This window comes from Monodon monoceros, unplaced genomic scaffold (assembly GCF_005190385.1).
Source record: "Monodon monoceros isolate NGI ecotype Baffin Bay Population unplaced genomic scaffold, NGI_Narwhal_1 Super_Scaffold_10, whole genome shotgun sequence".
NCBI lineage: Eukaryota > Metazoa > Chordata > Mammalia > Artiodactyla > Monodontidae > Monodon > Monodon monoceros.
The window spans coordinates 52,399,428-52,467,511 of record NW_021703766.1 but is presented as its reverse complement, the minus strand read 5'-3'; the positions used below and the strand labels follow the sequence as shown (position 1 = coordinate 52,467,511).

Sequence of the window (68,084 nt, the reverse complement as noted above, 5' to 3'; positions counted from 1 at the left end):
GTGCTATGGTTACTGCCATTTTACGGAGGCACAGAGTGGCCATGTCACTTGAACTCAGCTCTGAACCACTAGGAACACTGTCTCTTTTTCTAGTCCTTTTTCTTTCTTGCTCTAGCCCTTCTCTCTGAGGGCGACAGACCCTGATCTATGCGACAGTACCCCTGGATTTGGTCTAACTGGCATGTGACTTTCAGCTACTCACTGAACTCCGTGGGCTCCAGTTGCCTTATTGATCAAGTGAGGGGGTAGAATACCCCCAACTCTCGGTGGGTCCATGACCTCACTTCAACAAGAGCCAGCCAATCATTAGCCCTACTGTCAGTGTTGACCTGGTACTCACCCCTCAACAAATACCAAAGACAGCCACCCCACTGCAAGTTCCAGCCGTTCCCAAGGGAGAAAGGCTTTTTCTGGAAGTGTGGACCTAGGCCACAAAGGAGCACAGGTTCCCCGACTTCCCACACAAACCTGTCACCTCACTTAACCCGCATCCTCCCTCCTGCCACTCAGCCTGAACCCAACTCAACTCAGAAAGAGTGAACTCGGTCCCTACTCTGGGTCCAGTCCTGGGAAGTGGGGTAATTCCAAGGTGGGGAAGGACAGTGGCCTTTCTGTCACCTTGAGAGGTACTCACAGTTATGACCCAGCACACTCCTACCAAAGCCCTACCCTGACGCAGATACTGGACCTCACATCTAGCGCTCATTAACAATGCCAACGCACGACACCAACTCAACTGTATTTCAGCACCTCCCCACCCAAATACTCAATCTTGGCCTCATCTCCAGCCCCAACCCAACTGGACTCTGTCAACAACATTATCCCCAGATCCCTCCCATCTACAGCTTAATTCTATCCCCAAAACCAACTCCAACCCCATCCTCACCCCAGGTCCATTCTCTTCCCCAAACTCACCTGCATTCCCGGCGTAGTCATCAGAGGCCCTCCCCCCACACCAACCACCATCTTAAACCCGACCACAAACTTTTCTTCCTAGTGTAGGGAAAAACCGTGAAAGACTTTAAGATGGACCCAACAGATGTCATCAATGGAAAACGAGGTGGGTTATCTGATTCTACGGGGTCTCAGCTTCTGTTACTGTCTTTGAGCTACTTTACAACTCTGTAAATGATAAATAGTGGGTAGTAGGGCAAATAATTCTCGTCCATAACCGTGCAAGTGAGTTTTGTCAGGAGGGAGTACAATTCTCTCCCCTCCATATAGAATAAGCCCGTTTAATTCACTTTAGCGCTTCTTATCGCCCGCGCACCGCAATGAAGAGCAGCCCCCGCTCACCGCAACTAGAGAAAGCCCGCGCGCAGCAACAAAGACCCAGGGCAGCCAAAAATAAATAATTAAAGAAAAAAAAAGAAGGGCCTTGTGCTAATGATAAGGTGCCACCAACGAATTCAGTTCCCTCCATCTGAGGATTAAGAAGTCTCTCAGTAAATGAATAAACTTAAAAAAAATAGAACCTACTTCAGCGGGTTCTTGGGAGGACTGAGTTAGTATGTGAGAGCGCTCACTAAGGAGAACGCCCGGTACTGAGTGAACGCTTGCTAAGTGGTTGCTGTCATTAGTATTATTGCTGTTCTTATTATTGATGTCATTGCTATGCTTCCTCCAAGGCCCCAGTGCCAGAGCAAGACACCTTGGGTGGCAGCTGTGTATTTGAGAGAATGAGAGGTAGCCGCCCAAATCCTTCCTGTGGAACAGAAAATAATGACATAGCTGAGATGGAGATTCTGACTGCCAACAAGACCTTAATTCAAGAAGGCCAGCCAGGTGGCAGGCTTCTCAGACCACCCTCCTCCCTGCCGTCTCCAGGGACTTTGCAGCCACACGCCCTCTCCTCCCTGTTTTTACCCAGGGGAGTTTTAAAATCCTGGGCAGGAAGGAATTTGGAGGCTGGTGGAGGGAGAGAGGAGGTGAAAAGACTGGGGAAGAGAACAAAGCAGAGAGAGGAGAGTCAAAGAGATAACAATACTTCCTGTCTTTGGTCCAGCAGATAAAGCCCTTTCATGTCATTTCCCCAAGGTCCCGGTTGGGGAAATGTCAGCTCCCCATTTTACAGAAGCGTAGACCTAGACTAAGGAAAATCCACCGGTGAGTTGAATCCATCCAGGCTGATGGAGACACATTCCTGCATTTCTCTTCTGAGACCCTCCTCAGGGGCATCCCCCTCAAGTCTGGAAGGAGGGTCCAGACCATGCTGAGCCACTGCCCGATTTGGGAGGCCTTGTTTAAGGGACGAGGCTGGACTTACCAGGCAAACGGGAACGATAGGCATATAAGCCCGCAGTTCCATTCTAACAAATTCAATGCTAAGATGAAAGAAGCAGACAGGCTGTGGGAGGGTTGAAGAGGCCGGAGACCCAGGTCAGGTTTTTTTGGAGGAAGGGATAATGAAGGATAATGTAGCCATCCCACAGAAATAGGATGGACTCCGCCATCCAAGAATTGGTTCAGATGTCATGATTCGTGATGCCCCACATGGGGACTTCCCTGGCGGTCCAGTGGTTGGGACTCCATGCTTTCACTGCAGCGGGGTGCAGGTTTTATCCCTGATCAGGGAATCAAGATCTCACATGCTGCACAGTGTGCGCCCCCTGGCCCCCCACCCAAAAGAAACAAACAATCAAACAAACAAAATAATGCCACAGCTGCAGCAAAGGGTCCTTTCTGCCCCTGTGGGGTGACCACAGTTGGCACTGTGAGTGGGGGTCTAGATGGGACCACCACCTTGTCCACTGAAAAAAAACGCACAACCTAAAAGGTGGGAATTATGTTTTATTCAGCAGACATGCTGAGGACTTAAGCCCGGGAGACGGCCTCTCAGAGAGCTCTGAGGGACAGCTTCAAAGATAAGGGAGGAACCAGGATATATACTGGAGCTTTAGCAACAAAAGCCAGATAGTCGGGAACATCAAGAGATTAACGTTCATTAAAGAAAGTCAACAAACAAGCATCTCCAGTGAATGAATTTCATGCTTTTCTAGGTATGGGAAGATGCCAGAGTCTGGGCTCATTGAAATCATTCCTTTGATGTGCACCTCAGCTATGCAGGGCCACTATCCTGTTTTTCTCCATCCTGAATCCCGGCAGGGCGCACAGTCCTCGGTGGCTGAAGTGGCTGTCGATGGCTCGATGGCTGCAACGTCCTTTGTTTACTGGTATGGCAGGTGACACTTTTTGCCCACGACCTCCGAGGTCTTTCTCATCTTGCTGTCCAGATCACTGGCCCCGCGGCCATGCATTTTGAGCTGTGCTGCCTGCTGCTATATTTGCTGAGATCTAAGGAGACTCTGTTGTAAATTTAACAGACCTAAGTCAGAAGTTTCCATAGTTGGTGTTCAGGAACGGGGTATGGGGCCCTCCTTCAAGTGGCCCTGGGTTGTGCATCTCCAGCCGGGACCTTTGTGCCTCTCTCCTGCCCTGAGGTCGGAAGGTGGGACTCTGAGTTCCAACCCCTCCAATCAATTGGTTGGCTCCCCTAGCAGCCAGCCCCCATTTCCTCCCCCATCCTGTCACCTCATTAACATAAACTCAAATAGGGTTACTGGGATTTATTATGAAAAGCAAAAGAGGCTCATCTTTCCCCTACCACTTGGGAAATTCCAAGAGTTGGGTTTTTTTTAATAAATTAATTTATTTTATTTTTGGCTGTGTTGGGTCTTCGTTGCTACGCGCGGGCTTTCTCTAGTTGCGGTGAGCGGGGGTGGGCTTCTCACTGCGTTGGCTTCTCTTGTTGTGGAGCACGGGCTCTAGGCACGCAGGCTTCAGTAGTTGTGGCACGTGGGCTCAGTAGTTGTGGCGCACGGGCTTAGTTTCTCCGCGGCATGTGAGATCTTCCCAGATCAGGGATCGAACCCGTGTCCCCTGCATTGGCAGGCAGATTCTTAACCACTGCACCGCCAGGGAAGCCCCCAAGAGTTTTTTTTTTTTGCGGTACGCGGGCCTCTCACTGCTGTGGCCTCTCCCGTTGCGGAGCACAGCCTCCGGAGGCACAGGCTCAGTGGCCATGGCTCACTGGCCCAGCCGCTCTGTGGCATGTGGGATCCTCCCGGACCAGGGCACGAACCCGCGTCCCCTGCATCGGCAGGCAGACTCTCAACCACTGCGCCACCGGGGAAGCCCCCCCAAGAGTTTTTAAAAGCTCTGTGACCAGGACAGGTTGGTGGGGACAGATGGTGAGGTAGGTTTATATTGTCCAGGAGGCTGTTGGATGCACAGGAATGAAGCTGGGGAGAGACCTGAGAACCAACCTGCCCCAGATGACAGGTGAAACTGTCAGGTGTATACAATCAGTGCAGAGGACAAGGCTTAGGACAGAGCCCTGGGAACACCCTTGTTTGTACAGACACCAATGGAGGGAAAAAAAAAAAAAGGCCTATTAATGAAGGAGGCTGGGAAGGAGAGCCAGGAGAAGGAGGAAAACCAGAAATGCATGGTGTCCCAGAAGGAAACCCAGAGAAGGGGGGCCAGCCATGTTGAGTGCTGCCCAAAGGTTGAGTAAGACGGGGACAGGCAGGTGACTGTTGGATTGTTCAACATGGAAGTCTCTGGAGAACCAAAAAGACTGTGGCGTGGCTATGGGGTGCAAGCAGTGAGTAGATCTCCAGGGAGAAGTGTTGCTGGGAAGGATGGTAGGAAAACAAGGCAGTAACTGAGAGGGGGTGTGGACTGTGGGCTGTGATTCAACTCTGTGGCCCCAGCATCTCCCAGCAGATTATCAGGCCCACACAACAAAATGTTTGCAGAGTGAATGAATGAATGAATGAATGAGACAGAAATAGAGTGAGAGAGAGGTGTAAAGGTAAACTGAAGACTACAGAAAAAAAGATTCTGTCATCCAAGTCAGCTTTGAAAACTCCTTCTTTTTTTTTTCTGCAGTACGCGGGTCTCTCACTGTTGTGGCCTCTCCTATTGCGGAGCACAGGCTCCGGACATGCAGGCTCAGCGGCCATGGCTCACGGGCCCAGCCGCTCCGCGGCATGTGGGATCTTCCCGGACCGGGGCAAGAACCCGCGTCCCCTGCATTGGCAGGAGGACTCTCAACCACTGTGCCACCAGGGAAGCCCCCCATCCATCTTTTATTGCCTTGTTTGAGGACCCCAAGAGGAAGTGGTAGGTAGACATTTAGCTTCCTCCCAGCCCCATTTTTTAAAAAATTTATTTTATTTATTTATTTTTGTCTGCGTTGGGTCTTCTTCGCTGAGCACGGGCTTTCTCTAGTTGCGGTGAGCGGGGGCTACTCTTGGTTACGGTGCACAGCTTCTCGTTGCGGTGGCTTCTCTTGTTGTGGAGCACGGGCTCTAGGCGTGTGGGCTTCAGTAGTTGTGGCACGTGGGCTCAGTAGTTGTGGCTCGCGGGCTCTAGAGCACAGACTCAGTAGTTGTGGCACAAGGGCTTAGCTGCTCCGCGGCATGTGGGATCTTCCCAGACCAGGGCTCGAACCCGTGTCCCCTGCACTGGCAGGCGGATTCTTAACCACTGCGCCCCCAGGGAAGCCCTCAGTTAGTCATTCTTTTGCTCGTTCACATATTTGGATAATGATTAACAATACAAGTTCTGGAGCCAGTCTGCCTCAGTTCAAACTCCAGTTCTGCCTCTTACCAACTGTGTGACTTTGGGCAAGTGGCTCCATCTAGCTGTGTCTCAGCTTCCACACCTATGATGGTATCCATGCCCTGAGACATCACCCCATGTGTTGGGATGCCTGAGTTGTCTTGAGGGAATGGGCTTCATGGTGAGCTTATGATGGCGCCCAAGAGGAAAGCATGAGATACAGGGACCTGAGCGCTCCAGGGGCTCCCTGGATGAGGTGGCAAAGGTGCTCAGAGCTCTTTCTGAAAGCAGGAGGTCTGTCCTCTTTGAGTCTCCAGCTACAAAAAGGGATTGATTGACTTTATCCAGAAGCCACAAGCCGCAAGTCTGTGTGTCAAAAGAGAACCGCTAAGCAGTCATTCCCCACCCCCACTCCCTGCCGCCCCGGGCAAGCACTAACCTGCTTTCTGTCTCCACCAACTGGCCTTTTCCGGATATTTCATATAAATGGGATCATACGGTTTGTGGGCCTTTATGACGGGCTTCCTTCACTCCACATAGTGTTCTCAAGGTTCGTCCACGTGTAGCACACATCAGTACTTTGTTCCTTTTGTAGCTGAATAATACTCCATAGCACGGACAGACCACCCTTTATTTGTCCATCCATCATGTGATACACAGCAGTTTAAAGGCTATGGGGTCTCCTTTGGGGGTGGCGAACATGGTCTGGAATTAGTCGGCGGTGATGGTAGCATAACACTCTGAGTGCAGTGGAATTCACGGCGTTGTAGACTTTAAAATGGTTCGAAGGCTGGATTTTATGTTATATAAATTTTACTTCCAAAAAAAAAATAAAAAGATAAGAGGAGAAAGAGAGGGATTCTGTCCTGAGTCTCTTTCACTCTCCCTCTCTCTGTTTCCTGTCCCCTGTCTCTCTTTCTCAGTGGATGTCCCTATGCAAAAAACTTTCATGGAGTTAGATAAATCGACCTCCTAAGACCTGTGCTCTGAATTTCAAAACTTCAGTTAGAACCAAGCTTCCTTGGATCTCAGTTTGGAAACTCCTCTGTCTCCCCTATTTTGTTTTTGGTTTTTTATTTTGTGGTACACAGGCCGCTCACTGTTGTGGCCTCTCCCCTTGCGGAGCACAGGCTCCGGACGCGCAGGCTCAGCGGCCATGGCTCACGGGCCCAGCCGCTCCGCGGCATGTGGGATCCTCCCGGACCGGGGCACGAACCCACGGCCCCTGCATCGGCGGGCGGACTCTCAACCACTGCGCCACCAGGGAAGCCCTGTCTCCCCTATTTTGAAACCTCTTCCCTTTCCTCCTCTTCTGTCTCAGGCTCTCTCTGCCCTTGGTTTCCTTGACTCTCACTTCCACCCTGTTGCCTCTTCCATGAAACACTCAGGGAGGAGTCCAGGTATCTACCTGCCCCACTCTCCCTGAGGCTTCATTACAGGAGTTGGGGAAGATCCCAGATCACCTTGCGTCATTGGCCTCAGGGCTGCTGGCTAGTTTGCAGAGGAGGGGAGAAGGAGAGGGCCTGGGTCTTCCCTCCAGAGCCATACTGGGGCCCCCGCCCCCCTCCATTTAACTGTAAATCTCACTAATTGTCATTAGCCAAGAAGAGTTTCTACCTGATTAGAGGGTGTCCCGCCCCATGTCTACCTTGTCTCCTTCCCTCAACCCATAAATCGCATGAGCTGGGACAAAGAGTTAAAAGCTGTATCAGCTGCTGGTCTGGGACAGACAGACGGAAGGAAGAAGACAGGTGGTGCAGCGTGACAGGTGGCTGAGAGGCCAGGTGAACAGTAGGAGCGTTGCCTGACAGGGTGGCTGGCAGATGAAAAGACAAGCAGGCAGGTGGCCAGACAGATAGCAGAGAGACCGGCAGGCTGAGATTGCAACAGTCACATGGAGGAACCGGCAGGCGGAGAAGCAAGGTGAGCAGGGGGCAGTCCAACACCAGTGAAGGGGTAACGCTCGGGGATTGGGTACAGAGAGGAATGAGCCTGTGGACCATCCCCTTCTCGTGGAATTGCTCGTGGAAGGGGAGGAGAAAGGGAGGGTCCACTTGACAGGGAAAAGGAGGGTCCAGTTGCCATCTCCGAGATGCCTCACCTTTTCCCCAGAACCTGGAAGTGGACCACCATGGTGTCCAGCACCTTTTTTCTCCTGTGTTTGATTGGTGAGTTCCCCAGAAGGCAAGGAACCCTCATGAGGATGCCTGGCACTAAGGAGGGGAGGGAGGCTGGCTGACTCTATGCCTCCATTCACCTCCATCTCCAGGGGTCCTATGCACCTCGCTCTCCCTGTATCTTCCGATCCATCTCCCCTCTGTCTCTCCCTGTCACTATGTCTCTGTCCTTTCTCTCTGAATCTCTGTTTTGCTTATCTTTAAGCATCTCTCTCTCTTCCTCTTTGTGTCCTTTGGGTGTTTCACTGTGTCTTTATATATCACTGGGTCTGTGTCTCCCTGCCTGTGACTCTCTCTCTCTCTCTCTCTCTCTCTCTCTCTCCCTCTCTTGGTTTCTTTCTCTTGCCTCTTTCTTGTTCTTTCTGTATCTCTCTTTCTCTCTGATCCACAGTCTCTAGGTTCCTGACTCTGTCTCTCTGGCCCATGCCATTGTCCTCAGGGCTCAGCCACGAGGGCACACAGAAGGTTTTAAAGGCACGGAGTGTATCCCTCGCTCACAGCCTTGGCAGGTGGGGCTGTTTGAAGGTACACAGCTGCGCTGTGGGGGAGTCCTCATCGACCGCCGGTGGGTTCTCACAGGTGCTCACTGCAGCAACAGGTAAGCCCCCCACTTGGGTCCCTGCTTGGGTGATGGGGAGGGTAGCGCTGGGGGGAGGGGGCTCACAGGAGTAAGGAGATGGTCCTGCAACAAGAGGGTCTGAGGTTAGACAAGAAGTAGGACTTCTTCACAATGGGCCTGGGGTGGACCTGGGTGGGGATCGGTGGGGTGGAGGTCAGGGGAGGGTCCTGGAATCTGCCCACCCACCGCCAATGTTCCCTCATGTCCCCCTTCCTTCCCATACGGTGTCCTCAGTTCAGCATCTCCTGACCCAGTCTGAGCTGGGGACCCATGTCTGACCCAAACGCTTTGTGCAGCTTCAGAGGTCACATCTGGCGCCTCTCTGGGCCTCAGTGGTCCCATCTGTAAAATGAGGGGATTGGGATTTGTAGGTCTGATGCTCTGGATTCATTTTCTTTTTCCAAAAGGGAAGTTTCAGACACGGAGAGACAGAGATATTTGGGGACAGGGAGGGACACCAGCAGGACAGAGTCCACTCATTATTCCCCCATTCATTTAGTTGACAGTGTTGATGGCCCAGGCCACCTGCTGGGTGGTGGGAACAGGGCAGTGAATAGGACTAATGGATGTCCCTGCCCCCATGGCCATCACCAGCTAAGAGAATCAGAAAGTGACACAGATGTGGTAGCACGGAGAGGAGAAATAGGACCAACACTAGAAATGGAAAGATGGCAATGGAAATAGAGACCAAGAGGTGGGAAGAGACAAAGAGAATGAGAGCAAGGGAATCAACAACCATCAAGGTGCAGAGCAGCAGAGAGAGGCAGGCGGGTCTGGGAGCCCCAGGCCAGCCCACCCTGCCCCTGCTGAGCCTCTGTGACCCCCAGCAGGTACTGGCTGAGCCTGGGGGAACACAGCCTCAGCCAGATGGACTGGACCAAACAGATCCGGCACAGTGGCCTCTCCGTGACCCACCCTGGCTACCAGGCAGCCCTGCAGAACCAAGACAATGACCTCCGGCTTCTGCAACTGGGCATCCCTGTTCTCTTGACCCGCAGCATCCAGCCCCTGCCCCTGCCCACGACCTCTGCAGTGGCTGGCACCAAGTGCCACATCTCGGGCTGGGGCACCACCAACCACACAAGGAGTAAGGGGGTCCTGGGGTCAGGGGTCACGATTGGCAAAAGTTTGCGGCATAGGGAGTCACGCCATCTCAGAGGAAGGATGGGTAAAGTGTCACACATCAGGATTCATGCTTTAGGGTCTGAGATCATGGTGCCTAGGGGTCTTGGGAGTTAAAGAGGTTAAGTGGTTGTGTATGGAGTTAGGAGTCATGGGTCAGAGATGTGGTTAGAGGTCAGAGTGATGTTATCAGACTGGATGGAGCAAAAGACATATGTAAATAGGATCTTGGGGTCATGGGTCAGGTACTCTGATGTTAGTCATTGTAGAGTTGAGGTCATGGGATCCAGATGTTGGCCACAATCCGAGGATGGAAATTGGGATTCGATCAAGGATCACTGGTCTGGGACTGGAAGCCACAGGGCTTGGTGTGTGGAGGTAGAGGTTAGGGGTCATGGAGTCTGGAGTCAAATAAACTAGGATCAGAGGTCACTTTGGAGGATTCAGAGCTGAGGTTGGAGGTTAAGGTGAAAACAAGGAACATGGGGCCAAGAGACAGAGAGAAGACATGAGGACAAGTTGGGATCAAAGGGCAATAAGATTGAAGGTCAAAGGTCACAGTAGCTGGGATTGAAGGAGAAAGCCAGGTCTGGATTCACTGTATCTGAGTCGTAGGCTAAAGGTCAGGGAGACGGGGCCAATGAATTGAAATCAAGAGCTACTGTGTAATCAAGTCATAATCTGAAATTTAGAGCTTGGAGGATTGTAGTGGAGGTCATAGGGAGGGGGTGGGGTATAGACTTGTATTGGGTTTCCTTGAGAAGAGGGATGTGCCCTTTTTGGGGAGATGAGGGAAGCTTTGGGGGATCCTGCAGCATCCATCTTCCATCCCCAGACCAGTTGTCAGACCGACTCCAATGCCTTAACCTCTCTATCGTCTCTAACGCCACCTGCCGGGCAGCGTTCCCCGGGAGAATCACGGACAACATGGTGTGTGCAGGCGGCATCGCTGGGGAGGATGCCTGCCAGGTGAGCGACTGCAGGCAACATTCGGGACAGAAAGTAGGGGAGGGAGAATTGGAGAGGTGGGGAAGGGGGAGAAGGTAAGTCAGGGAAAGGAGATGGGGAGAGAGATAAGGTCAGAAAGAAGAGGAGGTACAGGATGCGGGAGGGAGAGCCAGGGAGTGGAGGACAGAGAGAGGGAGGGCAGAAACAGAGAAGGAAAGATGGGTGGGGCACAAAGGGAGGGAGAGGAAGAGACAAAGACGATGGGGGAGGGAAAGAGGCAGCCGGCATTTGGAGCTCAGGCAGGTAGTCGGCTGTCTCTCCAGTTCTGAGTCTTCCCCATACCATCCAGTTGGTGCTGGCCCAAGTAAGACTGAGAGATTCCAGGATGGAGGAGGAAAGGGGGCTGGAGGACTCTCTCCCCCTGTAATTCTGCTACCTTAACCTCTCGGTCCTTCACAGAGGAGGCTGCCCCTCCCTACTGGCCAGGGCCCCAGCCACAGTCTTGGAAAGAACTCTTAAGGAGTCCCGCCCTCCTTCTCTAGAATTGGTCACTGGTACCGGTGCTCTCCTCCCTCATTGGTCAGGGTCCCAGCCATTTTCCTTGACGCGGAGTCCCGTCCTCCTTCGCTGGGATTGGTCACTGGTGCCTGTGCTCTCTTCCCCCATTGGTCAGGGCCCACCCATTGTCCTTGAGGGAACCCTCTACCCAGCATAGAGCCCGCCCTCCTTCCCTGGCGTTGGCCCCTAGGGACAGTGTGTTCTTCTCTATTAGTTAGTCATTGCTGTTGTCCTCTGGGAACTTGTGTGTTCTTTTTTCTCTGCTGACGAGGCTTGGAGCCACGGTCCTCAAGGCCCAGGAATGGGTGAGGGGGCAGGAGGCTGTGGAGAGGAAAACTGGAAAAGGATTTCTCCCATATTCAGACCATGCTCCTTCTCCTCTGCCTTCCAGAGTGACTCTGGGGGTCCCCTAGTATGCGGAGGAGTCCTTCAGGGTCTGGTGTCCTGGGGATCCGTGGAGCCTTGTGGGCAAGAAGGAATCCCAGGGGTCTACACCAATATTTGCAAATACGTGGACTGGATCCGGATGGTCATGAGGAACAACTGACCTGCTCCCTCCACCTTCATGCCTCAGCTTGGGGGCCACTCTGACCCTCAGAGCGCCAATACCTCCTCCATCATCACCCCCAGCTCCCACTCTTCTTGGACTGGGGATCTTCTTCCTGGAACTCCAACTCCAGCCAGCCCTTCTAAGACCCATGGTTGGGGGAGGAGGGAGTATACAACTATCTGGAATAAATATAACTGGAGGAGGGGCAGTGTCTGTCTGTTTGATCCCCCTGCTGGTTGAGATTGGAGGGAGAGTTACCCATCAGTTACCCTACCCACAGGTGTAGAAATAGAGATCAGAGAGGGTGAGGGTTTTCCCTCAGGGGCCACACAGGAATGGACTAGAGAAAGTTACTTATAACAGTAAAAAATTAAGGCCATTTTTCTCCATCTGCCGCAACAGGAACACTGCCTAGAGCTTATAAGCTGAAATGGGGGAGGGGTGTGTGTGGACAGGATTGTTGGCTGCAAAATACCAAATGAAAATTGCAAAATCAAAATCCACTACCATTTAATTGTGTCTATAAAACGTAACATTCTTCCAACTAGCCAACTGCAACTTGGCTCAGCTGGAGTTGAGCACGTATTATACTTAATGTGGGGTGCGGGTTTGCTTTAATACATCTGCAATGATGGAGGGTGGGGTGCAGCCTTGGAAAGCAAGAGGACCCAGCCTAGGTCTAAAAATAGTTCTGCCCACCTCTCAGCTTCTGTCTTCACAGCCTCTCCAGGAGTTGGAAAGAGAATTTCTTCTCCGCAATGAATGGAAGGGAAATTTGAGGTGGGAGAGGGTGAGGCGTGACTGTGGCAGCTGTGGGAGCATTTGCTGACTGCCTATTGTACTTGGCTCTCCTGGAGTCATCATCCCAACCCCCTGAGGCAGGGCTGTCACCCCCATCTCACAGATGAAGAAACTGAGCCTCGCCGGGGTGGAGTCTCTCGTCCCACATCACTGTGGTAGGAAGAGGCAGTGCCGGGGTCTGGGGCCAGGGCTGGCTGCTGGGAGAACCCAGGCCTACCCCGTAGTCTTTTTTTTTTTTTTTAATGCGGTATGTGGGCCTCTCACTGTTGTGGCCTCTCCCGTTGTGGAGCACAGGCTCCGGACGCTCAGGCTCAGCGGCCATGGCTCACAGGCCCAGCCGCTCCGCGGCACGTGGGATCTTCCCGGACCGGGGCACGAACCCGTGTCCCCTGCATCGGCAGGCGGACTCTCAACCACTGCGCCACCAGGGAGGTCCCTACCCCGTAGTCTTGCTTCACATCTCGTTAGGGGAGAGAGGAGGGTAAGACAGCGGGAGAACTAACTGATAACAAACAAGCTGGGAGAAGTAGGGATCGTCACTTGAGTTCTGCAGACGAGGAAATTGAGTTGGCTCAGATTTGGGAAGTCATCGGACCTACGTCACACAGCAAGTAAGTGCCACAGTGGGATTCTGAGGACCCTGGGGTCCTGGCAGCCTAAGAGGCTGGCAGAAGGCAGTGGAGGGAAGGGTCGCCAGAGAAGTAAAGCCCCAGAGGAGCTCTGGGGGTTGTGGTACCTGCCCAGGGCTGACTTCCCTTTCCTGGGCCTTGAATCCCACAGGCCCCAACCTGCCTTCCCCACCCTCCTGCCTGCCCCTTTGGCTGGCAGCAGCCCCACCTGTGTGACGTCCCAGTCCCCCCACCCCGCTCCTTGGAGTGATGAAGGGAGGGGCCAGAAGGGGCCAGGGTCCCACCTGGGCTCGGGCTGTGGGGAGGGAGGGGCTGGGAGATGAGGATGGAGAGGGATTTAGACACAGAAGTGAAGGGAGGGAGAGAAAGAGACAGGGATGGAGGCAGGCAGAGACAGAGACACAAAGAAAGATATAAAGCATTAGAGGAGATGTGCAGAGAGACACTGGGAGAGAAGAACAGAGTTAGACAAAGAGAAAAAGGCCCAGATATACATAGGAACAGAAAGAAAAATGACACACACACACATACACACAAAGAATTATAGAAATGTGGGAGAGGTAAAGAGAGACAGGGAAGGATGCAGACAGACGGACGGACACAGAGGTGTGGGGAAACAGAGAAGCAGAGAGAAGAGGGGTTTGGGGAGGTGACAGTGACAGGTGGGCAGCACCTCCAAGGCCCGGCCCCCAGGGCAGTAAGGCAGGGTTGGGAAGCCCAGTCATCCTGGGCCTGTGGGGGAGGGGGTGTGTGGTGAGGGGGCACCCCTGCCTGCTCGCCTTCCTGGTGCCTCCCGCTCCGAGACCCAGCCTGCCGCGTCTGCCACCACTGCCAGGGCCCCAGAGCTCCAGCCCCAGAGCCCGTGAGTCCAGAAGGGAAGGGAGGGCTCCCCTCCAGGGGCCGAGTGTGCCAGGCCTCAGCCCCAGCATCATTTCTCCTTCTGCTCTGTACTTCTCGGGGTGGGGGATTGTGTCTCTCTGCCTTGATCTGCATCTCCAGCAGCAGCCTCCCAACCTCAGTGTCCTGCAGCCCCACCTTCCGTCACTGCGTCCAACCCTCCAGCCCCACTCCCGCTGGCCAGGGCAGCTAAGGGCACTGGCCCTTCCAGTGATCAGCCCTTCTCTGCCTCACTGTTCTTCAAAGGGGCAGGGGTTCAGCAGGGCGGGGGCCAGAATGATGTCCCAGGCTGAGCCCCCTACTGTACCCCAGGTAGCCTTCAAAGGGCTCACATCACCCTGGCGTGGTTACTGAATGGAGCCTGGTTCCCTTTATCCTCCCACCCCAAGTTGCTGGGCCCCAGGTCTCACGTGGGCAATGCCTTCCCAGCAACTTGGGTATGAGAGGCTGTAACCGGGATTAGGCCCCTGCAAGGCCACCCTCCATACCAAAGATTTATTTTAAAAGTTTGGAGGTTGGGATGCTGTGTGAGCCAAGGGATTCCTCACACCTGGTTGTTTCTCCCTGGGGGGAGCCGGAGCAGGCATGGGGGAGAGAGAGGGCGTGAACCAGCCCTAAGTCTCCCCATGGAGTGATTTGGCCCCTTGTCCCTCCTTGTTCCCAGAAGAACCTGGGGCCTGCCCTGCCCCCCTCCAGGCCATGATGATTCTGCAATTAATCATGTTTGCTCTGGTGACAGGTACGGTGGAGATGGGGATGGGCAGGGGTATCCCTCTCATATCTCTAGGATTCCCAACCCTCTATGTCTAGACAATGACGGGACTGATATTAAAAATATAGAACAACCATAGGGCATCTGAATGGATATATGAGCCATAACAAGGTCCTGGATGCCCCTTGCCTTCTAAAGGTGTAATCTCTTTAGAGCTAGAATGGGGAGAGGTCCAAGAGGGTCCCAGAGGAGGGACCGGGGCAGCTGGGGTGGTGTGGGAGACATTCAAAGAGCTCAGGAAAGTGGCTACTGACCGACGGGTGTGGAAGGATTTCAATCATGTAATACCCAGCCTGTCCATTCAGTGTGTCCCCATAGGACACCAGGCTATGGTCCTCCCCCCGCCGCCCCATTTCTGGGAGTCGTCTCATGGCTGAGCCCCCTCTTTTGCCCTCACCCTCTCTAGGACATGTAGGGGGAGAGACCAGGATCAATAAAGGATATGAGTGCTCTCCTCATTCCCAGCCGCCCTGGCAGACGGCTTTGTTCCAGAACACACAGCTGCTCTGTGGGGCAACCCTCATCGCCCTCAAATGTCTACTGACAGCAGCCCACTGCCACAAGCCATGAGTGCGGGGGCAGGGGCGGGGCTGGGAAGGGGCTGGAGATGGAGAGGTGGATAGAGAAGGGCTTAGGGATGGGGAGAATGTGTATGGGGTGGGGAAAGTGGGGTCAGAGACGGGCACTGATGGTGGGATTGGGTTGGGATTGAAGATGGAAGGATGAATGATGTTGGAACTGGCATGGTGTTGGGAATGGGGTTGGATGCTGGGCTGGCGATAAGGTTTTGGTGGGAGATGGGGATGAGTTTGGAAGTGGAGCTATGTTTCTTCATTCTCTTCATCTCGCACCCCCCCCCACAATGTCACTCTCCATTTCCTGTCTCTCCTTCCCCTTCCATCTCTGACCACCATCTCTCTCACTTCAACTGATATGTAGCTCATCTGGGAGAACACAACCTCCAGTGACGGGATGGCTGTGAGCACACCCGAGCAGCCACTGAGTCCTTCCCCCACCCAGACTTCAACAGTAGCCTGCCCAACAAAGCCCACTGTGATGACATCACGCTCCTGAATATGGTGGCCCCAGCCTTCGTCATCTGGGCCGTGCGACCCACAGGGTGTCATCACACTGTGTCACTGCTGGCACCCGCTGCCTCATTTCCGACTGGGGCACCACGTCCAGCCCCCAGTGTAGGGGCTGCAGAGAGGAGCATGATGGGGTGTGGGGTGGGGGAAGGTGTTTATGATTGTGGAAGGAAATAGGGAACCAGAGGAACCTTCAAAGATGAGATTCATAGTGATACAAGAGGGTGCTACCTGGAGGTGTCAATAGTGGGATAAGTTGAAAGGAAGAGTGGAAAAGTAAGGGCTGGGGAGGGCGGAGACAAAGGTTTGGGCCTTGGATTCAGGCAGACATGATGTGCAATTTCAGATCCACAGCCTGCTAGTTGTAGGTCCTTAGGCAAGTCTCTGAACCTTGGTTTTCTTCTCTATAAAATGAGCATAATCACATCCACCTACTAGAGCTGGATTACACATAATGTTTATAGAGCAACTGGCGTAAAGAATTTTACTTGATAGCGTTACTGTTGCTATGGTTACAAGCAGAGAGGTGAGTTGACTGCAAGCAAGAAGGACAGGAACTGGATTCAGGGCAAGGTCCCTGGTTCTCTGCTGGGTTCAGAGCAAGCCCTGCAGTGTGGGGAAGGGGAACAAAGGGATCTAATTTTCTGTACCCCCTCATGTCATTTCTACAGTGCACCTTCCCCATACCTGGCGATGTGCCAACATCACCATCTTCGAGCACAAGTTGTGTGAGGACGCCTACCCTGGGAACATCACAGACACCATGGGATGTGCCAGCGTTCGAGAAGAGGGCAAGGACTCCTGCCAGGTCAGAGGGCAGGGCTTGGGTCTCCAATCACATTTCCATTCCCATCTCCAACCTCAACCATGTCTTCATCTACATCCACAATCTCATCCCCAACCTCAATGCCACTTCCCCCTGCAACCCCAAATCCATCTCCACTCCCAGGTCCCATTTCTAACATAAACACAATTCCCAGCTCCATTCCCAGTCCCACCCCAATTTCCAACCGTAACCATCCCCAAATCAATTTTCGACCCTAACCCCATCTTTGTTCTCACCCATAACTCTAACCTCATCCTCAATCCCATTGCCAACCCCATTTCAACCTCCACCTCACTTTCAACACAATTCCCCCCTCCTCCCTAACACCATGTCCAACCCTTTCCCCTCTCCTGAGGCCTCCCCTCCTCTCTGACTGGTTCTCTTCCTCCCCATCTCCAGGGTGATTCTGGGGGCCCACTGGTCTATAATGGGTCTCTTCAAGGCATCATCTCCTGGGGCCACGATCCATGTGCTGTCAGCAGAAAGCCCAGGGTTTACACAAAGGTCTGCAAATATGTGGACCGGATCCAGAAGACTATAGAGAACAATTAGCCAGGACCAGCTCATCACGGCCCAATCACCCGATCCCTACTTGGTACCTGTTCATTCTGTTAATAATGAAGCCTGAGCCAGGACCCCTTTATATACTTTTCTGGGGGACTTCTTGACTATGAGAGATGCTGTACCTTAATAATTAATTTGGAGTTTGGAGTTAGGAGACCTGGGTTCTCCTCCTGCCTCATACTAACTTGTGACTCTGGGAGTGAAAATAGTTGTTTGGTTCACTGTTGTACCTCCAGTCTCAAACACAATTCCTGGCACACACCAAGATTTCAGTAAATATTTACTAAACAAATGAATCTTTTGAATGCTTACTACGTGCCAGACCCTGGTCCAAGGGCTTTTAAATGTATCAACTGACGTAATCTTCACAAAACCCTACAAGGTTGGTACTATTATTATTATACCCATTTTGCAGCTGAGGAAACTGAGGCACAGAGAAACGAAGTCACCCGTTCACGATCACAGAGCCAGCAAGTAGAAAAGCAAGGAATCTGAAGCAAGGTGATTTCTTAACTGACAAGCAATACTACCTTGATTAAGGCTCCATTCCTTGGGACTTCCCTGGTGGCGCAGTGGTTAAGAATCTGTCTGCCAATGCAGGGGGTACGGGTTCAAGCCTGCTTTCGAGCCCTGGTGTAATGAAGACCCAATGCAGCCAAAAATAAATAATTTTTTTTAAAAAAGAATCCTTTCCTTATCTGTAAAATCGTGCATGCTAAAGTATGATAGTACACAAAGTCAGTCAGCCTGCACACAGCTAAGACCCAATAAAAGGGAGCTATCATTGTTTTCTTTCCAACCTCTGCAATAGGTAATAGGTAGTTCATCAAGACCTGAGCAGGTCAGTACAGTAGCCACTAACCATACATGGCTATTTAAATTAAAACTGCCTAAAATCAGAAATGTAATTCTTCATCTAGAGGGGTGGTATAGGGAGGGTGGGAGGGAGACGCAAGAGGGAATGGATATGGGGATATATGTATATGTATAGCCGATTCACTTTGTTATACAGTAGAAACTAACACACCATTGTAAAGTAACTAAACTCCAATAACGATGTTAAAAATATAAAAAAAATTTTTTAATTAAAAAAAATAAATGTAATTCCTCAGTTGCACTCACCACATATCAAAAGCTCTATAGCCACACGTGGCTGGTGGCTACTGCGTTGGATAGCACAAACGGAGCATTTCCATCACGGCGGAAAGTTCAACTGAACGGCGCTGTGCTGGACAACCTCTAGAGTTAACTGACTCCTCGCTGGAGAAGATGCTTCACAAATAGTCCAGAGCTCGGGGTCTCTTCTGATGTTCTGCTCACCTTGCAGGGGAGGTAGTGGGCATGAGCAGTTAAGAGCCCAGAGCTGGAACTGGGCCTCTGGGTTGTTAAATGGACTTGCTGTGTGACCTCCTGTCAGTCACTGCCCTCTCTGAGCCTCCCATTCCTCACCTGAAATGAGGGAGCTGGCTGAAGTGACACTGATGCCCCTTGTAGCTTTTGGCCTCCTGTGATTCACGGGCCTGTGTGTCACCTGGAGACATGAAGAGGGCAGGAAGTATGTGAAGTGACCACACATGGGCTAGTTGCTGGGACACACGACGCTGCTCTGGCCGTGGATGAGGGCTCAAGCACAGAGCATCCCTCTGGGTCTGCATCTTCCTCTTCCCTCTCTGTGTTTTCTTTCCCTTGTTTGTGTGCATCTCTTGTTCCTACTCTTTCCTTCGATCTACCTTATCTCTCTGCCTCCCTCTTTCAGGGTCAGCATTCTGGCTTTTCTCATTATGCCACTCTAGGTGTGCACGTCCCTGTTTGTTTATTTTCCTCTCTCTCGCTTACAACCATCGGTCTCCGACACTATCCCCGCGACCCCCGCGGCCCCTGGGAATGTGGCACCCTCTTTCCCCATCTGCGAAGACTTCTTGGAACAGGGACCTGGGGAATCTCCATGAAATCCATCTCTAAAAAGGGTGTTTCGGGCACTGGGAGAAGCCTGTATTCCCGGGCCCCTCCCAGAGCAAGAATCTGGGGCCCAGGTTGGGTGCCAACCTCACCCAGGGTATAATTAGGGAGAGGGAAAGGGAGGAGGTAAATCCCTGGGGGGAGGGTGGGGAAAAGGGCTCTTCGGGGTTAAAAGGGAGGGCCTGAAAGGGGTCCCTGGGCAGAGGATTCCGGCGGCCCACACGGCAGGACTGAGGCACTTCCCCTCCACGACTCCCAGGTGAGCGGCATGCACCTCACCTTGGTTGCGGTGGGTCGAGAGAGCACAGGTGGGGACTCTCGGGTAGCGGGCAGGAGACTTGTTCCAGCCTTAGTTTCCTTATCTGCGGGACGCACTTCGGAGCCTCGAATCCCCAGCCCACCTGTGAAGGTAGGCGAAACCCGAAGCGCTGAGAGGCTGGCAGCCGGGACAGCCCCGGCCAGGAGAGCGCTCCCCTCGGGCGTAGGGAGAGCAGGACGCCAGAGCGGCGTCATTAGGGTATTTGCGCCCATTACGCCTGTTCAGGCCCCGATCGCCCGTCTGCCCACCCCTGCGTTTGTCGGCCGCAAGTTAAACGGGTCCCCGCGGGCTGGGGTGGCCCAGGATGGGCGGACGGGCGTGGCAGGCTGGGGTCTCTGACCCGGCAAGTGTTTTGAACCGTCCCCCGCCCACCCCCACCCCCCCAGCCTAGGTCCTGGCCATGAGACCCTCACACCTCCACCTCTCCGCCGCCTCCGGCCCTTGGGACCTCGAGAACCTTCTGCTGGCTCTACTGATGGCTCAACTCTGGGGTGAGGCCGGGGACAGGGCTCGGCGGGAGGCGCCGGACACCGGGGGCGATGGCAGAGTGGGCTCTTATCACCGAGCCCCGCACACTTCTCCTCCCCTTGGGACCCCAGCACTCACCCACAGATCCGGAGAAGTCCCGCCCCAAGTCAGACCCGCCCCTCTTCTAGCTCCGCCCTAGGTATCCCGCCCCCTTCACTCTTCCGAGATCCGTACTCCCCCTTTCTCCTCGCCGCGTCCTTTCCCCGCCCCTTCTTACTTCGCCCGATTTTACCCCAAGTCTTGCCTTAAGAGCCCTCTGCCCTCACCCCTTCTTCCGGCGAGTTGCGTTATTCCCACCACTACTTTCACCCACCAGGAGCTGCTTTCTATCCCCGCCCCTTTCCGCCCCGCCCACCTTAGCCCCGCCCCCTTCTGCCCCGCCTTGTTGCGTTCCTGACCTCTTCAAGTTCTCTGCAGCGTCCCTGCTCCTCCAGACGCAACTTGTTAGGTCTCCTTACTTCATTCTTAACCCCGCCTCCTTGCCCTTTCACGCCGTTCTTCTCCGCCCACTTCCATTCAGTTCCTTCAGGATCCCCAACTTCCACATACACTCTCGGGTTCAGGCTGTGCCCCCCCGAAGCCCCGTCCCATGGCCCCACTCGGATCCCACACCCAGTGCTTGCCCTGCTGTCCTGCCTGCTCTGATCTCCACCTCCTTCCTTTCTCCAGTCGCGGAGGCTCTGCTGCTCCCCGGAAACGACACGCACTCGCGCTCCGTGGCCTCCGGCGCCCCTTGCCCTTACAGGTCGCAGCCCTGGCAGGTGTCCCTCTTCAATGGCTTCTGGTTCCACTGCGCCGGCGTCCTGGTGGACAGGAGTTGGGTGCTCACGGCTGCGCACTGCGGGAACAATAAGTAGGGAGAGCTGCTTAGGGACGCTACGGAGGGGCTGTGGAGGCAGGCCCCGGGGAGGGGGCGGGAAGGACTGGGGTACTTGAGGGTATGGAACTAACAGCTCGATGTGGGGTGGGTCCTGGAGGGCTTCCTGTAGGAGGAGAGGTGGGCTTGTGCTGTGGCCACGAGGGGGCAGTGTGGTCTTTCTCAGAGTTTCTGGGCCCATCCAGAGCCACTGACCAGCTGATTCTGCTAGGGTTCCATTTAGGTGTAGATAGTTGTTTGCAGCAGACAGAAGCCAGGATCTGGTGTGGTTAGGACTTCAGAACTAAAAGAAATTGTTCATCTCATGGGTCCCCACTGAGGGAGGAAGAAAAGGGTAGGTTTACCAAGGTAGACCCTCTGCCCTCAATTCCTGCAGAACTTAGGGACCCAAACACCTGATCGTAGTTCCCCATGTCCCCCCAGATCAGGTCTCCAGCTCCCTTCTCCCCTACCCACTCCTCCCTCAGACCCAGGAGTCTGGGTCCCCAGCCCTCTCCTCCATCAGATCCAAGAACTAGGCCTCCAGCCCCTCCTCCCTCAGACCCAGGAGTCCCAGCCCCCAGGCCCCTCCCCTGCCAGGACCCAAGTGTCTATCCCCACCCCACTGCCTGTACCCTCCTTCCCAGGGACTCAGGCTTCAGTTTCAGTCTCAGTGAAGGCTTTGCATCCATAAGACTCTTCCCTCCCCAGGCCTCTGTGGGCTCGAGTTGGGGATGACCACCTGCTGCTTCTCCAGGGAGAGCAGATCCGCAGGACCTCTCTTCCTATTATCCACCCCAAGTACAAGGGCTCGGGCCCCAACCTGCCCAGGCGAACAGATGAGCATGACCTCATGCTGCTGCATCTGACCTGGCCCGTTGTGCTGGGGCCTCGAATCCGTCCTCTACGCCTGCCCTATCGCTGTGCCCAGCCCGGAGACCAGTGCCAGGTTGCCGGCTGGGGCACCACAGCCTCCCGAAGAGGCAAGAGCTGGGGGCCCTGGGGCCTGTATCTTGGGGAAGGAGGACGAGGGGCCTGGACTCCTGGGCCTGAGGGAGGGGCATTTGGGAGCCTGAGGCCTGTGTTGGGAACAGTCTGGGTATCTGGGCTCCTGGATCCTGGAGGATTGGGGGCCGGACCCCAGGATTACCTGATGTTTTCTCCCATCAGTGAAGTACAACAAGCGCCTGAGTTGCTCCCATGTCTCTATCCTGAGCCCTGAAGAGTGTGACGTCTTCTATCCTGGCGTGGTCACCAACAATATGATATGTGCAGGACTCAGCAAGGGTCAGGACCCCTGCCTGGTAGGAACTGGCCAGAGAGGGTCTCTGACTCATGGGAGCAGCATAGGGAGGTTATGGGAAAACAGACATCCCCAACCCCATAGCCACTCCCAGCCCAATTTCATCCCCACGTCCAGCATTATCCCATTCCTACCCCAACATCAACCCCATGTCCAACTCTACCTCCTTGGGTCCACCTTCTCATGCCCAACCCTGTCCCCAAGTCTACTTTCAAGCCAATCCCCAGCCCTAACCCCCTTCCCACCCCATCCTCAACCACATTCCCATCCTCAAGCCATGCCTAAGCCCCTACCTCAGCCCTATCTCTAGATCCAGCTCCATCCCTCGCCTACCAAGAACTACAATCCCAGCTCCATCGACTCTCCATTCTCATCCCCCACCCAATGCCCCCAAACCCCAAGTCCAACTCCATCACAACCCCACCCCACCCCCAACCCCAACCCAGCTCCAACCCTACCCAACACCTCCCTTCCCCATCACTACCCCAGCCCCCAAGTGGCAGCCTTTCCACTGGTGTATTTATTTGATCTCTCCTTCCTCCCACCCCCAGAGTGACTCAGGTGGCCCTCTGGTCTGTGACGAGACCCTTCAGGGCATCCTTTCATGGGGCGTTTACCCCTGTGGCTCTGCTCAGCATCCAGCTGTCTACACTGAGATCTGCAAATACCGCGACTGGATAGAGAAAACCATCGGCTCCAAGTGACCCAAAGGCCCTGCAACTGCTTCGCCATCTTCCCTCTTCCTCCTTCCTCCCCTCCTTCCCCCGCAGAAAGCTGGACTCTCCCCCTGCCCCACTCAAACTTCTGTCACCCATCCACACCTATTAACATCTCTTGTCTTCCCTCATGCCTCCTGCCCACTGCTGCTCTCTGCCCGCGTTGAAGCCAAGATGCAGAACGTGGTGGCAAAGTTTTGTTCATGAGAAACGAGGAAGCCGGTGGTCACTAGTCTCTGAGAGAAGTTATCAATCACCCAACCTGGCTTCCTCCACCACTCCCTGATGTGTGACCTTGGGCAAGCCAAGCGTCTTCTCTGAGCCTCAGTTTCCTCACCTGGAAAATGGGAACAATGAAGTGTGTACCTCATAAACGTGTTATGAAGAGACTATAACGTGTGTAGATTGTTATGGTAATTGTCATGCAAAGTACTAACACAGTGGGTAGTGAGTTCTGATTAAATGGCAACAGGTCCTGGTGGGAATGTGTGGATTTTGTGTCCTGGGGAGAAAAGCACAGAGGTACCCTACCATCCCAAACCCCCATACCATCCCCATCCCCATCCCTCAGGGCTGATGGGAGAATTACATTCCTCACCCTCCTGTCAAGTTCCATGAAGCACCTCTTAACCACTTCCTTCTTCCCTCCCACTGTTTCCCATGTCTGAGTCTACCCAACACCTGTTCCTCCTATCCCAGGAGGAACTGGGCTGTCTCTGAGTCATCTGGTACCTTCTGTGCCTTCCTGGGGCCACTGGAACTCAAGGAACCTCACCCTGCATCCATCTCAGCCTCTAAGACCAGAGGACCTCACCCCACTTCAGTTGCTAAGTTTATGCAAAGAAGCCCTCTGAAATTTAGAGGAAATTTTTTGGTTTCTTTGTTAGATCCGTCCCCATCCCCTCACCTACTACCGGCTCCAATTCCAGCTCTACCACGTCTCCATTCTCATTCCCTGATCCAACACCCAGACACCCTAAGTCCAACTCCGTCCCCACCCCCATCCCAAATTGGCTTTGAAATTTTGTCCTGAAAATTGGGAGGAGGGCTTCTTTCCTGTCCCTGAAACTGTCCCTGTGTAAATATTCCCATGCTAGGGGCTATTATACACAAAATCCAGGCAAAGCTAACAGAAGTTTCAGTGTCTCCACTTAGCCCAGACTTTGGAGTGGTAACATAAGCAGAACACATGCACAGTAGAAATTTTCCATCCAGCACAGGTTGTTTTGTCCACTTGCACACCCCTCCCCTTTTTTTTTTTGGCGAGGCTTGTGGGATTTTAGTTCCCCGACCAGGGATCAAACCCGGGCCCTTGGCAGTGAGAGCACGGAGTCCTAACTACTTCCCTGTTTCCCCTTTCAAACACCAATTTATTTATTTTAAAATACAGTATTTCAGTTTCATTTTATTTTATTTTTTTTAATATTTAAATATTTATTTATTTGTTTATGGCTGTGTTGGGTCTTCGTTGCTGTGTGTGGGCTTTCTTCAGTTGCTGTGAGCAGGGGGTACTCTTCGTTGCGCAGGCTTCTCATTCCAGTGGCTTCTCTTGTTGCGGAGCATGGGCTCTAGGCGCGCGGGCTTTAGTAGTTGTGGCTCGTGGGCTCAGTAGTTGTGGCACGTAGGCTTTAGAGTGCAGGCTCAGTAGTTGTGGCGCACGGGCGTAGTTGCTCTGTGGCATGTGGGATCTTCCCAGACCAAGGCTCAAACCCATGTCCCCTGCACTGGCAGGTGGATTCTTAACCATTGGGCCACCAGGGAAGCCCACACCAATTTATTGAGCACCTGTTGTATGGCAGTCCCGGTGCTGGGCGCTGGGAACACAGTGGTGACCACAAGGTCCCTGCCCCACAGAGCCCACAGGAGATCGGGGCACAGGCTTTGAGCAGAGACTACACAGCTCTCTTCCGCTGACTATCCCCCCACTCCTATTAGCACACCCAGGAAACATCAGTCAGGCTTATCAGCTGAGTTCATTATGCAAGAATCAGAAGCGAAGTAGGTGGGAACTCAAAAATTCGATTCATTTTTAAAGGTAATTCACCCATTCCTTTAGTCACATCATAAATGTTTACTGAGCCATGTCCTATGCCAGGTCTTAGAGATGAATCAGAGTGAGCCCTACCTTCAAGAAGCTGCTAGTCAGGTCAGGAAGCCTTACATTCTTGTCATTTGGGTCTCCATTTAAAGGTCACTTCTTCAAGGAGGCCTTCCAGGATTGCCCTGGCTAAAGGGGTGTCCCCCTGTACTCCTCCTCCCTGCCCACTAATCCATTGCTCTGTTTATTTCTTTTGCAGCACATGTTATAGCAAAAATGATCTCATTTATCTGTTTACTCCATAATGGTCTGTCCCCTACTTCCCCTCACCCAGTCAATGTGGGCAGGGACTCTGATTTATTCACTGTGGTTTTCTAAGCACCTGGTCTGATGCTTGACACACAGAAGGCATTTAACACATTGTTGAATTAACAAATAACACAAATTGATCAGTGCTGTAACAGAAGGAGGCATAGGGTGCCCCAAGAGGGCCTAAGGACTCCTCCTGAAGGAATCGGGGAAGGCTTCTCAGGTGAGGGGATATATGCATGGGGTTTTAAAGGATCAGTAGGAGTTCACCAGGAAGAAAATATATTTCTGTAACTCACTGTGTGACTTGAGCAAAAAACTTGAATGCTCTCTCTACCACAGTTATCCCCACTATGAAATAGAGATTGGTTAGACTCTTGTGAGAATTAAATGAGAAAGCATACATGAAATGTTTAGCCAACTGCCTGGCACAGAGTAAACAGTCAATAAAGTTAGCAATCAAAATGTTCTATAGGGCTTCCCTGGTGGCGCAGTGGTTGAGAGTCCGCCTGCCGATGCAGGGGACATGGGTTCGTGCCCCGGTCTGGGAAGATCCCACATGCCATGGAGTGGCTAGGCCCGTGAGCCATGGCCACTGAGCCTGCATGTCCGGAGCCTGTGCTCCGCAACAGGAGAGGTCACAACAGTGAGAGCCCCATGTACCTCAAAAAAAAAAAAAAAAAAGTTCTATAAAGCAGTTAGTATGGCACTTAGCACATAGTGGGTATTTAGTCCCTGGTCTCGAGGACTTCTCAGTCTGCAGAGGGTATAAGGCAACTGCAGTCATGGATAATATGTATTATGATGGTGGCAGTGCAGGGCTCTATAGGTGAGGGACAAACATATTTATTGAATGCCTACCACAGTTGTAAGTGCTTCATATGTGTTAATTCACATAATCCTCCCACAACCCCAGTTATTATTGCTACTTAATATATGGAGCAACTGAGAGATGTCCAGTGACTTGCCCAAGGTCACACACTTAATAATTACCAGCATTGAGGTTTGGACCCACATGGTCCAGTTCCACAGTCCATGCTCCAAACCACTAAATCATGGTGAGTTGTACACATTCAAGGGGAGCCCAGACCCAGCCTGATAACCAGGCTTACAGCAACAGAAAGTGGAAGAAGCCTGGAAGTGCCCAGGCTGGAAAAGATGGACTCTGCCTGGAGAAATCAGAGAAGGCTTCCTGGAGGAAGGGGCATTTAGGTTGGATCTTGAAGAATGAGTTGGAGTTCACTGGAAAAAGAAAGATGTGGAGAAAGACATTCACTCATTCAATTAACATGTCCTGAGACCCCCCCCCCCCAATGATCCCAGCCCTGAACAGGATGATGTGAGGGACACAGAGATGAGTCAGATCTGGGCTTGGACCTCCTAGGGCTGCGCATCTGGTGAGAAGGAGGGATGGGGGGAGAGGCAGGAAAGATGAGGTGATGGGAAGGACAGTGGAGGGGAGGAGATGGGTGGAAAAAAACAAGACCATGTTCTCAGGACTTAGCCAAGATATGGTGGCATTAAGAGAATGGGAAAAGTGCTTAGTTCCACCTAGGTTGGGCACCTGGATCCTTGGAGTGGTGAGGATGTGAAAAAGGAAGTAGGTTATGACAAGAATGAGTTAACCCAGCTGGAACCATGCTAGGAGGGGCCTCTGTCCTCACGGAAAGGGGCCCAAACCCCCAGTGCAGGGAGGGTTCTGTGGGTGTGTACACATGTACAGCTCTCTTTGCAGTCTCTGCCACTCCAGACAGTGTTTCTGTCTCTCTTTCCTTATCTCATCCTGCATCCTTCAGTGTCTTTATCCCTCTGTTTTGTTTTGTTTTTCTTTCTCCCTCTTTCCCTGCCTCCCCCCATCCTGCCTTCTTGCTTGCCTTTTTGCTCTGAGTCCTGACTCTTTCTCCCACTCCTTGCCTGATTTCTGGGAGGTCCTTCTATGTAAACCTCCAGCCTGCCCAGTGCCTTGGTCCCAGCCCACTGCAGCTACATTCAAGATAAACTTGCTTCCACCCCAGGACTCCACTTTAGGGATCTTCCTCCTTTCCCTCTTCCTCCTCCAGGCCACAGAATATCCTGTATGTAGATGCTGTAACCAGAAGTCAGGGTTACTTTGGGATCCTCCCTCTGGTGAACCCCAGAAGGACTATACAACCCAGAGCCCCTCCTCCATTTAGCAGGATCCCTGAGCCCCTCCCCCATTTAGCGGGATTCCCTGATGCTGCAGGCCACCAGCTCATCCTGACAAGTGGTCTCTCTGTGCTGTCTTCCTTCCCAAGGCCCCCAGGGAGGACGCTTCCCCCTCCCCCTGGAGTACTTCCCAGCCCAGATTAATCACCGGGGCGGCCCCAGGGAGGAGGAATATAGTATGATTTACCGTAAAGAAGCACGGACTTGGAGAGCAGGCTCGAGGACCAAAGCACCCTGGAGGTCATGAGGCTGGGATTCATCTGTGCTCTGCTTTCTCTCCTGGAAGGTGAAGTTCCTGCCGTCCTGCCATCATGCTGCCCCTCCATGGCCCCCCGGCGCCCCTCTACCATGCTCTTTGTCGCCCAGGCGCCCACTCCTGCCCTCTAGGCATCCCAGCATCTGTCTGCAGCCCGCCCAACCTGGCTCTTCACCAACCCTTCTGCCTCTCACCCCCACCCCAGGGCAAAGCTGGGCAGACACCCGAGCCATCGGGGGCAAGGAATGCCACCCCAACTCGCAGCCCTGGCAGGTCGGGCTCTTCTTCCTCACCCAACTCTTCTGCGGGGCGACCCTCATCAGTGACCGCTGGCTGCTGACAGCTGCCCACTGCCGCAAGCCGTGAGTGACCTGGGCGGGCCACTCTGGTGGGGGGCTGGAGGTCAGGAAAGGGAGAGAGGGCAAGGAGCCTCGAAGAGGAGGGAGGGAGCTGTGGGCAGGAAGAGCTGAGCCTCCATTTCTGTTCCCCAAAGTTCAACTCTTTAGAATGACAAAATGCCCACTCTCCAAATCCTAGCGTCCAAAAGAATCTGTTGCTAAGAGTGTAAGATTTGCAACGTAGACTCTTAGAAGCCTAGACTCTGACCCAGAAAAATCCAGAGTTGTAGAATCCTAAAATCTTGGATCCAGGAGATGTTACATTAGCTTCACTAAATTGTAGAATCCTGGATTCAGAGACTGGTAGACTCTGAGAAGCCTGGAGCAGCGCTGTCCAATGGAAATATAGCCCCAATCACAGAGGAAAGTTTTAAGTTTTCTAGTAGACACATTAAAAAGGTAAAAAAGAAATGAGTAAAATTAATTTCAATAATAGATTTAACTTGCCATCTCAAAATATTATTTCAACGTGTAATTATCAATTTTTAAATATTTATGAATGACATAGTTTAGTCTTTTTTTTTTTATACTAAGCCTTCGAAATCAGACATGTATTTTACAAGTACGGCATAGCTCAATTTGGACTAGCCACATTTCAAGTGCTCAATAGTTGTGCTGGATAGCGCAACCCTAGAATCTTAGATTCAAACTGTTCTAGCTAGGTTCACTGAGCACAGAAGCTCACAGTCTTAGAATCCCTGAATTACAGTACCCTAGAATACTGTGATCCGTAGAATTCTAGAATCTTGAACCAAGAGAATTCTAGAAGCTTCTATTCATACATGTCTAGAATCTGGTGGATTTAGTATCCCAGCATGCTATCATTCAAGATTTCTAAAATCCCCAAAGTTTTAACCAAGAGAATTCAAGAGTTTCAAACTATTGGAACCCTAATCCTTACATTTCTAAAATCAAAGATTTCTAGAATTCTAGAATGATGAAATTCTTGCCTTATTATCCCAGAATATTAGAATTCTAGGTTCTTTGTTTCCTAGATTTCATTCAGATAATTTAAAAATCCTAGACATTTACTTATTTAATTTTGGCTGAGCCAGGTCTTGGTTGAGGAGGTATGCGGGATCTTCGTTGCACCATGAGGCATCTTTTTTTTTTTTTTTTAGTTGCAGCATGCAAACTCTTAGCTGTGGCATGCACGTGGGATCTAGTTCCCTGACCAGGGATCAAACCTGGGACCCCTGCACTGTGAGCGTGGAGTCTTAGCCACTGGACCATCAGGGAAGTCCCCCAAATCCTAGACTTTTTGATCCAGAGAAATCGAAAACATTAGAATCTCGAATTCATAAGATTCTAGAACTTGAGCCTCATAGAATTCTGAAATCGTGGATTCCTAAGGTGTTAGAATCTTAGAATTCTAGAATCTTAGATTCTGGGCATTCTAACAGAATTCTAGAATCTACCTGATGCAGAAATCCTTTTTATATTATCTGGGGAAAGGAGCCATCCCTCCTGTTTGAAGTTCTTCCCTCTAGGAATGAAGCACAGAGGCTATACAGGATGCTGTGTGAGAATTTCCCATCATGCATCACTCTATGCTGGAGCCTCTTTTAGCTCAGGCCTGTACATCAGGCTAGGAAAACAATGTTCAGATTTCAGCCCCAAAGACAAAGAAAGGGAGAAGCCGAAATATGGAGGTACAAGAGATTCAGGAACAGGGACAAGTTGGGGCTGGGAGGTGGGGTTGGGACTGGTTTCCCAGACACAGAACCAAGGCAACAAGGTGACAGAGAGGGAAAAGGTAGAAATAACACCTCATACTCCTCAAACCCTGAGTTCTCAGTCATTAGTCTCGTCCCTCATGTCAAGAGTCAGAGTCTGGGGGACGGACATATAGACCCCTTGAGGGTCCCCAGCTATCCAGGGCATGAACCCAGAGCAGAACAAGTGGAGTTGGACTGGGACTGCAGTGAGAGGGCTTGAGGCCAGACCTCAGGAAGAAAGGCATTGAGAGATGAGGGATTTGGCAGACAGGAAAAGCCTGAGCCTACAGATGACCCCAACTTGGGGTTTTTCCATATCCCACCCCTTCCATACACACACACCGAAACACAGAGAGCCACTCCCTACGGAAACCACCAGACCTGTGAGGGCGGGGGCGGGGGGTCTGTGTTTGGGTGGTAGGTGGAGCCTCCACCTGTCTCCATGGTTCCAGGGGACTCAGGTCACCACTAAGGCTCCAGGTGGGGCAGAGAGGAAGGTGGTTTACTTGACACGGGGCTAGGAAGAGGTGTGAGCTTTTGGGGAGAGGTACAAAGTTAGAGGCAGACAAAGAGATGGAGTAGGAAGCAGGGGCCCAGAGAGGGTGTGTGGCTTGTGGAGAGTCACACAGCATCCTGGTGGACAGAAGAAAGAGGACAGGGGCTGAGAAGACACCTCACCTTATCCCACCTTGACCTCTGGGACCTGTCCAACAGGTTTCTGTGGGTCCGACTCGGGGAGCACCACCTCTGGAAATGGGAGGGTACAGAGCAGCTGTTCCGGGCCACAGACTTCTTCCCTCATCCTGGGTTCAACCAGGACCTCAGTGCCCACGACCACAATGATGACATCATGCTGATTCGTCTGCCCAGGAAGGCATTACTGGGACCTGCCGTGCAGCCCCTCAAACTCAGCCGGACCTGCGTCTCCCCAGGCACCCAGTGCCTAATCTCAGGCTGGGGGGCCACATCCAGTCCTAAGGGTACAGCCTTGTCCACCACACACACCCTATGTTTCATGCCAGGGCTCTGAATCCCCTCTCTTTTTCTGTCTCTGCTTTTTCATCTCTATGTTCTATCTATCTATCCATATATTTCATCAGATCTAAATGCTATAAATTATAAGATGCATCATTATTCTACAACCCGCTAAAAACGAGAAAAGGAAAAAAGGTCCCATCTATCCTTGTATGACATCATTTACTGGAAGGCACATCCTGACTTCAGAGATGTTTAAATGTGAAAATATATGCATCTTAGAATTGAAATAAGGTCTACGTCACTCAGAATCACAAATCAGCAAATCCATTAGTCAAACTTGGCCTCCCACAGCAGTACTGGTTTTCAAAATGTCTTGAAAAAAAAAAAAACCCTTCGTTTGCTGCTGCCAACATTTAAAACCTGAGAGATTTTACATCAAAGCCAAGTTTCTGGATTCGCTTGAAAAATTCAAGACTGGCAATGCTGGGTTCATATTTCTAAAATAATGACCATTGTTGGGCAGAATCAGTGGAGGCTGCCCCCTTCAAACAAGATACAGGTTCTGTGGTCCACTGCAGTTCACCCCAAGGGCTGTTTCCCTACAAGGCCCCCTCCCCCCACTTTCCCTCTATTTCTATCTAGTCTCTCTAAATCTGTATCTCTGTCTCTGTCAGTGACCATCTCCCTATAAATGTCTCCTCCCCTTTATCTCACTGCTTTCTCCCTGGATATCTCTGGGTCTGTTTCTCCCTATTTCTTCATTTCCTCCTCTGAGAATCTCTTTCCCCTTAAGAGGTCTCTATCTCCTGCCAAGGTCCCTCTTTTTCTCTGGGTGAGGTATATACGTATCTCTCCTTGTCTCTTGACTCTCTGCGTCTCTCTCTCTCTCTCTTTGGCCCTCTCCCCATCGTATCCATCTGTTTCTCTTCCATGCTGTCATTCTGTTGCTTTGTCACTTTCTCTTGTTTTTGTCTTGGGAGTCTTATGCTGTGGCTCCGTGGGTCCATCTTAGGGAAGTGGGGGGGGGGGGTGAGTGTGATGGAAACAGCTGTTGATCTTTTATGGACCTCCTTCCCCAACAGTGCAGTACCCACTCACGCTGCAGTGTGCCAACATTAGCATCCTGGAGCCCAAAGTCTGCCAACGGGCATATCCAGGCCACATCTTCTACCGCACGCTCTGTGCCGGCCTTTGGGAGGGCGGCCGGGGCCCCTGCCAGGTGAGACCTCCTCTGGGAAGGAGAGGGATGGGTATCCTGCGGGGATTCCAGGGTCCTGGGGGAGAAGGGAGTTGGGGCCCCAGACTTCCTGGATCAGAGCAAGGAAGGAGCTGGGAAACCTGGGTCGTGGGAGGGGGTGGGACCAGGGCCAGGATTCCTGGATCTAAAGGAGGGGGGGACTGGGGGTTGGGCTCTATGTCCTGGGGAAAGAGCTGTCCACAATGCTAGGTCCTAGGGGGAGGTGGGGGCTATGAGCTTTTACTCCTGGGTCTGAGGGAGGAGGGACTGGAGACCTGGACTCCTGGGTATTGTAGGAGGAGGGAAGCGGGAGCTTCCTGAGAGGGAGAAAGTGCCTTGTGTCATGTCCTGAGTAGACTGGCCTAACAGTTTCTCTGCTCTTCTTCTGCACACAGGGTGACTCTGGGGGCCCCCTGGTTTGCAATGGGGCCCTGGCGGGTGTGGTGTCTGGGGGCTCGGAGCCCTGCTCCAGACCCCAGCGCCCTGCTGTCTATACTAGTGTGTGCCACTACCTGGACTGGATTCGAAAAACCATGGAGGACAACTGAGACCTCGCATCTTAGAGGAAAGGAGGGTGGGCGCAGGGTGGGAGGGTTTGCAAGACTCCAGCCTCAATGGTCTCCGCCTTTGGCTTCGGCTGGTCTGGAGACGCCTTCTGGGTATTCAAGTTCCCAGCTTCCAGATATTCAGACCCTGGCCCCCGCGAACTATAGAGCCGCACCCCCTTGAGAGGAGAGACACCTTCGCCCCTCTTGGCCCCATATCTATGACGTCACCAGAACTGCCACAGCCCCCATGGAATGGCATCACCTTTGGCTCTACCGCAGTAAAAGACATCCACTGAATAGCTCCTCCCTTCCGAGCTTTGGCCAATGAGATTTCCCCTCTGGACGCTACCCCTTGTGGCCACGCCTCCTTCGTCATAGATCCAGCCTCGTGACTTCACGGGAGGGTAGCTTCCCCCACGTGGAACTCAGGCAGTGTGTCTCTGCCCAGCTCTGGCCCGTTCTAGGCGTGTCCAGGGTTTGAATCCTGGCGGGGGCCTGACCGGGAGAAGTTGGGAGAGACTCTCTGTCCCCTCCGATCCAAGGGACGGAGAATTTTACATTAAACGTGAGGAGCCGCGCCTTCCTACTGCCTGTTTTGTGAGCTAAAGGATGGGGAACGGGTGGGCGGTGGAGGGCAGAGAGGGAACCACCACCGCGTTGCAATTCCCCATAAGCCCCGAGTAGGTCCTGCCTAAGTCTGTCTCCATCAGCCCTATTGCAGCAAGGCTCCTGGGTTCTGCTTGGGCTGGTCCCATCGCCCCCAGGGGAAGGGGAAACCAGGTCACAGCGCCTCCCAAACCTGCCTTTCCGGAATCTGCCAATCCGCCCTCAGAAGTCAGGACCAAGAAGACTGGCTTGTCTTCCATTCCAGGTTACTGACAGCCCCCTCCTCCCACAAAAACCCAGGCTCCAAATTACTCCTTCCAAAAAGACTTAAGAATATAGCTGCCAGCCCCTCCTCCCTCAGACCTCAAATCCGGGCCTCCATCCCCCTCCTCCCTCAGACCCAGCAGTCCCGGGCCCCAGCCCCCTCCCCCCTCAGAGCCAGGAGTCTAGGTCCCCAGTCCCATCCTCCCTCAGCTCCAGGAGTCAGGGGCCCTCACCCCCTCTTTGCTCGGACCAGGATGTCTGGGCCCCCCAGCCATTTCTGTTTCAGACCCAGAAGTAAGCCCCTTCACTCCCGGACCTCAAGAGTTAGAGATTCCATAGTGGCTGTATCAATTTACAAGTATGGACACCAAGCGGGGAAGAGGGGAGGGTGGTGGGATGAACTGGAAGGTTGGGACTGACATATATATGCTAATATGTATAAAATAGATAACCAATGAGAACCTGCCGTATAGCACAGGGAACTCCACTTCGTTGTACAGTAGAAATTAACACAATATTGTAAAACAACTATACCCCAATTAAAAAAGAAAGTTAGAGATTCCAACCCCTCCTCCCTCAAGATTCTCCGTTCAGCCCCTGAGCCTCTCCTCACTCATAACCAGGGTTCCAGTTCCCTGCTGCTCCGCCGGCCCCCAAGTGGGAGGGGTTGGATTAGGAGACTGGTGGTCCCAGTTAAGAGGCTCCAGAATCTTGTACCAGGCAGGCAGAGCTGAAGTACGGGGTGCTCTTCCTCTGGATCCGAATCAGTAGGTAACCCCGCCCCCTGAGTTCTGTAAGGTGAGAGGCCAAAGTTCTCAGACACAGGCATCAGGCCCCTGAGCCCCCTCCTCCAGGGCCCAGGACCTCAGCCTCAGATCCCTTCCTCCTTTGAGGCCCAAGAATCCGCACCCCAGCCCCTGCTCTCCAAGACTGAGTCGTCCCAGCTCCCAGTTCCCTTTCCCTTCAGACCCGGGCGTCTGGGGATTCCTTGGAATGTAGGAATCCAGCCCCTGAGCTCCCAGCTCCTCAGATTCAGGAATCTGGGGCCCCATCCCGTTCTTCAGAGCCAAGGATCTGGGTCCCCAGCCCCTTCCTCCAGCGGGACCCAGAAGAACTGCTCCAGAAGCTCTGCTTCCTCCCCAATCCCAAGATCCCTAGGATCTCAGCCCTGTCCTCTCTGTCTCCCGGACCCCACCATGGGACATCCCACAGCTGCTGCAGTCTGGATCTAGATGTTCCCGCTCTTGCTGTTGGAATCCCGGGCAGGTGGGGGGCGGAGGGGGGGCCCGGAAGTCATCCGTGGAGCACCTGAGCCTGTGGGAATTCCATGGTGGTGGCTAAGAGGGTGCATGTGGTGGCATGTGGGGAGATGGGAAGCACGCAATTACGTGTGGGAGCTTCTGAGGCATGGCTGGAGGCATGGGGCACGCGGCAGCAGGTAGGAATGTGTTGAGTTCTGCTGGTATGGCATGAGTGCACTAAGCCAGCAGGACTGCCTGCTTAGGGGCACAGATACACACAGGAGTATACGGGGCATGTGGACACATGCTCAGGTGTGTGACTCTGTGTGTGATGACTCATGGGCTTCCATGAGTGTACATGTGTATCTGTGTAGCAGCATGTGCAAGCTGGGAGGCAAACACCGGAGGGTGTGTGTGTGTGTGTGTGTGTATCCGTTTGAAACCACAGTGGTTTTCCTGGCCCCTGCACTGACCCAGTGGATGGTGATCCAACCCTCTCTCTCCTGCTGCAGGACACTTGAGAGCACAGGAGACCGAGGTGCTGGAGGGCCAGGAGTGCAGGTCCCATTATCAGCCCTGGCAGACGGCCTTTTTCCAGGGTGTCCAGCTAATATGTGGGGATGTTCTCATAGATGACAACTGTGTCCTCACAGCAGCCCACTGTAAAAAACTGTGAGTGGATTCCAGGGGCAGAGGTGGGCTGGAGCCTGGGGCAAGAGGGGGCTGGGGCTTTGCCTCAGGAGGTGAGAGCTGGGGACTGGGTCTCCTAGAATGGAGGTCTGAGAGAAGAGGGGACCTGGACTCCTGGGTCTTAGAGAGGAGGGGGCTGGGAGCCCTTATCCCTGCCTGGCTCCCGAACTACCCCCATCATTACAGGAAATACACAGTCCGCCTGGGAGATCACGGTCTGCAGAATAAGGATGGGTCAGAACAAGAAACGGCTGTGGCTCAGTCCATCCCACACCCCTGCTACAGCAGCAGCACCAAGGACCACAACCATGATCTGATGCTCATTTGACCATGTGAACGGGCATCCCTGGGGCCCAAAGTGAAGCCCATCAACCTGGCAGATCACTGCCCTCAAGTTGGCCAGAAGTGCACCATCTCAAGCTGGAGCTCTGTCACCAGCCCCCAAGATAGTGGGAGGGAGAGGAGAAGCTGGTTGGCCCAGTGGACCCCAAGCCATTGGCAAAGCTTTGCCTGTAGAGTAGATAAAGAAAGGGAAGTGATTGTGATGTTGAAGTTCACGAGTGGTCCATGTTAGAAACCTTAAAGACCAGAATATTAACAGGAGTGGTGGGAGAAAGGAAACAAATGAACAGATTGCTAACAGGGCTCAAAAAAGTGGATGGATGAATGAATGAGTGGATGGATGAATGCATCCCTCCTATAAGGTGGAGAGTTATGAGACCTTTTATGGGTACAGGATTTTACGTAGTCTTCACAACAGACTTAGGATACGTGGGCTCCTCGGTGGCCCAGGAAAACAGGCTCCCTCTTCTCCCTCCTGAACCCAAGATTCCTCGCCCCAGATCCCCTCACACCCAGGAGTCCAGGCCTTTCCTCCTCCAGGACTCACAGTCTAGGTCCCCAGCTCCCTCCTCGCTCCGGACCCACAAGTCTGGACCTCCATGGACGTCCTCCCTCTGGGGCTTCAGAGTTCAGGTAGCCCCTTGCTCTGCTTCACAGTGAAAAAACCGGGGCTCAGCTTCAAGAGGTGATGTGGTTCGTCAGGAAAGCAAAGTCACGATTCAGGTCCCTGCCTGTCTGACTCCTAAGAAGACAATGGGATGCTGTGGAAACCTAGCTGCTCATGAATCAGGCAGGTCATTTCAAACCATGGCTCTGCCCCTTTTCTCTGGGCAAGTCCCTTCCCACCTCTTGTCCTCACTTTCCTCCTCTACAAAACTGGGATAATTATCCAATAGACTTTTAAGCTCCATGAGGGCTCAAGTTATATCTGTTTGCTTCATTGTGTGTTCCTAGTGCCCAGGGTGGTGACTGGTATATGGTATGTGTTCAATAAACATTTGTTGAAAGCATGCATGGATGAAAGAATGAAAGCATTCCTCCTTCAAAGAGCTGTTGTGAGGGTTAAATGAGATTGTGGGCCTGTACCTTCTGGCACATAGAGGTACCAGATAGAATTTTTTTCCCTCTCAAGTCTATTCTTCAAAGGTTAATAAGAAAGATTAATTCCACTGTCAATCACCAATTCAACACTTATTTTGTGAGCATCTGATATGCCCCCAGGTACTGTAGTGTACAAAGCCTTATGGAGTTGCATGCTAGGTGGGGAAATAGACAATAAACAAATACATATAAAATGAAATATTAGGTACAGTCAAGTGCTATAATGGAATATCATGGGGGGAAGAGAATAGGGAGTGATGGAGATGTGGTGTTTTGGGGTTTTTTTAAGATTTTTTTTTTTGATATGGACCATTTTTTTGAAAGTCTTTATTGAAGTTGTTACTTTATGTTTTGGTTTTTTTTGGCCCTGAGGCATGTGGGATCTTAGCTCCCCGACCAGGGATCAAACCCACACCCTCTGCATTGGAAGAAGTCTTAACTACCGGACTGCCAGGGAAGTCCCGAGATGTGTTGTTTTCATTAGAATAGTCAGGGAAGGCTTCTAGGAAGAGGTGATATTTGGAAGAAGTAGGATTTAGCTGAGATTGAAGACCTGGTGGTCTGGGAATGGAAAGATTAGAAAGGGTCAGAGGTGTCCCAAGGGGACACCTTAATTTGAAAATAACTCAGGGCAAGAAACGAAAGGTAAGGTCCAAAGGTCCTGCTTTAGGTGGAGAAAAAGAAACAGCAGGGGCCATGGCTTTGTTTCATGTGGTGAGAAGTGATGTGCCCTGTGAAATGTGTCAGAAAACCCTGTGCAGCTGTGGATACACAGAAGGGAGGTTAGCTACAGACAGGGATGGAGGGGAAAGTGTTGCTGTCTCTGGGAACTTGCAACCTCTGCCCCCTCAGAGAATTTTCCTGACACCCTCAACTGCACAGAAGTAGAAATTATTCCTCAGAAGCAATGTGAAGATGCCTACCCTGGGCAAGTCACAGATACTATGGTCTGTGCAAATGAAAGCAGTGGGGCTGATACATGCCAGGTGAGTGACTTCTGAAACTCTCTTCTTCCCTCATTCGCCCTGTAGAGACTGGAGGCTTGGCAGTGGGGTGATCCCCAAGAGTCAGCACCCCTACCTCTACAGAGTGGGAAGCAGGTTCAGAGAAGGGACACTCTCCCTGCAGGTTACACAGCACAGGAATCAGAATAATTGAATTGTCCTTGTTGTTTTCTTGGAAACGCTTGTCTGCAGGGTGGGGTGCAGGGACAAGGTGGGGATTAAAGGGAGTGAGAGGATAAGTCCATGAAGGAAAGAGTCTGAGTCTAGAGGGTGCGCAAGCTCCCTGCCCTATTTCTCAGTGTCAGTGCCTGGAATTTGTGCTGACTTTACCGATGATCAGGTAGTCAGCTATTTTTCTTCGAGTCCTGACTGGGTGCCCTAGCATGATTGCTTTCTCCTATGATTGGTTCCTTGGGGAGCAGTGCTGTCTTCCCAGCTGGCCACGGAATGGCGCCATTGACTTCAATGCTCCCTCAGTGAGCTCCCCAACCCCAACGTGACACATCTTGAGATTTGCCATAGATATAACACTCTCTTTCCTATTGGCTGCAACTTCAGTCCTCACGGCTCCCCTTGGATTTGTCCCCTTCATGGAAGCCCCACCCCCTTTGCTTATGATCGGTCCCTTAGAGAAAGGGACAGCCGCTGCAGGGCAGCAAGATACCAGTTCTCAGGTGTGATCATGAGCTGGAAGATGAGTCATCTGGCAAAGGATCAGGACATAAGTCCGTGTGCAAAGGAAGTATGAAGCTGGGTGTCTGGGTGGGACTTAGGAACGGGACCAAACCCAAAGGGCACGAGAGGACTGGGGATTTGGGGCTCTCGTCAACGTGGGGGCATGCATCATTAATAACAAGCCTATGGGGTTCCGAGTTCATTTTTAGCCAAAAGAGATTCTGAGCATATGTGACAGTGTCCCAGGGAAACTTCCTTCTCAGATTGTGGGTCTGTACAATGGTTAGACTATGGGCGATCCTCAGCATTCGAATTCTGACCCTTCTGCCTCCTTGGCTGTTGATTTTGCACGAGGGTTCTAACTTCTTTTAAACTTCCCTTTTTTCATCTATAAAATGGGGAAGACAGTCCTCGCTTGGTCCCATGAGACGAATAGAGATGTGGTTTGCAGAGCATCCGACACATCACATAGTAGATGCGTAAGAAATGGAAGCTGCCTCATTCCTGCTAGGATGAGGTAAGGCAGCCAATATTATTTAATTCTTTCACTTGCCTTGAGAAGTAGATTTTGCTTTCCTCCACTTTAGAGAGGGGCAAAGTGAGGCTTGGAAAAATTAAATCACTTACCTGAGATCACGAGGAGGGCACCTAGGGTTGGTCAAACCTGGGTTTGTCTGACTTGTGAAGTCAAGTTCTTCCCATCACGCCCTGTGGCTGAATGGCTCAGGGAACAAGGAATGACCGGGTTGTTGACTGATCTGTGGATGACAGTGGTTTGCAAACTAGTATTTATTTAAGTACCTCCTACACTCCCTGGTTTGGGCTGGGTGCTTATAAAAACACCTTTGAACACCAGACACATTTCCTCTGCTTGTGAAGACAAGTGTTTAGCAATAAAGTCAGATTAAATAGTCAAGAACACAGAAGGACAGGGACTTCCCTGGTGGTGCAATGGTTAAGACTCCACACTCCCAATGCAGGGGGCCCAGGCTTGATCCCTGGCCCGGGAACTAGATCCCACATGCATGGCACAACTAAGGAGCCTGCCTGCTGCAATTAAGACCCAACACGACCAAAAAAACCCCACAACAACAGAAAGACAGATATTCCAGACTTCCCTGGTGGCACAGTGGATAAGAATCTGCCTGCCAACGCAGGGGACATGGGTTCTATCCCTGGTCCAGGAAGATCCCACATGCTGCGGAGTAACTAAGCCTGTGCGCCAAAACTACTGAGCCCACACGCCACAACTACTGAAGCCCACACTCCTAGAGTCCATGCTCCACAACAAAGAGAAGCCACTGCAACGAGAAGCATGAGCACCGCAATAAAGAGTAGCTCCTTCTCGCCACAACTAGAGAAAGTCTGCGCGCAGCAACAAAAACCCAACGCAGCCAAAATAAATAAAAAATTAAATCTTAGGGCTTCCCTGGTGGCGCAGGGGTTGAGAATCTGCCTGCCAATGCAGGGGACACGGGTTAAAGCCCTGGTCTGGGAAGATCCCACATGCCGCGGAGCAACTAGGCCCGTGCGCCACAACCACCGAGCCTGCGCGTCTGGAGCTTGTGCTCCGCGACAAGAGAGGCCGCGATAGTGAGAGGCCCGTGCACTGCGATGAAGAGTGGCCCCCCACTTGCCTCAACTAGAGAAAGCCCTCGCACAGAAAGGAAGACCCAACACAGCCATAAGTAAATTAATTAATTAATTAATTAATTTAAAAAAATTAACTCTTAAAAAAAAAAAGACATATATGCCAAGCACAGCAGAAGAGACAGTCTGGTGATTTAGGAGTGGATAGCAGGGCTCCAGGGTAGTGTAGCTGCTTTCCTCTTTTTAACAGTATGCTGAGGAGGCAGAGGGCTGAAGAGAGAATCCAGGAAAGAAGATTTGGACAACAGATAACAGATTGGAAGTCTTGCCAAAATTCCTCTCTTTGGGAAGCCAGGAGGGAAAGATACAGATTGCTGGCTCACGGTGCTGTGAGGTCGAGTGGCCTAGCATCTGTCCCTACTTGATTTGGGAGCCCAAGTCGAGAGGGTTGACACACCTCATGGCCGGGGTCCCAGTGTGGAATTAGTGGGGGTCGGGATCCGAATTCTGGGGTCTGATTTGGGATTTGATGAGAGTAAGTGTCTCCGAAGTTTTGGGGACTTCACTTGAATTTAGTCAGTGTGGGGTCAACTGTAGGGTGTTGAGTGGTGAACTTTATTTTAGTGTGTGAAAGGAAGTACGGAGTCGGGTGGCGCATGCAGTTGGAAAAGTGAAGGTGGGGTGAGGGAAAGAGTTTGGCATGGAAATGGGATGGGATTTCATGTAGAAATCGGGCTGTAGGTGAGAGTAGGGCCGGGACTGGAGTCAGTGTTGAGACTGGTGTGATTGGCGCATGTGGTCAGGTTTGGGACAGAGGCTATGGTGACATTCAGTGTTTGGGTCAAGGTTGAGTTTGGGTTATGGTTAGGGATCCAGGGTTTGAGTCAAGAGGCAGGGTTAAGGTTGATGGAGGGGTGGAATCTAGCCTGAGTTGATATTTGGAGGCAGGAACTTGGTAGGAACTAGATTCCAAGTTGACGTAAAAGTTTAGAATTGGTCAAGGTTATAGCAGAATTCAGGGTTAGGATTGGGTACAACGTAAGGTTTCGGGTTAAAACTCATGCTTGCATCAATATTGGTGTTGAGCCTTTAGTATATGTGTCTTCTACCATCAGATACCAAGCTTGGTCAGAATTCAAAGTGAAACCTACGTGTTAACCTTTTTAAATTTCTATAATTTGACTGTATCCTTTACCAACGTTAGTGGTGGATGAGAAGATAGATTACCATCTTTCAATATGCTTATTTATTCCGTTTCCCATACAACACTGTTTAGTTTTGGAATATGTGTCATGTGCTATTCAGGCTTATAATAAAATAATTGTATTATTAAAAAAAAAGATTGGTGTTGAGAATCGTGTCAAAGTAAGGATTGGAGTTAGAATTATGCATGAAGTCCCTGGATTCTCTCTTCAGCCCCTGCCTCCTCAGCATTCTGTTAAAAAAGAGTGAGGTCTTTTTCACTCTCTCATAGGCACTTGATCATATCCAGCCGTATCTTCTCAATGAATGGTACCACCATCCATCAAGCAAGAGACCTTGAAGCCTTAACATCTGTCTCCCTCACCACAACTTCCGTTCAATCCATCACCAAGCCCTGTTGATTATCCTAAATGCATCTTGAATCCATCCACTTATTACCATCTCCACCTCCCCAATGGCTTTATCCAAGTCATCATCTCTCATCTGAACAATAACAATAGTTTCCTCATGTCTCCACATCCCCTTAAAATCCCCTTAGTATAGCAGCTAGAAAACACAAATCTTGTTATGTCACTCCATCTCTCTGCTTGACCATCTGCGGTGTTTTGGCTTGGTCCACCAGCCACTTCTCTCCCCAGTCCCAGGAAGGCTTCCACCATTCCAGAGTTTACATCCAGAAGGGGCACCATCTTGAAGAAGAAGAAAAGAGAATTCTTCCGGCATCTCTTTTTGGAAATAAGAAAGCCTTTCCGAGAAGTGCCCTAGTGGTCTTCCCCTCATTCCTCATTGGACAGAACTGCATCACATGTTCATTTCTAAACCAATCGCTGGCAGGCAGAAATGGCTTCTCTGCTTGGTGCAGTAAAGTTTACAATCATGATGAGGATAAAAGATTATCCAAACAAAATTGGGGCTCTGATGGAAAGACAGAAGGAATGAATGTTTGAGTAGGCAGCAATAATGTCTATTATGGGCCAAACTATGGGACAAAAATAGAGTTGGGGTAGGGGTCAGGATTGAGGTAAGATTTGGGCTCAGGGCTGAGGAACAAATCACACTTTGGGGGTCTGATTTAGAAGTTGGGGTCAATTCCGCTTTTAGGAGCTTGCCTTCAAGTATAATGGTTCCCATCTCACTCAAGGTAAACACCAAAGTCCTACACTGATCTTTAAGGTCCTATGTCATCCTAGTCCTATTATCTCCCCGACCTCATTACCTGCCCTTGTCCCCCTGCTCATTCAGCTCCAGTCAAAAGGGTTCCCCTGCTAGAACATTCTAAGCATGCCCCTTGCCTAACTGACCTGCCCATTTGCTCTGCCTAGGACTCACTACCTCCAAGTAGCTACATGGATCAATCCACCATCTCCTTTAGGATTTTGTTCAAATGTCATGTTCATGTGGAATCTTCCTAATATTATAACCCCCGGGGTCCCTGAGAGTGGAGGAAACCAGTAACTCCCTATCCCTCTTCCCTGCTCTTTTTTTAAAATTTTATTTAAATCTTTTTATAAATTTTATTTATTTATTATTTAAATTTTTTAAAGTTTATTTTATTTGTTTTAAATATTTATTTTATTTGAAGGTACACTATGACTCAGACAATCCCCACGATATTCTTTCTTGTTCCCAGGTTCTCCACATGACGTTTCTGCTTTCTTCCTTTTCAATGTACATTTCTCTCGGTCTTGTATTTTTAATGCAGAGCTTTTGCTTTGAAAAAGCACAAAGTGCGACAAAGCAAGTCGATACTGCCTAAAATATTAGATGTGAAAAATAATCATGGGTGACTGCTTGGTTTACCTTGAAAATATACTGAGAATAGAGTTCTACTTTCTGTTCATTATTAGTTGCAAGGTGACTCTGAAATAAATACAGGTCTGTTACTTTCTCATACAGTCTGGTGGTGTAACAAAGATGTTTTTTGACCTTCCGATGCATAACAGTAAGTTGCAGGCACATAGGAATTATAAAATATATTTATTAAATGATTGTTAAATGGCTGAATGGTGGCATTGATTTAAATACCCTCTTCCCTGCTTTTATTTTTCTCTGTAGTACTTACCAACATCTAACAAACTATATATTTTATATCTTTATTTTTGTATTCACAGTCTCCACCCACTAGAACAAGAGGCTGTATGAAGAAATTTTTGTTTGCTTTGCTGAGCACAGTGTCCCCAGGAACCAGAATAGCTGCTGGCACAGAGTATATGCTCAGTAAATACTGCTTGCGTGAACACAATCAGCGAAGGTAAATGTACAAGGAAGCTCAACCCAGCATTATTATAATTAAAACTATCCCAAAATACTCCAATTTGAAACACACTACATAAGTCAGGGTACAACTATAGTATGGAATGTTATGCAACCATTAAGAAGGAAGGAGACCCATTGAAACACACTAAGAGGAGGGACTTCCCTGGTGGCTACTCTGAGCTTCCAATGTAGGGGGCCCGGGTTTGATCCCTGGTCAGGGAACTAGATCCCACACGCATGCCGCAACTAAAAGTTCACATGCCACAACTAAGGAGCCTGCCTGCCGCAACTAAGACCCAGCACAACCAAATAAATAAATGTTTCAAATTTTTTTTTAAATAGATAAATATACTAGGAGGAAAAATTGTTCAAGGTAATTTATAAAGAAAAAGTTTATATTAGATAATGTTTAGTACAGACGTTTTTGTTATAAATACATAATATGTATAGAAATCTCTGTATCACAGGAGAACAGAGACTATATTGATAAACGTAAGCATTTATCAGGGTGGAGTTAGGGAAAGAGTTTTCTTTTTCATTCATACCCTATATTACGTTCAAAAGACATGACTGGGTTCCAGCCTGAACAAATTATCACAAGCTCGTCAGAATCACGGTATGGGCTCTAGCTTATCCCTGAGAGGGGATTGGGGCAAGGAAGTGGCCCCAAAGGAGGACCCAAGTCACAGCGCATTTCCTGAGCTCAGCCACTCCTTGAATCTGCCCCTCGAAGCCAGAGCACCTGCGGCTCCCGCCTCCGTAGCGGCCACCTGGGATGCTGGGCCCAGAATGCGCAGGGGCCTGCGGGAGGGTGGAAAAAGTAGAGTGCTGCCAAGTGAATTAGCTGCCTCGGGGGTTCGAGATAACCAGATGCACAGGAAGAGGGTGTCTCAGAGCCTCTCCCACCTGCATTCCGGGGCGCTGAGGGCGGGGGTGGGGGCGGGGGCTAGACGTGGTATAAGACTGCCGCCCTGGGCAGGTCTGGAGACACTTGACTCCCAACGGAGTCTGCGCCCCACATCAGATCAGGCCCTCCGGAGGTGAGAAGGGGCCTCATTTGGGGGGGGGGGCGATGAGGCTGGCTGGACAGCTGACTCCTGTTCCTGAGGGGAGGGGGCAGTGGGAAGCCTGGACGCCCGGCTCTGACAGATGAGGGGCTGGAGGTCTGGAATTTTTGGTCTCTTAGGGGAAAAGGAACTAGGGATACAGACTTATGGATGACGAGAGATGGGAGCCCAGATTCCTGGGTCCCAAGGGGAAGGACTCCTGGGTCTGAAGGAGGAGGGGGCTGGGGGCCAGGACTCCTGCTTCCTGAACTCTGTCCTTCTCCCCAGCAAAAGAGACCCCTCCTCTACCTGGCAGCCCCTGAGAGACTCAGAGAAGCCACCATGGCAGGATTCCTTCTTCCACCCCTGCTGACCCTACTGCTGTCCTTAGCCCTGGGATCTGCTGCACAGGAAGGTGAGGGCCAGTCTGGGAGGGCTGCCCTAACCCTTGGACCACCCATCATCCCCAGTGACCGTCTTCAAGGGCCCCTCTCTCCAAGAGGTCCCTGAGTCAGGACCTCCCTCTGCTCCAGCAGCTTTCTCCCTCAGAAGACAAGACCCTTCTGCCACTTTTCTTCCTGCTTCCTTCTGACTCCTGGGGTCTCTGTGTCCCCCAGGCCCTGTCTTCTGCACTCAGGGTCTCTCCTATCAGCTTCTGTCGTCAGCTCCAGACAGACAAGATGCTCCTCCTGGGTTTCTGAGTGGGCTGCCTCTGTCTCTCTCCATCTCCATCTCCTGCTTTCTCTGCACTGTTCTCCATTTCTGCCTCTGCATTTCTCCCTGTCTCTCTGTCTGTCTCCATCTCTGTCTCCAAATCCCTCCGCTGTTGACTCAGCCTTCCTCTGAGGCTTACTACCCATGTTTTTCTCCATGTCTCTATCCAGCCCGGGATAAGAACAGCGAGAAGATTATTGATGGAATCCCGTGTCTAAGAGGCTCCCAGCCCTGGCAGGTGGCCCTGCTCAACGGCAATCAGCTCTACTGTGGAGGCGTGCTGGTCAACGAGTGGTGGGTGCTTACTGCTGCCCACTGCATGATGAAGTACGTGGGCACGGGTGCTCTGAGCACTTCCAGCTCTCCCTCTGGGTCCCTGCCCCCCCAGTCTCTGTTCCACCGACCCCCGTCTCTGCCCTGCCCCCTCTCTGGGTCTCTGTCGTTCCCCCCCACCCCCGCCCAGGATCTCTGTTTTTCTCTCTCTGGGTCTCTCTCCCGCTCTCTCACTCACAGTGACGCTATGAATGTTGCTCCGTTCTCCCAGTGCGTACAACGTGCATTTGGGCAGTGAATCCCTGAGCAGAGGCCAGAAGATCAGGGCCACAATGTCATTCCGCCACCCCGGCTACTCCACGCAGAGCCAGGTTAATGACCTCATGCTGGTGAAGCTAAGGACGCGGGCCAGGCTGTCATCCACCGTGAAGAAGGTCAACCTGCCTTCCCGCTGTGAACCCCCTGGGACTACTTGTACCGTTTCTGGCTGGGGCACCACCACCAGCCCTATTGGTGAGGCTCCCTCAGTGACCCAGGAGCCACAGACCCTGAACCCCTCCTCCCTCAGACCCCGGAGACCAGGAATCAGGTCCTTTTTCAACACCCTAATGTTTAGCACCCCAGCCCCCTCCTCCTTCAGGGTCTAGGATCCTGGACCCGCATCCTCTCCCCATCAGGACCCACGAGTCCACAGTCCCAGGCCTCTGACTGACAAGCCCCCCCACCCTCATCTTGCAGCGACCTTTCCAGAGAGACTCATGTGCACAGAGGTCGACATCATCTCCTCTGGAGACTGCAGGAAGGTTTACATGGACTTGCTGGGAGATTCCATGCTGTGTGCTGGCATCCCCAACTCCGGCACCAATGCCTGCAACGTGAGCCCTCCTTCCTCCCCTGCCCTGGGTCCCTGGCTGCTTCATCTCAGCACAGAGCCCCATCTTCCCCCTCTATCCAGAATCTTTGCACCTGACCTTGGCGCTGAGCATTCCCTCATCACCCCCTGCCCCACCCTAGACCCAGCTTTCCTAGCTTTCTCTATCCTATTCTCTGCTCAGGTCAGTAGTGGCAGCCCAGTGGGGGCTGGTATGGCCCTGAGGATGAGGCAGAAAGATGAATGGGAGGGGCTGGGGATGGGCAACATGCGGCCAGGATTAGGGGAAGGCGAGTGAAGCCTTGGCTTCAAACCCAAACTTTAAAGGGGAGGGGGTGCCCAGAAAACTCAGTAATCAAGATAAATGACATTCTTATGCAATATTTTTTTAAAAATCTATGCAAAAGTCCACGATGAACAAAATATCAGAATTTTCAATAAAGAGCCATCAGTCTTACTGAATTTCCCACTTACCTCAGGCTTCAAAAAGTCTCAGCACAGCCCTGTACTGACCCTTTATCTAAAATTGGGATACTGTGTTTATCATGGACTTTTTCATATTAAATTCAATTTTAAGGTATTGCAGTAAAATACTGTTTATTGCAATTACTGAGACTGTGTGCCCGAAGTTAATGTCTCACTCACCTCACTTGGGTCCTGGCCTGGGCAAAGAACTGTCTCTCCCCTCCTCTTTGTAACTCCCTCCCTGTCTCTGAACAGTATCTTCCCACATCTCCCTTTACACCTAATTTCATTTCATTCTTTCCATCAGTGTTGCCACCCACCCCCGCCCCCATTGGCTGTCTGCTTCTGTCACTCTTTTTTTTTTTTTTCCGGTACGCGGGTCTCTCACTGCTGTGGCCTCTCCCGTTGCGGAGCACAGGCTCCGGACGCGCAGGCTCAGCGGCCATGGCTCACGGGCCCAGCCGCTCCGCGGCTTGTGGGATCTTCCCGGACCGGGGCACGAGCCCGTGTCCCCTGCATCGGCAGGCGGACTCCCAGCCGCTGCGCCACCAGGGAAGCCTGTCTCTCTTTTTATCTGCCTACCTCTCTGCCGCTCTCTCCAGCCCCTACACTAGTGTTTCTCTGTCCTCCCTCTACTGCTCCACCGTTCTTTTCTCCATCCTTTGCTTAACTCTTTTCCTCTTCTCTGTGACTCCCTTTCCTTGTCTCTCTCCCCGTACCTCCACTCCTTTCGCTCTCACCTGTACCCTCAGCTGTCAGGGGTGGTGGGAGGGTAAGTGTTAGGGATGGGGTGGTGGGAGGGTAAGTGTTAGGGATGGGGTGATGGGACGGGAATGTGTGTCCTAGAGAATGGGGCATCCTTCTCTTCCCCTAGTGAGGGCCGGCTTCACGAATGTGCAAGTTGTACAGGGACACGCGGTCCCACACTCAGGAGAGTCCCACCCTCGGTTTAAAGCACTCCTGTTGCTGTCTTGAAATTCTTAATACTTTCTAAGCGAGGGAGCCCACACTTTCATTTTGCACGGGGACTTATGAATTGTGTCATCGGTTAGGCCCCCGATTTCCAAGACCACCCTGTCCCTCTTTCATGCCCATGTATCCGTTCCCTGGAGATACTGCCCCTTCTCCCATGGGCTTGGCGCTGAGTCCTCAAAGATGGGGAAGAAATGGGGCTCTGACCCCCTGGAAGCCCTGCCCCTTCCCTGTGATTGGTCCCATTGGCCGGGGCTCAAGCCAATGTCTTCAGAGAATGTGGTTTGTCTTCTCCATGATGGCCCTAATTCCTGCTCTACTATTGGTCCCCAGAGACTATGAGTCTCTCCCCATTGGCCGGGGTGGAAGTCCAGGGTCTGGCAAGACAAAGACTGACAACCGTGGGGGTGTATGAGACAGAAGTGGGGGCGGGACTTCACTCTGAAGCTGAAGCTAATTTGCTTTGTCCCCTCCAGGGTGACTCAGGGGGACCGCTGATGTGCAAAGGTACTTTGCAAGGCCTGGTGTCCTGGGGAGGTTTCCCTTGCGGCCAACCCAACAACCCAGCTGTCTATACCCAAGTCTGCAAGTACGTCGATTGGATAAACACCACCATGAGCATGTATTGCTAATCTCTCCGTACTCCCATCTCTCCATCCCTACACCCTGAACAGGAAATTCACAGAAATAAGGACGTCGATGATCTACAGTCATACTTGACTTTACTTTTCCTCAAAGACATATCATAAACCTCCACAATATGCCATGTGTGTAAGTCAATCAAATCAGCAAGGAATTAAAACCAAAACACGCGACACAAAAACCTCAGTGCCGGTAAAGAAGTAGTGAGACCAGCACCCTCGGCCACTGAAACTGTAAATTCATACGATTTTTATGGAAGTTGATTCGGCAATGTGAATCAGGACCCTTGTTCTCCACCTTTGACCCAGCAATTCTAGTTCTAGGAAGATACTACTACAAAAAAAAAAAAAAAATCCAAAATGTGGAGCAAGGTTTGAATTTATCACAACATTATTTATCATAGCAAAACGGTGGAAACACTGAACATGTCCGGAATCAGTGGCGTGTTTAAGTAAACAAAAGGCTAGCTTGAGACAAGGATATGCAACTGCTAAGGCTAATAATTATGCAGAATTGTTAGTGTTTTGCAAGGATGTTTATGCTATGTGATGTTAAATGAGAAAAGGAAGATACAGAAATATATGTATATGTGATCCTTGCTATGTAAAATGAAAATATTCACAAAATGAAACCTGAAATCATGTGTACCAAATTGCATACGGTGGTAGTCATGGGAGCGTAGCCTGCTTCCTTGCATTTACTTTTCCGTGGGTATGCACTTTTATAACCTGATAAACAGCAGTGGAAAAGCTCTGGAGATCTAAGGTGGAGGAGAGGAGACCCTTAGAGAGGAAAGAAAAATGTATGTGATTTTTGGTCCCTTGCCTTGCCTCCCTGCCCAGTGGCATATTTTTTCTCCATTTCCTGGGTCTCCGTATTCCTCATCGGTAAAATGGAGAAGCGAAAGAGGAAAAGGGAAGGTAAAGAGAGTAAAAGGGAGGGAGGAGAGAATATGTCTACTTCTTCAGGGTGGAAAGGGGTGTGAAAGTGTTTCTGGGCATTTCACGGGTGACAAACTAGGAGAGAGGGAGAAGGTGTGGGGGAAGCATAGGGCTGGCAGGAAGACAGGACACCTCGGTCCCACAGGGGCCCCCCAAAAGTGAGCCACCAGCCTCCTGGATGCCAGGGGAGGCTGGGGGCTGGGAACCCAGGTAGGTGGTCTCCTGTCCTCAAGAAGGCAGGGAAGGGGCCTCAGAAAGGGTGGAGGTAGGAGTCCCAGTGACTCAGCCTGGCCATGGCCCTACTCCTGCCATCCAAGTCTCCTGGGCAGCCATACCTCAGAAGGTGCTGACAGAGGGAGCCTCTCCGATGCCCAGGACTCACCTCTCCTACCTGTCTTTCCAGTTTCTCCCCCAGAATTCTCGATTGGTCAACATTCTCCTCTTGTTGAAGCTCCACCATCTTCGCCTCTCTCCTAGCCTCCTATTCTCCCACGCTTCTTCGTATTGCAGGAATTCTGTAGCCACCGTGGAATTTCTTAACTTCCTCTGGTGTTCCTGTGCACAGGAAGCTAAGCCCCCTCCTCCCTCAGACCCAGGAGTCCAGGCCCCCAGCCCCTCCCGCCTCTGGATCTGTGTCAAGTTTAAGGAATGTCAAGAGTATTTGGCCACCACCCTCATGAAGCTCCATCAACTTCCCCTCTCTCCAGCAAGCCACCCCAAATCCATATTCAACCTAAAAGTTTAAAAAGTAACAAAACATCACAGTTGCACTAGGTCAGCCTATAGACAGCTGGCTCTGCCTCTTGGCAGCTCTTGTATACACGTCAGGAGGTGGATTGGTTTACAATGACTTGAGAGCATACTCTTGTTGAATTTTTTAAAAACAACCTCCTTGGGCTTCCCTGGTAGCACAGTGGTTGAGAGTCCGCCTGCCGATGCAGGGGACACGGGTTCGTGCCCCGGTCCGGGAAGATCCCACATGCCGCGGAGCGGCTGGGCCCGTGAGCCATGGCCGCTGAGCCTGCGCGTCCGGAGCCTGTGCTCCGCAACGGGAGAGGCCACAGCAGTGAGAGGCCCGCATACTGAAAAAAAAAAACAACAAAAAAACTTCATTTTTCTTTGGGTAGCTGATAAAGTGTAATAGTTAAAGACACTGACTCTAGAAACTGCGCTCTTTGGGTGCCAATCCCAGTTCTGGCAGCTGCAAGCTATTCACCTTTGAGCACATCACCTCCCCACCCTTGTTCCTTCAACCTTGAAATGAGAGAAGTAGCACCTATTTCCCAGGGCTGTTATGAAGGTTGTATAAGTTTACTATTCAGAAAGTGCTAGAACATTGTCTGACACAGAATAAGCCTGCAATGAGTGTTGGGCTTTTTTTGTTTGTTTGTTTGTTTTTGGCTGTACCACATGGCATGTGGGATCTTAGTTGCCCAACCAGGGATCAAACCCGCGTCCCCTGCATTGGAAGCGTGGAGTCAACCACTGGACCGCCTGGGAAGCCCCTGAGTGTTGGTTTTTATTGTTTGTGGCTTCTGGCTCTTTTCTCTGCTTACACTTTCGTAAAGTTTTCTTGTAAAACATTTTCTTTATTGAAGACTTTTGCAGAGCATGTCACTTGGGAGAAAGACATCTCATAAATAAGCATGCGCGGCGTGTGGGGATGGCAAAACCATGAAGGCCACTGGCAAATGCCTAGAGCTGGGGACTTCATTCTCTCTCTTAGAGGTCCTTCCACTCCCCACTGCCTACCGCCTCCCTCCTTTCCCACAAGGCTCCCAATAACTCCTCCCAAATCCACCCATCCCGTATTATAGTAAGGTGGAACCAGACGGGGCCCCAAGAGATGCGCCATGTCCACCGCCATGTTGGAAGCTGAGTTCCAATTCTGGCTCCACCGTTTCCTGGGTGTTTGAGGTTGAGCAATTAAATTCCTTTCTCTGAGCCTCAGTTTTCTTTCGTGTAAAACAGGAGTGGGAGGAATGAAGTCATTTAGTCATTTGGTCAACATTTGCTAAGGCTTCCTCTGGGCCGAGTCCTGTGCTGGTGCTTGGGACGTAGAGGTGAGTAAGAACCAGCGCCTAAGCCCAAGGAGCTCATGGTCCAGTGGGGGAGATGGGTGTGGATCCAGACTGTCACCATCCAGTGTGACATGAAGGAGGCACGGGCTGTGGGATCTTAGATGAGAGTGACTAACCCATCTGCAGAGGGTTGGAAGTTGGGTGGTGTTCAGGGAAGTCTTCCTGAAGGAGGTAATGTTTAAGCAAAGACCTGAAGGACAAGTTGTTACCAGGAGAAGCTGGGAAGAGCATTCTGGGAGGCGGGAATAACATAGGCGAAGGCCTAGAGGTTAGAAGACATGGAATGGTTCAGGAAAGCTTCAAGTAATCTCCATGGCTGGAGCACAAGAACACAAGTGGGTAGAGCTGCACTGAGAATGTGGCAGCCACTCGCCTTGGTGGCTCCTGACTCGTGAACTGTGGCAGCTCCAACTGAGTTGTGCTGTAATTGTAAAAGACACATCGGATCCCAAGCATTTATCATGCAAAAAAATAAGAAAGCAAACCACCTCTTTAAAACTGTATTTTGGGGACTTCCCTGGTGGTCCAGTGGTAAAGAGTCCACCTTGCAATACAGGGAATGTGGGTTCGATCCCTGGTCAGGGAGCTAGTATCCCACATGCCTCGGGGCAACTGAGCCCATGGGCCACAACTACTGAGCTCGCGCGCCTCAACAAGAGGCCCTGTGCTGCAAACTACAGGCCCCACGCGCTCTGGAACCCGCGCACCACGACTACAGAGCCTACGCGACCTGGAGCCCGGGCGCCACAACCAGAGAGAGAAAACCCGAATGCCACAAGTAGAGAGAAGCCCGCGCACCACAACGAAGAGCCCGCGCGCTGCAACGAAAGATCCTGCATGCCTCAATGAAGATCCCGTGTGCTGCAACTAAGACCCGACACAGCCAAAATACATTAAATAAATAAATAATAAATCTTTAAAAATAAAATTGTATTTTGATTTCACATTGGAATAATATTGTTTTGGATGTATTGGGCTGAATGAGATGTTAAAATGAACTCTTGTTTTTTGGGGTGTTTTTCTTTTTACTTTTAAAAAAAATTGTGGCTACTAGAAAATTTTAAAGTGCATGTGGGGACTTCCCTGGTGGCACGGTGGTTAAGAATCCGGCTGCCAATGCAGGGGACACGGGTTCCAGCCCTGGTCTGGGAAGATCCCACTTGCTGCGGAGCAACAAAACCCGTGCGCCACAACTACTGAGCCCGCGTGCCACAACTACTGAAGCCCGAGAGCCTAAAGCCCGTGCTCCACAAGAGAAGCCACCGCAATGAGAAGCCCGTGCACCGCAACGAAGATTAGCCCCCCTCACCGCAACTAGAGAAAGCCCGCACGCAGCAATGAAGACGCAATGCAGCCAAAAATAAATAAATTTATTTTTTAAAAAATGCATGTGTACCTGGCATTATATTTCTTTTGGCCAGTACTGCTGTGGATGCTGGGGGACCCAGGCCAGGGCTGTGAGCCAGACAGAGGCAATGTCAGCTCTGACACAGGAAGATGCCTCTGAGGTCAAGTGAAGGATACAGAGAAGGGGAAGAGTTTGGGGTAATGGTCCAGGTGGGAGAGAAGCAGGTCTGAACTGGGACCAGGGACATAGGGATGGAGAGAAGGGACCACACGGAGAGAGGAGGCAGTGGGATAGGACTTGGGGATCAATGGGCCATGAGCGGTCCAACCTGGTACCTGGGAGGATGGTGGGTCCTGAGAACAAGATTCTGGGTTCAGTGGGGAGATGAGTGAGAAGGGCCTGGGGGAAACTGGGGGGCGAGGGGAGCAGCCCCAGAGAATATATCAAATGCCAGATTGGTTTTCATCCCAGGAGTGACAGGGGACAAGCAAAGGTGTTAGCAATTAGATTTAATGCAAGAATTAAATGCTACCCACAGTGCCAGGCCCAAGCTGGTGCTGAGGTCGACGTTATTCATATCAGTTGCACTTATTGCTCAATGACTTTCCCCAAAGCTTTCCTTTTCCATCTTGCCCGTCCCTGTGATTATCACACCCATTTCCCTCCAGGCGGCCGCACGTACACCCATTCCTCCAGCTCATGCCAGTCTGCCATTTCCTTGAATGCACCAGACCCTTTAACTACCTCTCTCCTCCTGACTAAAACGCCCAAGTTTAAAGACACCTCTTCAAATCTTCCTGGATCCCCCCATAGCTTCCTGGACCCCCGTTTCTCATCACACTCTTCCTGCATTCCCATTTATTTCTGTGTCTCTCTGTACACGTTAAATCTCATCAACAAGTCCTGAAATCCTCCTGGGTCCCACTAGCTTCCCCGCTGCCCTCTCCCACGCCACCCCTTCTGCAGGAGCTAACTCCCCTCTGTGCATACACATGCTTCTCTTGGAAACGCAGGTGGAACCTAGGAGAGGTAAGGAGAGATTTAGAGAGTGTTAACGGAGACTTGGAAAATCAAGGGGAAAGACAGAGATACAGAGAAAAATATAGAGAAAGAGGCAGAGGGGTGGAGAGACACAAACAGAGACAGACACGGAGGCACCCCCCGCCATGGCCAGGGAGAGAGCTGGACACCGAGAGGCTTGGAGAAGGGGGGCAAGGCGGGTCAAGAGTCCTGATATCCGGGCAGAGGTGGGTGGACACTCAAAGGACAGCAACAGGACTGTCAGATAGAGATAAAGGGAAGCTATTGATGCAGTTGGCCGTCCACCTGCCCGGAAGAGAGCTTGAGAAATGGAGCTGACAGGAGCATGGCACTGGGTGCTGGGGACAGACAAAGCCCGATTGTTCGAAGGCCCTTTCCCCACAGTGCCTGGGTCTGCACCACAGCCTGGGGCAGGGGCGGGTACCAGCTTGGTGACACACGCTTTCTTGCTGGCTGGTTTTGCTGTGTCTCGCGAGGACACTGAGGTTCTCCAGCACCCGCAGAGGGACTTACAGGCAGGTGCGTGAGTCACCCCAACCCCACTGAACCCGTGGGGCCTGGTTCCCAGTGCCCAAGGGTGCTGAACCCAGAAGTGACAGCCTGCAGGCCCCAGAGCACGTGAGAGGTGGGAGTCCAGGAGGACAGGGGGTTCTGTGTGTTTGCCTGGGACACAGGCATTTGGATCCTCAGATCCTTTCTTTCTTTCTTTTTTTTTAAATTAATTAATTTATTTTTATTTATTTATTTTTTGGCTGCACTGGGTCTTTGTTACTGCCTGCGGGGTTTCTCTAGTTGCGGCGAACGGGGGTTACTCTTCGTTGCGGTGCGCGGGCTTCTTACTGCGGTGGCTTCTCCTGTTGTGGAGCACGGGCTCTAGGCACGCGGGTTTCAGTAGTTGTAGCACGCAGGCTCAGTAGTTGTGGCGCACGGGCTTAGTTGCTCCACGGCATGTGGAATCTTCCCGGGCCAGGGATCAAACCCGTGTCCCCTGCATTGGCAGGCGGATTCTTAACCACTGCGCCACCAGGGAAGCCCCTCAGATCCTTCCTTGCTCAAGGACCTAGAAGTCTAGGAACTGAGGAGAACAAGCTTCTGCCCTTCCTTCCTTTAGATCCAGGTGTGCAGACTCCCAGCTCCTTTCTCCTTGAAGGTCCGGAATACTCAGCCCCCAGCCCCCTCCTCCCTCAGACCTGGGAACCCGGGCCCCCAGTGCACTCAGGGACCTGCACTGCCCTCCCTGGAAGCCGGGGTCAGGGGGGCCATCAGGCGGGGAGCTGTGGGAGGGTGGGAGGAATACGCGTGGGAGTCCTGGGTGAGGAGGAAAAGGGCGGGTCCCTCTCCTGCCTCGGGGACCTGGGGAGGCAGAGATTAAAAGGACACACCAGGAGCATCTGAGGACAGGACCAGTCTCTTCCGGGGGGGCCAGGGAGCTCAGGGTGTCTGTCTGCCAGGCCCTGGGCGCCACAGCCCCTATATTCTCTGCTTTCTGCCCTCCGTCTCCGACTCTTGAGGCGTCCTCTCTGTTTTCAGCATCACTTCTCTCTCCGCGGTTCCCTGCATTTCTGACTCTCTGTCTGTCTCCCTTTCTGTCTGCCTGTGACACGTACTGTCCCTGCCCCCCAAGAGCCGACCCCCAGGCAGCCGGCCCCCAGCAGGTAAGATCACACCTCCCACCAGAACCTACAGGTGTGGGGTTGAGCAACAGGTAAGCACAGAGCCAAAGGGAGGAGGAGAAATCCCATAGAGGGAAGAACGTCAGGGGCCCTCCCTCCTCCTGTTACTAATCAGGAAGACTAAAGCCGAGGATAGAAAAATAATGTGAGGTGCGCCGTGAGCAGCAGGTTCTGGGTCCTCTCTGGCACCCGCCTCCGGGGGACCCTCAGATGGAAGACATGGGTCAGGGAGACAAGAAATCAAGAGGCTAAATGGGGAAGACAGAAGTCAAAGTTCAGGAGAGCAGGGCAGGCCGGGGAGGAAAGGGATGAGGCGGGCGGAGAGGGAGGAGGCTGGGCGAAGCCTGAGGCCGGGACTCATGGAGCACTTGGCTTCCCTTCTCAGGTATGGCCATGAAGACGCTGATTGTAATACTGATTCTGGTCGCTGCAGGTAGGCCAAAAAGGGAGGGGCAGGGGGCTGTTTGGGCATGGGGTGGGGGTTGTTGATGGGGAAGAGATTGGAACTGGGATGGGGATACACATGAGGATGGAGGGGGGTGGGTTTCAAATGAGGAAGACACAGGGGTTAAATTAGGGACAAGGGATGCAGATGGGGAAGGGGTGGGAGGTGGCCGTGAAGATGGGGAAGGGTTTGAGGATGAGCTTGGCTTGGGAGATGGGGTTACAGATGGGGAAATTGGCTGGAGGTGGGGTTAAAGATAAGAACGCTTAGGGATGGCTTTGGCTTTGGGGATGGGGATTGAGATGAAGAAGGGGTGGGTTTGAAGAAGAGTTTGAGGATGGGGTTGGTTTGGGGCATGGGGATGGAGAAGATCTTGATGATTAAGACAGCAATGGGGTTCACCCTGGGGGGAGGTACCTGATGTCTCCAGACCTTCTCTCTGACTCAGACCCTCCCTCCCTCAGCCCAGACAGAGGAACAGAAGAATAAGGTGCTGCATGGTGGACCCTGTGAGCAGACGTCTCACCCCTACCAAGCTGCCCTTTACACCTCAGGCCACTTGCTCTGTGGCGGGGTCCTCATTCACCCACTGTGGGTCCTCACCGCTGCCCACTGCAAAAAACCGTGAGTCTCCACGCTGTGAATGAGGAGTGGTTGCAATTAGACCCTGCGGGCGTCTTGCAGACTTCACACATCCCCCTGTCCCATCGTGAGGCCATCTGATAACCGGCTTCAACTGACCAGTATTTAATTGATTACTAAATACGTGTCAGGCAGTGTTTGGGGCCCTGGGGATATCGCAGTGAAGAAAACAAGAAAACTGCTGCTTTGATGAACTGACCTTCTACAGGGCCCTGTAGGGAGCGATGGATTTAATTCTAAGCGCTGGGAGGAGCCACATACAGTTTTAATCAGGGAAGCAGCATGATCTGATTTACAGTTTTAAAAGCACTCTGGAAAGCGAACTGGGCGGGGGATGAAGGGATGCATGTGGAGGCTGTTGCCATTGTCCTGAGATGGACCAGGATGGTGGCCCTGGGGATGGAGGGGAGTTGAAAACCCGGGGAGGGGTCCTGAGGCTGAGTCAGCAGGACTTGGTGGTGTGGAATGGGAGAGAGAGAGAACAAGCAGGGCTGACTTCCGGGGATGGGACTTGAACAACTGGCTGTTTGGATGTGTCTTTCTCTGAGTCGGGGGGGAAGGAAAGAGGAGCAGTTTGGATATGGGTGGGGAGCATCAGACATTTTGTTTTAGCCAAGGTGAGTCTCAGGTACCTGGCTGGTGTTCAAGAAGGATGCCAGGTTGACTGCTGGCGCTCAGGGGAGAGGTCAGAGATGGAGGTAAACATTAGGACTTGAAATACCACAAACAGGTGGTATCTAAAGCTACGGGATGGGATGAGATCATCCAAAAAGTGGGCATAGATAGAGGACCACAGAGGACCCAGGACTAATCCTCAGGGCACTAATAACCACTAGTTTGATGAACAAGAACCACCATTTTTTTCCACGCTAACTATGGGCCACGTACCCAGGTAGGCAGTTTCTGTACCTTTCCTGGAATCCCCCACAATAAGGGACCCTTGGCTTCTGAGGAGGCTGAAGCTCAGAGAAGTAGCAAGTGTCATATCCCAGTGGGAGCCGGGAGAGACCCCAACAGGGGTCTCACCTTGCAGGGTCATGGACACAAGGACCCCCCCCCCAGGGTGGTCTCCCCCAAGCGCTGGTAAACCTGGCATCACTCCCACCATCCTCATTCATTCATTCAGCGCACATTGACCAACAGCACCCACTAAGGGCCAGATTTGAGCTGGGCAGTGGGAATTCAGCAAAGACTGAGACGGGGAGATACCCAGAGTCTCTGCCCTCGGGAACACAGGAGCAGAAAGGTGCAGGAAGACAGTTCTAGAATCCTCGACAAACCATACAATTACAAATTACTCTAAGTCCAATGAAGGTGAAAAAACAGGGATGGCTCCATGAGAGAAAAGAACAGAGGTACCTGCTTTCGATGGAAGAAGGCGTCCGGAAGGACGTTCTGATGAGATGAAATTCAAACTGAGGCACGGGACATGAGAAAGGGGGCAGAGCAGCCAGGGCAGAGGAAACGCAAGGACCAAAGAAGTGGGAACAATGTGAAGAGTTCTAAGAAAAGAAAGTTACTGGTTCACTGAGGGTCAGAGGATAGTGGGATAAGGCACCTGGGCTTTATTCTGAGGGTAATGGAAAAGCTGGAGGCTATGCAAAGCTTCTGAGCAAGGGAGTAATGCTTTGATCCATTTCACAAATCTTTATTGAACACCTATCGTATGCCAGACACTGGTCTAGGCACCGAGGAGGATGTATCTGCCTAAAACAAAAATCCCATCTTGATATTCTAGAGCTGTGCCATCTAACGCAGTAGCCATTAGCGACATATGGCCAATTAAATTTACATTCATAAAAATGAAACGAATTTCCAAATCCACTAGCCACACTTCAAGGGCCCAGTAGCTGCCTGTGGTCAGTGGTCACTGTTTCAAACAGCGCAGATAGAGGATATTTCCACCCTTACAGAAACTTCGATCGAATAGCACGGCTGTGGCAGAGGGAGACAGTAAAACAAGTAAATATTTAACAATACATATATAGTGTGTCAAATGGTGCTGTTAGGTTCTCTGGTGGAAAGGAAATCAGGAGAGGGAGCTGGGACTTGCCTGTTGGGGTGGATACTTGCATTTTAATTGGGTCTTCAGGGAAGGCCTCACTGAGAAGGTGACATTTGAAGGAGGTGAGGGAGTGAGGCATGCAGATATCTGGGGGAAAGAGTTGCTGGCAGAGAGAACAGCCAGTGCAAAGGCCCTGGGGTGAGAGGATGACTATTGTGTTCAAGGAAAGGCAGGGAAGCCGGTGTGGCTGGAACAGAAGGAGAAGGGGGAGACTGGGAGATAACTGACAAGTGACGGGGATGGATTGTGCAGAACCTTGTAGGTCACAGTGAGAACTTTGGCCTTTATTCTGAGCAAGATGGGAGTCACGGGAGGGTTCTGAGCACAGGAGGGACAAAGCTGGCTTATATTGTTAAAATAGCTCTGGCTGCTTTGTGGAGGACAGACTATAGAGGGTCAAAGGTAGAAGCCAGGAGTCCAGTGAGACTGTAGTCCAGGTAAGGGATTATGGTGGCTCAGACCAAGATGGCAGCAGTGGGAGAGGTGAGAAGTGGTCAGATTCTGGATATGCTTTGGAGAGACAAAAGGATTTCTGGACAGCTGGGAGGTGAGTCAAGAAATAAAGAGTCAAGGATAGTCTGCGGGTTATTCTGGAAGGATGGATCTGTCATTTACTGAGCTGGAAAGACTGTGAGGGGAGAAGACCGGATGGTTCATGGTGTACCAGGCTACCCCGCCTCCCACCGTAGCCCCCTCTGGAGCCTCAGCTGCAGCCCAAGGGCTCCAGGTGAGACCCAGCCCTTCTCTTTCCCAGGAATCTTCAGGTCTACCTGGGAAAGCACGACCTTCAGCAAAGGGAGAGTTTCCAGGAGGAGAGCTCTGTTGTCCGGACTGTGGTCCACCCTGGCTACAACGCCGCCATCCACGACCAGGACATCATGCTGTTACGTCTGTCATGTCCAGCCAAGTTCTCTGCACACATACAGCCCCTGTCCCTGGAAAGAGACTGCTCAGCCAACCACACCAGCTGCCACATCCTCGGCTGGGGCAAGACGGCAGATGGTCAGTAGGGGGAGAATGATGCAGGTGACCCATCATCAATGGGTGACGGGTCATGGGGAGGTGGGTTAACGGTGAGAGCCAATGGGGTAGTGTACGAGTGGGTGAAAGTTCAATGGGGAGGGAGGGCAAATATGGGAGTTGGGCCAATGAGTGAACAGCCAATGGAGAAAGTAGACCAACAGGTGAATGGTATGGAGATGTGGGCCATAAGATGAAGGGTCAATGAGGAGGGAGGGTCACTGTGGAGATACTAATCAGGAAGGGGGCCAGTTGTCAAAAGGGACCAACTAGGATGCACTGATGATCAAAAAAGGATAAATGGAGGAGGGACTAATGGAAGAAGCAGGGGAGCCAGCTGAAGGATGTGAACTGAGAAAGCAAACAGTGTAGAGAAAGGTAATGGGGGAAGGGTCGATTGAGAAGAGTCAGTGGTCAAGAGGGGTCACTAGAAGAAGGACTAGAGGAGAAACAATAGATCAGCAGGAACCATTGAGGGTGGGCCAGTGAGTGAAGGGCCATAAAGGAGAGGAGAACCAATGGGGGAGGATGAGGCCATTTAGGAAAGAAGCAGTGAGGGAGTAGGCCTTTGGATGAAGGGCCAATAGAAGGGAGAACCAATGGGGAAAGAAGGGACCAGTTAGGAAAGACCAAAAGTCAAGTGGTGACCAATCAGGATGAGCCAATGGGCAAGAAGGGTCCAATGAAGGAGGATGGGCTATAACAGAGGCGGGACTAATAGAGGAAGAGGGTCTAGAGGTCAGCTGAACTACTGAAGAAGGTGGGACCAATGGAAAAGAGACAAGTGAAGGCAGGAACTAAGAGAAGGAAAAACCAATAGGAAATGAGAACTTGTAGAGAAGGGGTAATTAGTGAGGAAGACAGGCCAATGTGAGGGAAGACTGATGGAAAGAGGGACCAATCAGGAGTCAGGCAACGGAAGTGGGTTTTGAGAATGAGCGACAAATAGGAAAAAGGGAACCATTGGGAAATAGGGTCCAATAGGGGAGGGAGGATTTATAGGTGCTGGAGGATCAATGGGAAGGGTGGGTTGTGAAGTGATCCTGGCCCATCTCTCTTTGCAGGTGATTTCCCTAACATCATCCAGTGTGCATACCTCCACCTGGTGCCCCGTGAGGAGTGTGACCGCGCCTACCCTGGTCAGATCACCCAAAACATGGTGTGTGCCGGGGATGAGAAGCACGGGAAGGACTCCTGCCAGGTGAGGACGCCAGGACCCACCAGTTACATAGCCAAGGACAGAGATGGGCAGGAAGAGACAGATACACAGGCCAAACTAGAGCTTTACAGAGACAGGCTGGGTGAAAATCAGAGGCATGATAAGGGAGAGAGACTCAATTTGATACACAGAAACACAATCGGGGACGGGCAGAGGTAAAAAGTCAGTCAGCAGAGACAGGAAATGCAGAGACAAGGATGGAGATGAAGAGATCAAGAACCACAGAGACACAGTAGGGACACAGACGGTGCCAGGAGGCTGTCCCTGCTCCAACAGAATCCCCACAAGTTCTGCTTGGAAATAACCACACTGTGCAGAAGGGGAACTGTAGCCGGGGAGAGAAGGGGCTCCATCCCGACTCCCAAATACTTGGAACTTGGGTTTCTGCCACCATCGTCCATCGGATTTCTCCTTTTGATGCCAAAACTGAGCCCTGTGCATTGAAGGATCTTCAGAGACCAGCCAAGTGGGAGAAAGAGACAAAGATAGAGAAAAGTGATACACAGTGAGTTGGATGCAAAGAAAGGGCAGGCAGATGAGCCCCATTTCTGAGACCATCTGTCCTTTCTTTAGAGATCTCTGTGTTTCTGAGTCTCCCTCAGTCTCTTCTATTTCCCTATCTGTGGCTTTGTATCTGTCTGTCTCTCTCTTTCCGTATGTGTGTCTTTCTCTCCATCTCTGAGTGTCTTTCCCCCTCTCTACATGTCTCTGTGTCTCCTTCTGTCTGTCTTTCCTTCTCTGCGAGCCTGTATCTGACTCTCTCCCTCTTTAACCACAGGGTGATTCTGGGGGTCCGTTGGTGTGTGGCGACCGTCTCCGAGGCCTTGTGTCATGGGGTAACGTCCCCTGCGGATCCAAGGAGAAGCCAGGCGTCTACACCAACGTCTGCAGATATGGCCACTGGATCCGAAAAACCATTCAGGCCAACTGATCCTGATATATGACCTCCACTTCTTGACCTTCCCCCACCTGCCCAGACCCGACCCTTAATGCTTAATAAAAGTGGTGACATCACAGCACAAATCCTCCCTGATTTTACTCCAGCCCCATCCTTGCATCACTAGGAGTGATGGGAACACCAGCTAAGGTCTCAACCCTGCCACTAAGAGGATACAGGAAAAGCCCTTCCAAGCATCTCTCCCTCCCCAATTATTCCAGGACTTCTTCCTACAGAGAAGTGGTTCCAAGTCTGGCCGAACCTGAGTTGGGCTCCCAGCTCCCGCACTTGCTTAGCCGTGCAACCGCGGGAAGTGCCTTCCTTCAGTGTGTAGATTTTCTCATCTCTAAAATAAGGATAATAATCGTATATCCCTCATAAGGCGGTGGCTATGTTGTTGGGGAGATTCAAGGCTGTAAACATGTGAAACACATATGGCAGTGCCTGGCACACCCGTGTGAACAATAAAGAGTGAATTTTATTATTAGTGGTACTTTTTGCCTTTATCCCACCTCTGCCTCTCTGAAGCCCAGATATCCTTAGTTCCCTTTTACAGCCCAACTTGATTTTTCTCCTCCCTGGCAAGACACCCTTGTCTCCTCCACCTAACTAGCCCTGAGGGGTGGCTTTCTCCACTAAACTCCCCTTGTAGCAGCAAAAGCAGGGAGATGAGAGGGCTGGGAGGCCACTGTGTGTGGGTAAGAGTGATGGGAGATAAAGAGAGCAGGGACCAAATCCCAAAAGACCACAGACCCCAGGTTGAGAGGCTAGGGCTTCTCCTGAGAGCAGTGGGGAGCCATGGAAGGGATGAGAGCAGAAGCAGCTCTGGGGCCATGTGCGGGATGGACCAGAAAGAAGAGACCAGAGGCCAGGGGGGAGTAGAAGCGATGGTGCAGGGAGAGAAGATGAGGGCTGAGCAGGGGCTGGGGCTGGGACAGCTGGAGAGGGAGGCTGAATATGAATTCACCGTGTGGAGAAGTTTGGGTGGGTGGCACACTCAAGATGCTAATGACCTGCAGAAAAGTCTGGGAGTGTGAGAACATCTGCTGTGTTCCAGAGATGGCAAATCATCCAGGTTGGTGGGGGCTGAGGTTTGAGGCCAGAGAAATAGGTGACATGGCTGGGAAAGTAGGTCACTGGAACATGGCGTTGGGCCCTGAGTACAAGGCAGAAGTACTTGACCTTGATCCTGAGGGCCTTGAGAAAAGGAAGGACAGGGTCAGATGTGGGTATTTGAAAGATCTCATTGCAGTCCATTTGAGGAGAGGGGGATGGGCAGGGAGCTGTAGAGACTGGAGGCCCTCGCCAAAATGAGGGGGGCAGACAGGCAGAACTGGGTGAGGACCCAGGCTTCTACATGCTTTCTGGGGTTCTTCCACCCACATGCACTGCGCGTGATCCCACACTGATGCACGCACACCTATCCCCAAACCCCAGGTCTGTCCCTGTCCTCAGAGAGGGCTTCCTCTCTTGACCCCCACTGCACCATCTCCAAGAAAGACAAAACGACATCTAAGCCAGGCATCCTCCCAGGGAGACGAATGGGACAGTAAGTGGCTCCCCAGAGAAAGGGAAAAGAGGGTCCAACATGGGAGCTGAAGTTTCGAGCAGAGAAATATTTAGGAACAGAGGGAGAATCAGACACAACGGTCCATTTGCTTCACAAACATTTATCGCAACCTTATTTTTGCCCAGCATAGAGTAGAATGAAGTTGGAAATTGTTACACAGAGCGGCCACACCATAGGAGATATTCAAAGTCAGTCATGTGTCATTTTATGGTAGAAGAGCTACGTGGTCCAAAGACAGAGGCAGTGTATGAAAAGAACAGTGTCTCTCGAGTCTAAAGATCTTTAGATTTGAGAAAAAGCACACTTAGATGTCTCAAGAACCAAAGAAAGGTGAAATTTTATCAAGGTGAAGTTTACCAAAGGTGAAATTTATGCGATGGGAGGGAGTAATTGACTTTTTATGAGTACATGAAAATATTAAGTCACGTGATGGCCCGGGCCCACCTTGACCAACCCCTTTTAGAAGTTATGAAGAATAAATAGGGGCATGAAATTCACTGGGATCACCAGGAAGAAGCCAATCAATGAACGTCCAGACCAAAATCAACTTCCGTTAACTGAGAGGAAAGCATCTTCCTTAATGGGTACTAACAATAATAACAGAGAGGTAACATGGTTTGCCCAAAGTCTCGAAGACAGTAGGTGGTCAAGTCAGAATTGAATGCCAGGGGGGCTGGTGCCAGAGTTTGGGGTCCTAACTGCTCTGCTAACATCTTCTTCCAATTCTGATATGTTTTCAAAATGAGCATGGAAATGTTTGAAGGCCCAACCCTTAACATGAAGATTGTTGGAAGCAGAATCTCTGCACGTTTGGTGTTGAAGGTGTTTGTATGTCTACTAGAATTTTATCTACTGTGGGGAGAGTCTTCTGACTTCAACTTGGAATGGGTCATTGCTCTGTGATTTTTAAGTTAGAGTCATCCCAACTTTATATTCAGTGTTGAGATACTTGAAAGAATGCAATGTTGATCATATTTTTTTTAATATTTATTTATTTATTTATATACTTATTTATTTGGCTGTGCCAGGTCTTAGTTGCGGCACGCAGGATCTTAGTTACGGCACGCAGGATCTTAGTTGCGGCATGCAGGCTCTTGATTGCAGCATGTGGGATCTAGTTCGCTGACCAGGGATCGAACCTGGGCCCCCTGCATTGGGAGTGCAGAGTCTTAACCACTGGGCCAGCAGCGAAGTCCCAATTGATCATATTTGTAAGTAAAATGTACATAGATGTATAAATTTATTTACATGCTCTGGAAGGTTTGCCTAAAAACTGAAGGACTTCCAGAAGAGATGGAGTGTGTTGGTTTTAGAAATGTAGTTTTTAAACGTTTGAAGATATTTAATTAACTTAGTTTGTAAATGGGACCCAACATTATTATAAAGACTTACCTCATTTGCTGTGCAAAAGTTTTTAAGTTTGATTAGGTCCCATTTGTTTATTTTTGTTTTTATTTCTATTGCCTTGGGAGACTGACCTAAGAAAACATTGGGGGCTTTTCCGGTGGCTCAGTGGCTAAAAATCCGCCTGCCAGTGCAGGGGACACGGGTTTGAGGCCTGGTCTGGGAAGATCCCACACGCCACGGAGCAACTAAGCCCATGTGCCACAACTACTGAGCCTGTGCTCTGGAGCCCGCAAGCCACAACTACTGAGCCCGCGTGCCACAACTACTGAAACCCGCGCGCCTAGAGCCCATGCTCCGCAGCAAGAGAAGCCACCGCAATGAGAAGCCCGCGGACCGCAATGAAGAGTAGCCTCCGCTCGCCGAAACCAGAGAATGCCTGCGCGCAGCAACGAAGACTCAGTGCAGCCAAAAATAAATAATAAAGAAAATAAATAAATTACAAAAAAAGACTCAGCCATATCCTTATAAAAAGAAAAAAAGAAAACATTGGTACGATTTGCTGTACAGCAGAAATTAACACAACTTTGTAAATCAACTATACTTCAATTAAAAAAATTAAAACGCAAAACGAAAACAAAAACCAACAACAAAACCCTTCCTGTAATCAAAACACATATTTGGAATAAAAAGGTTTGTAAGCTAAACTTAAAAGACTGTAGGCTTAAAAGAAGTAGGCTGCTGGATTTGTCACCTTAATGCATGAAATATTCATTGCAATCGCCAAAACAAACCTCAGAATTTTATGTTTTTAAGTTTTTTTCCCTATACACTGAAATGAGTCTCAGGGCTCTAAAACCTCCCATTCAATGGGCGCTGGATTACAGAAATGAACAAGACAGCTTTGCTTTTGCCCTCAAGGAATGTGAGCTCTGCAAAGGCAGCATCTCCAGGCTCGTTTGTCTATTTCTCTTCACAGACAGATCTGAGTCTGGCACACTGTAGATGCTCAGTAAATAGGCGTCAAATGAGTCTTTGGCTCTTATATCCTAGCGGAGACAGAGACTTGGAGACACAGAGATGGATGCGTAGAGCTGGGGGCAGACAGAAAGAAGAGCTGGAATGCATAAGAGGTCAGAAGAGGCAGCCCTGGGTGGCCCAGGAACCGGGGAGGGAGGAGACACCTTTTGGGTTCCCTACCCAGTGCCCCACTTCCCAAGAGGCCGGGAGCCACCCACCCCCTAGCCTGGCCTCTTGGCCTCTTTCCCCATTGACAGGTGGCCCTGCCCAAATCTCGCCCACGCCTGGCTGTGTCAGACAGGCTATGTAAGGCACCTGCCGGGGGGCCTAGACTGGATCCCCGCCCCTTTCTGCCCGGTGGCCCTGGTCACAGGGTGAGGGGCAGAGAAGGGGTTGAGGGGGGTCCATCAGCAAATTGGCCAGAGTCTTCCTGGCCCAAATGGAGGGTGAGGGAGATAGAGGAACAGAAAGACACGAAGATACACATACCCAGAGCCAGTGACAAAGGGCGGGGGGAGGAGAAGGAGAAGAAAGAAGAAGGAGAAGAGGAAAGACAAGAAGATGATGCAGGGATAGAAACAGAGAATAGGGAGACAGAGAAGGGTAGTGTCACAGAGAAAAGAGAGATAACAGAAAAGAAAAGATACAGGGGCTTCCCTGGTGGCGCAGGGGTTGGGAGTCCACCTGCCGATGCAGGGGACGCGGGTTCGTGTCCCGGTCCGGGAAGATCCCACATGCCGCGGAGCGGCTGGGCCCGTGAGCCATGGCCGCTGAGCCTGCGCATCCGGAGCCTGTGCTCCGCAACGGGAGAGGCCACAGCAGTGAGGGGCCCGCGTACCGCAAAAAAAAAGAAAAGAAAAGATACAGAGAGAGACCCAGGGGTGTAGAGAAAGAGAGATGAATTGAGAATCACAGCAACACATAAAGGGGCCTGAGGAAACTTTTGGGGTGATAGCTCATTATCTTAACTGGGGTGATGGTTGGAAGTGTGTGGGTCAAAACTCATCACATTGTACACATTAAATATGGTATATTTATTGTGCCTCAGTTTTACCACAATAAAGCTGTAAAACAAAAAAAATACAGCAGAAAGAGACACTGGGTGGGCGCCTTATACGGAGAGAGACGCAGAAAGATTCCGAGGGAAGCGGAACACAGAGAGAAGGAAAGATGAGAAGGGGGGCGGAGGGAGGTAGAATGAGTGAAGCCACGGGGAAGACAGAAAAACACTTGCGCCAAGGGCGCTCCAGAGCTGGTGAGACGCCAGACCTCCGGAGACCCCTCCCCATCCCGGGGCCAGGGAGGTAGGGAGTGGCCTTCGGGACTGGGTGGGGGGTGCTTTGGGGGTGGAGATGGGGGGAGGCCGGAGGAGTGGTTGCTAAGGTCCGGCAGGGCGCCTCACTACCCGGGAATGCGCCCCAGGGTTCAGTGGGTCGTTATAACCCAGGCCGGGTGCCGGGAGCGGAGGCGTAGGCGGCTGCAGGACAGCGGCGGCGGCGCCGGGAGCGGGTTCCCCACCCCCTATCTGGGGGACGTGGCAGGTGAGGGCTGGGGAGGCGGGGCATAGGAACGGAGAGATGTCTTTGCGTTGGCTCTGGTCTGAGATGCATCCGCCATCCTCTTTCCATCCTCTCTCGGAGACTGGAGGATGCTGGATGTTGATTCTTTTGAAGTCTATAAGCCCTGAGTCTCAACTCATCTCAGCGCTCTGGGTGGGCCATGTCCTCGTGGTCCGTCTCTGCTCTGAGAAACAGGGAAGGGAAGAAGGTGGGGGTGGGTAAGGGTTCCCAGAATCACCTGGGCCTCCCCACTCTCTTTTCCTCCCCGCCCCACCCCCGCCAGGTGCAATGACCTTGGCTACAGCTGGACCCCTGGGCGCGGATGGTCGGTGCACTGATCACAGCACTGATTCTGGGGGTGACAGGTACCCAGAATCCCAGTGTGTGCACGCAGGGTAACTGTGCATCGTGCGGCTGTCGGTGACTCTCTATGTGGCACTGGGGGAACACATGTGACTAGTTATGGCTCCAAGGCTGGGTGAATGTGAGTCTGTCTTTACTTGTGATTGTGTGTGGCCGTATGACTGCTACCGAGTGTGTGTGTGTGTGTGTGTGTGTGTGGTGCCTTTTCCCATACTGAGTGACCGTCTGTGACAGGTGTGACTACTCTTTGAGGCTGTAGATGTGATTGTGTGACCGGGTGTTTGTGCATTTAGGACGGTGTGTGTGTATCATTGACTGTGAGTGTTACCGTGTGTGGCTGCTTGGCTTTGTGTATGTATGACTGCTGGTTTCTGTCCCTGTGTGACAGGATT

General features: G+C 51.5%; 7 protein-coding genes across 10 annotated transcripts in view; all 7 read left to right on the top strand.

Annotated features, from left to right (window-relative positions):
• The first annotated feature begins 7,462 nt into the window (after nucleotides 1-7,462).
• Nucleotides 7,463-11,539, top strand: LOC114905080 (kallikrein-12-like). Its single transcript, XM_029239571.1, is given in 7 exon segments — nucleotides 7,463-7,491; nucleotides 7,681-7,736; nucleotides 8,185-8,208; nucleotides 8,211-8,343; nucleotides 9,192-9,451; nucleotides 10,322-10,455; nucleotides 11,384-11,539. Coding segments are annotated over 7 exon segments (792 nt in total).
• Nucleotides 11,540-14,541: 3,002 nt separating this feature from the next.
• LOC114905233 (kallikrein-11-like) lies at nucleotides 14,542-17,107 on the top strand. Its single transcript, XM_029239820.1, is given in 6 exon segments — nucleotides 14,542-14,608; nucleotides 15,048-15,207; nucleotides 15,570-15,754; nucleotides 15,757-15,834; nucleotides 16,401-16,537; nucleotides 16,955-17,107. Coding segments are annotated over 6 exon segments (753 nt in total). The 5' UTR covers nucleotides 14,542-14,568.
• Nucleotides 17,108-19,797: 2,690 nt separating this feature from the next.
• KLK10 (kallikrein related peptidase 10) lies at nucleotides 19,798-22,788 on the top strand. The gene is made up of 5 exons (XM_029239593.1): nucleotides 19,798-19,888; nucleotides 20,595-20,778; nucleotides 21,493-21,764; nucleotides 21,952-22,085; nucleotides 22,636-22,788. The coding sequence occupies exons 1-5, from the start codon at nucleotides 19,798-19,800 to the stop codon at nucleotides 22,786-22,788; spliced, it is 834 nt and encodes a 277-aa protein (XP_029095426.1).
• Nucleotides 22,789-27,577: 4,789 nt separating this feature from the next.
• Nucleotides 27,578-32,469, top strand: LOC114905032 (kallikrein-9-like). Of its 2 annotated transcripts, XM_029239512.1 has the most exons (5): nucleotides 27,578-27,620; nucleotides 27,796-27,952; nucleotides 30,421-30,686; nucleotides 31,767-31,903; nucleotides 32,317-32,469. In XM_029239512.1, the coding sequence occupies exons 1-5, from the start codon at nucleotides 27,578-27,580 to the stop codon at nucleotides 32,467-32,469; spliced, it is 756 nt and encodes a 251-aa protein (XP_029095345.1). The 2 variants fall into 2 exon arrangements, with proteins under 2 accessions (XP_029095345.1, XP_029095341.1); XM_029239508.1 differs by lacking the exon at nucleotides 32,317-32,469 and having other exon boundaries at nucleotides 31,767-32,131.
• Nucleotides 32,470-44,829: 12,360 nt separating this feature from the next.
• On the top strand, nucleotides 44,830-48,414 carry LOC114905116 (kallikrein-7-like). Its single transcript, XM_029239628.1, has 5 exons — nucleotides 44,830-44,902; nucleotides 45,372-45,528; nucleotides 45,746-45,987; nucleotides 46,213-46,349; nucleotides 48,259-48,414. The coding sequence occupies exons 1-5, from the start codon at nucleotides 44,830-44,832 to the stop codon at nucleotides 48,412-48,414; spliced, it is 765 nt and encodes a 254-aa protein (XP_029095461.1).
• Nucleotides 48,415-55,718: 7,304 nt separating this feature from the next.
• Nucleotides 55,719-61,868, top strand: LOC114905097 (kallikrein-6-like). 3 transcript variants are annotated; one of them, XM_029239605.1, is made up of 6 exons: nucleotides 55,719-55,731; nucleotides 55,894-55,941; nucleotides 56,418-56,577; nucleotides 59,415-59,662; nucleotides 60,745-60,881; nucleotides 61,678-61,868. In XM_029239605.1, exons 1-6 carry the CDS (start codon nucleotides 55,719-55,721, stop codon nucleotides 61,828-61,830), a joined length of 759 nt encoding a protein of 252 aa, XP_029095438.1. In that variant the 3' UTR covers nucleotides 61,831-61,868. The 3 variants fall into 3 exon arrangements, with proteins under 3 accessions (XP_029095438.1, XP_029095444.1, XP_029095453.1); XM_029239611.1 differs by lacking the exon at nucleotides 55,719-55,731 and having other exon boundaries at nucleotides 55,861-55,941; XM_029239620.1 differs by lacking the exons at nucleotides 55,719-55,731; nucleotides 56,418-56,577 and having other exon boundaries at nucleotides 55,904-55,941.
• A 5,313-nt stretch (nucleotides 61,869-67,181) lies between these two features.
• The window catches only part of KLK5 (kallikrein related peptidase 5), a 7,919-nt gene continuing 7,016 nt past the window's right edge, over nucleotides 67,182-68,084 (top strand). Inside the window, exon 1 of the mRNA XM_029236227.1 lies at nucleotides 67,182-67,311. Within this exon, the coding sequence (XP_029092060.1) occupies nucleotides 67,182-67,311 (130 nt within the window). The remainder of the gene's footprint in view (nucleotides 67,312-68,084) is intronic.

Bases quoted from the DNA above. Each gene is read 5' to 3' on its own strand.
- KLK10 (XM_029239593.1), top strand. From the start codon at position 19,798: ATGAGACCCTCACACCTCCACCTCTCCGCCGCCTCCGGCCCTTGGGAC. The intron at 21,765-21,951 runs GCAAGAGCTGGG...TTCTCCCATCAG, and splicing joins CACCACAGCCTCCCGAAGAG to TGAAGTACAACAAGCGCCTG. The intron at 22,086-22,635 runs GTAGGAACTGGC...TCCCACCCCCAG, and splicing joins AGGGTCAGGACCCCTGCCTG to AGTGACTCAGGTGGCCCTCT.
- LOC114905032 (XM_029239508.1), top strand. From the start codon at position 27,578: ATGAGGCTGGGATTCATCTGTGCTCTGCTTTCTCTCCTGGAAG. The intron at 27,621-27,795 runs GTGAAGTTCCTG...CCCCCACCCCAG, and splicing joins TCTGCTTTCTCTCCTGGAAG to GGCAAAGCTGGGCAGACACC. The intron at 30,687-31,766 runs GTACAGCCTTGT...CTTCCCCAACAG, and splicing joins GGCCACATCCAGTCCTAAGG to TGCAGTACCCACTCACGCTG.
- LOC114905116 (XM_029239628.1), top strand. From the start codon at position 44,830: ATGGCAGGATTCCTTCTTCCACCCCTGCTGACCCTACTGCTGTCCTTA. The intron at 44,903-45,371 runs GTGAGGGCCAGT...GTCTCTATCCAG, and splicing joins GGGATCTGCTGCACAGGAAG to CCCGGGATAAGAACAGCGAG. The intron at 45,988-46,212 runs GTGAGGCTCCCT...CTCATCTTGCAG, and splicing joins CACCACCACCAGCCCTATTG to CGACCTTTCCAGAGAGACTC.
- LOC114905097 (XM_029239605.1), top strand. The intron at 56,578-59,414 runs GTGAGTCTCCAC...TCTCTTTCCCAG, and splicing joins GCTGCCCACTGCAAAAAACC to GAATCTTCAGGTCTACCTGG. The intron at 59,663-60,744 runs GTCAGTAGGGGG...CTCTCTTTGCAG, and splicing joins CTGGGGCAAGACGGCAGATG to GTGATTTCCCTAACATCATC.